The sequence below is a fragment of the Papaver somniferum genome, chromosome 11 (genome assembly GCF_003573695.1).
Source record: "Papaver somniferum cultivar HN1 chromosome 11, ASM357369v1, whole genome shotgun sequence".
NCBI lineage: Eukaryota > Viridiplantae > Streptophyta > Magnoliopsida > Ranunculales > Papaveraceae > Papaver > Papaver somniferum.
In genome coordinates this window covers 79,524,160-79,596,248 of record NC_039368.1, presented here as the reverse complement: position 1 = coordinate 79,596,248, position 72,089 = coordinate 79,524,160, and the positions used below count along the sequence as shown (strand labels likewise).

Genomic DNA, 72,089 nt, shown 5'->3' with positions numbered 1-72,089 from the left:
TGGGTTATGTGATTTCTTTCTAGCCTAATAAAATTGATGAAGATTATTATGCTAAGTTTATCTAGAGTGTTAGGAGTCTCTTTATTTTGATTCTGTTTTGATATGTAGTAACTATTGTTAGGTTTCAGTTATGTCCACCTGACCATACTCTATAAATGCTCAGGTGTTATCCTTGTAAGTAATAATTAAGACAACACAATCAATTTATCATATTACCTTTCATGATATCAGATAACTAGGTTTATCGTTCCTTGAGCCACTAATATAGTCGCCACCATATTCAATGACGCCTGCTTCTTCAAATGAAGAAACCACTAACATCTTTACCAATGAAACCACCCATATGACTTACACATACAACTTTTCTTTATAAATCCCTTCACTAATATATCAAAATATGTTTCTGATAAACTGGATGATTCAATCACTACTTAGTATGAAAGTTTCAGATGGAATCGTCATAAGTTCATATTTATATGGTTTCATAGATAAATCTATTACATTACCACCTACTATAGTACTTTTCAATGATGTTTCACAACTGAATCCATATCTTGTTCTAGAGAAAGTGGGATAGACTCGTCATCAGTTGTTTAATTGAAACTTTCACATGTACATCCTCTGTTTCACTAATAGAGTATGACCTACTTCGCGTGAGGTATGGAATTATCTTGCTAAGTCTTTTCCAAATCAATTTGTTGCTAAAAATACATCATAATCAACTTTTTAATATGAAAAGAAGGTCAGACTCTATTAGTGAATATTTGGAAAAGATTAAGGAGACCACTGACTCCTTATCTGTTATTAGTGAAAGAGTATGTGATTCTGATATTGTAATGCATGTTTTAAATGGTTTGGGTCGTGAGTTTGATAATTTTGTTATTCCAGTCCAAAATCATGATGTAGATCATGTTCTAACGAATTAAAGAATGTATGATCAATCATGAATAGTGGATTAAAGCAATTCACGGAAACTACTACGGCTCTTGAAAATATTACGTCTTCAGCATTCTTCAAAAATATCCCTTCAGTCTCATCTAAACCACATGTGAAACCTGTCCCTACCAACTTTGGTTCATCTACATCCTATGTCAAACTGCACTGATCGTGTTTGTCAGATCTACAAGAAAACTAGACATTCTATTTACAATGTACAGGTATTTAAAACAAATTGACCCAATCCTCAGGAAAACAGCTTATTTCAAGTCAGATCTCGCTCTCACAATATTCATTGGCTATCTGACTCTGCAACAACTAACCACATGACATATTCTAATGCCTTCTCCATACCCATCACTATATGTTGGTTCTAATAAAGTTCAAGTGGGAATAAGTTAATTGATCATTCAAATGGTGGGTGAGTCATTTTTAGAGACAAATAATTATCAGATTGCTCTCAAAGATGTTCTTTATGTAACTGACTTACATCAAAGTTTGGTCTTAGTTGGTAAAATCACAAGTGACAATTACTGCTCCATTGAGTTATGTCCATGCGGATACTCCATTAAGGATCTTAACACTCAACCGATTATATTTGAAGGTCCAAGGATGGTAATCTTTATCCCAAATCCTCACCGGTATTACAAGGCGGCGTAGTCACGCATTCAACTTACAAAAACCGTCAAGAACTTCGAAGTATGCTTAAAAGAGTAACCAATATCTTTCGAATGACTTTCCTGTTAAGCGCGTTATCCTATCGGTCTCGTTCTAGTCAAAATTTTAGGCTTAGGTTCGCGTTTAGTGTCGTTTTTCTAAGGCGGGCAAGAAGAGAACGGTGATGAAATCCGAACCCTTATCTTGTATGGCCAGTGCTTGCCCTTTACTAGGAAATTAAAGCAGCCGTTTTCAAGTCCTCAACATATATGCATACGAAGGAAGGCAATAACTCGATGACAGGGGATTCGCGAGTGTTTCGAAAAACTTACCTCTCGTAGGAGACGGATGATGAACCTTTGTAGTCGACTCGGGCCACGACTCTTATGTTATGTACGAACCCGAGGGGCCGAGGTGATATTGTAATCACCGTCCTTCTCTGCAAACAGTTTATATTTAAACTACTCTTCCATAGGGTTTAAAAAAATAATGTCCCAAAATTTAAAGTCCAAAGTCCAAAAATATAAAGTGCGAATGAAAAAGAAAGTCTAAAAAAAAAAAAATCTACAAAAATAAAAATGTCTCTCTTTTTTTTTCTCTTTTTTATAATAAAAAAAATCTTCTTCTTTCGCTCCTTTCTCTTTTCCTTTCACTCGAAGTCTTTAAGTATTCACCAAAAGCTTTGGCAAAATTTTCTTTCGCTCCAAATTCCGAATTCTGTAAGAAAAGACAAAAACCCAAAAACGTAAAAAAGAACAAATAAAATAAAAACCTAAAAAAAAAAAAATCTAAAAACACTAGCCTAAAGACAAGTCTGCGTCAGCGGCGCCAAAAATTTGATGAGGTTTCAAAGTTGTTGTAATAAAAAGGTTTGTTGAGACTTGTGAAGGAAGATTTTTTTAGACTTAATTTTTATAAATAAAAAAAATATAACAAACTCGAATAAAAAGTGTTGTGAGAATTATGGAGAGACTGCGGCTAGGATTCCGCTATTTGCCAATTCCAAAGTGATACTAATTATAATCATGCAATTTCACACGTTCAAATTGATTCTCAACTATTGCAAAAGTAGATTTTTAGAAACAACAAATGTTAATCCAAAGCATGAGACATCAAAACTCTAGGCTAAGCATGTTCCATCAAAAGAAAATACAATTGTTTAACAAAAACCATAAAATCTATTTTCAATCTAGGCAAATAATCATAAATAAAAATAGCACAAATTAAATAATTAATAATTGCCACTTTTTCATTGGAAAGATAGTATCCTCCGTCGCCCCAAGGATTGGGTTTAGCTCATCATTGTGGAAACGCGCTCAAAAGTTGATTTCATTGCTCAAAGTGTTTACAAATGATGAATTGCAGAAAAACTATTAAAAATCGGGTGTTTGCAACGTTTTTAATTGTTGCAAAACACTGTTACATAAAACGATAAAAGCCAACTGTCGATGTTCAGCTTCTACGACCCCCGCCTCTGTGTCGTTATCACTGTTGATAAATGACTGTCTTCGTGAGTCTGCTCTTCGTGTTCTTCAGTTCTGCAGCAGAAGAAATGGTGTTCTCTGCAACTCGATTTTTCGGCTCTGTGATGCTCTATAACTCTCCCAAACTCTCTCTCTCTCCCCTCCTCGCAACCTCAGCAACATATTTATATCCAACAGGTGAAGAAAATCCTCCGTAATAACTCAAAATGATCTTCATATATCCGGCAGTGAAGAAAATATTTTCTGGAATATTTTCTTTCGATTCTTGATTCCTTCACGCGTCTGTGGATGTCAACTTCTCCTTTTTTACCTCGTACAAGCTTCCAACAATTGTTAGAGTCTTCCCAGCATGCACAAACTCTCTCCAACTCATGAAAATCCCGTGAATATCTCCTCCCTTTGCACACACACCTCTGTTTTCCTCCCAACGATTATCCAGCCAAACTGGATCAATTCCAAAGACCCTAACACGCCTGTTAAGCTAAATAAAGTCTTCCCATGAAGTTTCAGCCATTGAATCACATTATAACCCCTCCAAATCACGAACTGAAAATCTGTGAATATTTTCCCGCCAAAATTTATATTTGAATTTGAAGAAGATGGGTGCTGTGGACAAAAATGGGTGATGTGGACAAAAATGGGCTACATATAGCCGTGGGCGACAGTTAGCAAAAACGGGGGTCCGTATAGCAAATGTCCTCCGGGGTGCTAAGGGCAACTTTTCGAGCCGAATTTTCCAACAATATTTATTTTCCAAAAATACCTAAAAATACATAAGAAAACAATATCAGTACAAAAATCGAGTTCCAACAATATAGACATTGAGGACAATTTAGACACAAAAATGTGTCTATCAAATACCCCCAAACTTATTATTTGCTAGTCATCGAGAAAATCTAGAAAATAAAAATGACTACACTTAGCACGTGCAGCAAGCCGTTAAACCGCTAGGTGGCCCTAGTGGCGGAGTGTTGTCTCCAGAGGGTTTACCAGAGGTGTACCCACAAAACCTTTACTCCAGACCCTAGCTATCTACGCAGAACCTTGGAAGGCACTAAAGAATCTCCTTGGTTGGCATACAATCATCGACTATAGGAGGAAGTACCCTGATGCGAAATTCATATTGATGTACACGAGTTTGCACTCAGCATACTAAAATTCATATATAAGTGACAGAGCTCTACTCAGATAGTTTCTGTACATCATAACCGGAGTCAACCAATCACATGGAAAGATTAAAAATATGGATAAAGAGATGGTTAAAAGTGAACGGTGTTTCCCATATCTGTCTGAAGGCCTCTGCCAAGGTGAACCTATCCTAATGGACTGAGATACGGTCTGACTAATATTAAAACAACTGGCATATACAAGGGGACCAGTGGTCGATAAACCTAACTCTAGGTAAACACAACTGGCATATACAAGGGCACCAGTGGTCGACTTTATTGAATTTATTCTGGTTGGTCTAATGGTCTGGTTTCATTATTTATTTTTTGTGGTATCTCAATCACTCTATTCCACCCTAGTAAAGGTAACAACTTGAATCGTGTGCCCCACCAAATCACTTAAAAAAATAAAAAAAAAAAGGATTAGGATTCAACGAGATATGACGAAACTACCATGTTTTTTTTAATTCTAACACCTGAGCTCTGTGCTTTTATGAATAGACTCTTTAGATGTTTCCATCTAATCAGATTGGTTCCTCAACTCCTATAACCAAGATGTTCCCATCCACTTAGATTGGTTCGTGCCAACCTTAATAAGCATAAATTTCTAGGCTCTGGAGTTTACTTATTGCAACTAAAAGCTAACAAAAAGTTTCTTCCCCACCAAAAATTTGATGAGGTTTCAAAGTTGTTGTAATAAAAAGTTTCGTTGAGACTTGTGAAGGAAGATTTTTTTAGACTTAATTTTTATAAATAAAAAAAATATAACAAACTCGAATAAAAAGTGTTGTGAGAATTATGGAGAGACTGCGGCTAGGATTCCGCTATTTACCAATTCCAAAGTGATACTAATTATAATCATGCAATTTCACACATTCAAATTGGTTCTCAACTATTGCAAAAGTAGATTTTTAGAAACAACAAATGTTAATCCAAAGCATGAGACATCAAAACCCTTGGCTAAGCATGTTCCATCAAAAGAAAATACAATTGTTTAACAAAAACCATAAAATCTATTTTCAATCTAGGAAAATAATCATAAATAAAAATTGCACAAATTAAATAATAAGAATTACCACTTTTTCATTGGAAAAATAGCATCATCCGTCGCCCCAAGGATTGGGTTTAGCTGGTCATTGTGGAAACGCGCTCAAAAGTTGATTTCATTGCTCAAAGTGTTTATAAATGATGAATTTGAGAAAATCTATTAAAAATCGGGTGTTTGCAACGTTTTTAATTGTTGCAAAACACTGTTACATAGAACGATAAAAGCCAACTGTCGCTGTTCAGCTTCTACGACCCCCGCCTCTGTGTCGTTATCACTGTTGATAAACGACTTTCTTCGTGAGTCTGTTCTTCGTGTTCTTCAGTTCTGCAGCAGCAGAAACGGTGTTCTCTGCAACTCAATTTTTCGGCTCTGTGATGCTCTGTAACTCTCCCAAACTCTCTCTCTCCCCTACTCGCAACCTCAGCAACATATTTATATCCAACAGGTGAAGAAAATCCTCCGTAATAACTCAAAATGATCTTCATATATCCGGCTGTGAAGAAAATATTTTCTGGAATATTTTCTTTCGATTCTTGATTCCTTCACGCGTCTGTGGATGTCAACTTCTCCTTTTTTACCTCGTACACGCTTCCAACAGTTGTTAGAGTCTTCCCAGCATGTGCAAACTCTCTCCAACTCATGCAAATCCCGTGAATATCTCCTCCCTTTCCACACACACATCTGTTTTCTTCCCAACGATTATCCAGCCAAAATGGATCAATTCCAACGACCCTACCACGCCTGTTAAACTAAATAAAGTCTTCCCATGAAGTTTCAGCCATTGAATCACACTATAACACCTCCAAATCACGAACTGAAAATCTGTGAATATTTTCCCGCCAAAATTTATATTTGAATTTGAAGAAGATGGGTGTTGTGGACAAAAATGGGTAATGTGGAAAAAAAATGGGCTACATATAGCTGTGGTTGACAGTTAGCAAAAATTGGGGTCCGTATAGCAAATGTCCTCCGGGTGCTCCGAGCAACTTTTCGAGCCGAATTTTCCAACAATATTTATTTTCCAAAAATATCTAAAAATACATAAAAAAAACAATATTAGTACAAAAATCGAGTTCCAACAATATAGACATTGAGGACAATTTAGACACAAAAATGTGTCTATCACAGGTTGTCCAGATACGAGAAAGTCCATAGCAGGCTATCGTGTATTTCTCCGTTCCTCACTCATCTTCTGGAAATTTAAGAAATATCCCACAGTATCAAAGTCTAGCACTGAAGAAGAATATAAAGTTTTATCTCTTCTAGCAGCTGAAGTTATGTGGCTCTCTAATTACTGGATGAACTTCATCTATCTATGATTCTCCATACACACCATTACATTGTACTGGGACAACAATGGTGTTCATGCTCTTGCTGCAAATCCACTATTCCATCCTCGCACCAAGCACATTGAAATAGATTACCTTTATGTCAGACACCTTCCTGAGGCCGGTTTGTGAACTTTACTTACATTCCCTCTTCTCTACAGTTAGCTGACATTCTCACCAAGAGTCTGACTCATCTTGTTTTCTCCGTCCTTAGAGACAATCCGATGCATTTTACTATACCAGCATTAGCTTGAGGGGAAGTAATGGAAATTATTATGCTAAGTTTATCTAGAGTATAACTAGGTTTTTAGGAGTATCTTTATTTTGATTCTGTCATGATTATTGTTATGTTTCAGTTATGTCCAACTATCCTCTATAAATGCTTAGGTGTTATCCTTGTAATAATTAAAGACAATACAATCAATCTATCATATTATCTTAGCATCAAAAAAAAAATCTATCATATTATCTTTCAAAATAAAATTAGCCTATATTTTAAAATAATACAATACATAATAATGTTCAAGAACATCGTATAGTGCTTTGATTGGTAACCGAGCTATATTTAAAAAAAAATATTTAAAATAAAAAATAACAAAATTTGCTGAATATTCTAAAAAATATGTCGTTCCAAATTTTTTGTTTTGGTCAATAGATGTTTTTGTGAGTTGTAGGAGCATAGACGACAAAGCTTCGGATTCGTTTGGCACAGTGTGTTTGGAGGAGGGAGTGCAGTCAAAGGGGGTAGTAGGAGACTGCATTCCTAAACTAGGTGTTTGGCGTGGCCCAAACACATGACATAGCAACTCCCTAGGTAGTTCGACTACCTCCAAACGAAGTAGTAGAATGCAGACCTATTTTCAAAGTCGCCCATTTTTTTTTTTTTGCCTTCTACTACCTCTGTCAAACAACGCCCGACTTAGTTTGACCATCATAGAAAAAATCATTTTTATTACTTGATCTTTTTTTCGCTCAAAAACCCAGTCTTCTTGTTCTTCTTCAGTATTTTTTGCAACCTAGGGTTGGAAACAATTTTCACAATCAAGATGAACACTTTTGATAAGAAAACATAATCAAATCATTCAATAAAGAAGATGTACAATTTTATTGAGAAAACTCTATCAAAATCTTATTAAATTGCAGTGGATTTGGTACGATTTCCTTTTCTTTTTTGTTCCTTGGTAATCATAGCTGTAGATTCTGTAGATCTGTTATTAAAGGCAGATCGAAGGTTTTTGGTTGGGATTCTGATGGAAAAGTTAAGATTATAGATTTAGCCATTTAGGTATTTCTTGTTTGATCAGATGATCATAGTTTCTCTCTTCATCAAATATTTTTGATCCATTTATCTTGAAAACGAAACACAAGCACTGATCCATTAACGGGGTGAGATAAAAATTTTGAGCAATATATGCTACTCAGTAGATTGAGAGGGATGTTATCAGGAACATCAAACAAAAATATTTACCTGTTAATTTAAATCTCAGCGATATTGATAGACTGTTTTTTCTTCCGATAATAAGGAATAAATCAGAAATAAGGTTTTTTTTTTAATCCTATTATTGGGGCTGTGGGAGAGAGAGTTCTTGGGGGCTAAAATGCTATGTGTAGCCAAAAAATGGATAGGGGCATTCAAGGCATATGAAAAAAGTCAAAAATACCCTAGCTTAAATTTCACTATTCATTAAAAAAAATCTAAATCTATAATCTTCTTCTTCTCATTTACAAATCATGATGAAGATAATCAAAAAAAAAAAAATTAAATCTGTTATCTTTTCCATCCTTCTCTTCTCATTCATAAATTGTGATAAAGATGATGATCATAGTTTCATCATGATGAGAACGAAGATCGTAAAGAAAACCCAAAATTATCAACTTCTCTTTCTCCTTTTCATTCGTAGATCATAATAAAGAGGGTGATCATCATAAAAAGTAAAAACTAAGAGAACCTACCATTTATTTTTGCTTTTAAATGGTTAAAAAAATATGATTCTATGAATTTCGGGTTTAAAAAAAAGTTTCTGAAAGTATTTACGGCAGGGAGTTCTTAGATTCTCAGCCGAAAGTACATGTTTCAGCTTGATTTTCCCAGCTGAAATCAGTTTTCTGATGTTTTTGGTTTTCAGAACCACTTACAGCGGGGAAAACCCAGCCGAAACTGTTGTTACGGCTGGGAAAACCTAGCCTTAACTGGTTCTAAAAACAAATATAATCGGAAAAATGATTTCGGCTAGAAGTACTTTATTTCCCCGCCGTAAATAAAAAATACGGCTTGGAACATCATTATTTCCCAACCGTTTTTTCTTTCTACGGTTGGGTCGACAAATTATCCTAGCCGAAAGCCAAGCCGAAGAACAGTTACGGCTGGGAAAATCTAGCCGTAACTGGTTCTGAAAACCAAAAAAAAAATCGAAAAAACTTTCTGTTGGAAAACCAAGCCGAAACATGGACTCTCGGTTGGTCGACAAACTATACCAGCCGTAATGTTGATTCATGGTTGGAAATCTAAGAACTCCCAGTCGTAATTACTTTCAAAAACTGTTCTTTTTTTACCCAAAAATTCATCGAATTTGATTTTTTTAACCATTTAAAACAAGAATAAATAGTGGGTTTTCTTAGTTTTTTCTTTCTATGATGATCATCATCTTTATCATGATCTTTGAATGAGAAGGAGAAGGAGAAGAAAATAGTTTTGGGTTTTCTTGATGATCATTATCCAAATCATGATGAAATTATGCTCATCATCTTTTCACAATTTATGAATGAGAAGAGAAGGATGAGGAGAAGATAATAAATTTATTTTTTTATGATCTTTATTATGATGAAATCATGATCATCACTTCATCATGATCGTAAATGAGAAGGAGAAGGGAAGATTATAGTATTAGGATTTTATTTTACTTTTATGAATAGTGAATTTAGGTAAGGATATAATAGACTTTAAGAATATGATGTGTTAAAGGATAACCTTATTTATTATTTCATAATCCTAAAAAATCATTGACTTTCGAAGCCACAATAATAGAATTCTTCTTTTTCTCGTAACATGCCAAACAACAAAATGTTACAATTCGTGTCAAAAAAAAAACAAAACAGAATGTTACTACGTGTGATTTCAATGTTGTGTAGTTGCAATTACCTGTATTGGCAACTACAAGTAGTTCAGAATTTTATGTGCCAAACGGACCTTAATGAGAATTAAAAGCTCCACCTATCCCATCCTAAAACAAAGCAAAAGTCAACCCAACCAGTTTTATTTATTTATTTAGCATAATATAATGGTCCCCAAATTACTTCTAAACACCAGACCACTTGAAGGTTATCATTCCAAAACTGAGATTACTACATATTGCAATTGATCTTTTTAACCTGGTTAGATTGGGGTATACCCAGATTAATTGGCGTATACCCAATGAAATGAAATAAGGTCATTTTGAAGTAAAAAAAAGCCCCTTAACCAAATATTTTCTAAATGGCATAAATTTCCCCCACAATGATTAACTCTAATTTAATTAAAATGATTAGATTAGTTAAATTAGTTAGATTAGTTAGTTGATTTATAAGTTGGGTTTTAGAAATAATCGAGAGGGAGAATTAGAATGAAGTAATAGAGGAAGTTTTGGTGAGGGGAAAAGTTAGGATTTTTGAGAAATTTGTGATATGAGTGATTCTAATCCTGATTTAGAAGTAGGGGAGCCTTCTAATTTCCCTCCTACAGATGAGTACTTGTATGATGATCTACCAAATCATGATCAAATGGATTATTTGCATGATGCTCACTTTTATTTTCCTCAAACTCAAGATGGTTATGGAAGTGATGAATGTGTTGAGCCAAATGAAGAACCTATTGAACCATTACAAGAAAAGGGAGATGAAAATAATCAGGTACAAAGGTTACATGGTGAAGAATGTGATTTTTCCATGCAAAAAGATGAAATTTATATTTATTTTTTTTCACTTTTGCTGCCCAGTATCGGCAAGGTCGACGATTGTCGACCTTGACGACCATACTCGCCGGCATTATTTCTCTTGAAAAAAATTCCGACTTTTCATGAGCAGTAATGTGGCCGGAAGGTTCTAAAAATTAAAACCTGCCTACGTTTCCTGGGAAGTAATATAGCCGGCAGGTTATAAAATTTGAACCTTGCCGACTATTTAATTTTTGCAGCACAGGAGACGTATTTGCAACATGTTTAAGCCGGCAGGGTTTTGGAATCCTCGACCATTTACTTTTATATGGTCGACAATGAAAAGTTTTTATAGCATGCAGGCTATTGTATGGTCGGTACTGTTTTTTATGTAGACCATGCCGACTATTGTAGTATATGTCAATAAACTTTTGATGTTTTGTAGATTGTTGTATTGGTACCGATGACGGATCATCCTCAAACTCACAGTATTAGGGGTCCTGATACTTCCGCACATTACGCTAATGATTTGGAATGGTAGGATAAAAAGGATGCAGTCAATTGGATCGTTGAGAAAGAAAAAGAGTAGATGTGCGTTCTAGTGAAAAATACCCAACAAAAAGATACACGGTTTGCAATGGTATGCGAGTGTTATGGGTCGCCGGACGCAAGTCACAAGAGAAAGGGTTATGTGTATGATAATAAGACGACTAGGGTGCACAAGACGAAGTCAAAGAAGTGTGGATGCCCATTCAAGATTATATTTTGGAGGAACAAAGAAACTGATAACGTGTGGAGAATGAGTAGAGTTGATGTTGGTTGGCATAACCATAAAGATCCGGAAACTCTTGTTGGGCATTGTCAAGTTTCCAAGTTGAAACCGCACGAGTTTGAATTAGTAAGAAAAAGTTGTGGAATTAAACCAAGCAAGCTCCTTCGTAAGTTCAAGAGGGATGACAAGAATAACCTCTCTTCATTGTCTACAATTTATGCGGCGAAGGCAACTATCAAAAGAATTGAATGGGATGGAAGAAAGGTGATGGAAGAATCGCAATGGTTAGTACATAAAAACAACTACACGGTGAGACACCATGAGTCATCGGAGGGCTTGCTGGATCGTATTTTTCTTGCACATACCGGTATGATTCAATTGGCGCGTTGCTTTTACCAAGTTTTGTTCATGGATTGTACTTATAATACGAATAGGTACAACATGCCTTTGTTGAACATTGTAGGAAAAACCTCGGATAAGAAATCGTTCACGGTGGCATGGTTTTTTGTGGATCGTGATAAGGATGATATCTATATTTGGGAATTGGAAACTTTGAAGATTCTCTACCACGAAGACGAGGCTCCCCTGGGTTATACTGACCAAAAATGAGCAAGCAATAATGAAATCCGTGAGGATAGTTTTTCCAAATGCACAAAATTTGTTTTGCACTTGGCATATACAATACAATCTTAGAAAGAATTGTAGGAATCATATACAAAAACCGAAGGCAAAGAAAGGTACTAAACGTGAAAAGGAGGAAGATGAACGTCTTAGCAAACTAACTAAAGAGGAGCGAGAGATGGAGAAATAGAAAGAAGATGAAGAACGAAAAGCGGGCGAGATCAAATTTGTGTTATTCATAAATGCGTGGGATAAAGTGGATTGGTCGATGAGTGTGGGAAGATATGAGTTAAACTTGAAGGATTTCGAGGATGAGTGGGGCGTTGATTACCCCAAAGTAGTGGCATATTGCAAGAGATAATGGTTAAGGCCACACAAAGAGAGGTTTGTGTATGCTTTTACTTACGACTATAAAAATTTCAAACTTGAGTCCACAAGTATGGTAGAGCAAGCTCGTGGGAGACTAAAAGGTCTAGTTTTCACGAGTCAAAATGGGATTGTGACGGTGCAACATGCTATCCATGAGTACACTAATAATGATATCGACAAGATAAGAAAGCAATTCGAAGAAAGTAGGTTCCGGAAGTTGAAGGAGTTTAAGGGGGATGATTGGTTGCTTGTTGGTATACATAGAAACGTCTCGCATTGGGAAATATGTATCATGATTAAACATCTCTCATTGTATAAAAGGTATGAAGACCCGAGCACTCCTTGTAAGTGTAGGATAATGAAGGCTACCGGACTTCCATGTCGTCATAAGCTTGGCGCGTATAAAACTCCCATTCCTATTGAAGATATCGATCCTTATTGGAAGCAACTATCTTTCAAACCGGCTCCAAGAGAAGATCCCGATGAAGAGTTTGGCGACATGGAGCTTGGAAGAATAATCCTCGAAAAGTACCCCAAGTTGAATAGGTTGGACAAACAAACTATGAAGCAAGAGTTGATGCTGATTGTTTACCCTTTTCTGGAAGAACTTCAAGAACCGGCGAAACAAGATCCTAACGGTATACCACCTACCACAAAGACGAGGGCGGAAGAAAGGGAACAAATTAAAGAATATTTGTGTACAAAGTGAAATCAATCCGAAAGCGAACAAATTAAAGAGCATTTGAGTAAAAAGTGCGATCCATCCAGACATGTTTATACCGAGGAGCAATACAAGGAAGAGCCGGATAAAAAGAAAGGAGGTCGTCCGCGGAAAGAAACAACTACACCAACGGTTTCAAACTTGAATCCAAATAGCACTCCACTTCTTGAGAGTCAAGCAAGTGTGGAATTTTTTGGAAAGAAAAGGGGTCGGCCAAGGAAAGATTCAACTACACCAACGGTCTCAAACTTGCATCCAAATGGCACTCTACCTCTTGAGAGTCAAGCAAGCCAATGATATGTTGCGAAGGAAAGAGGTCGTCCAAGGAAGGTAGTAAAACCGGTGTTACAAGAGTATCGCGTACAACTCCCTCTAATTATTCAAGAGTTCGTTATTGGTACCGACGACGTCCCAAAAGATGGAAATTGTGGGTTTCACGTTGTCTCGGAACAATTGGGACACCTATGTGGAGCGGTTGAGGATAATCTCACCCAATTCCAATACATAAGAAAGAAGATGGCCGCCCGACTAGAAAACGACAAGGAGTTTCATATATGAATGATGCTAGAAGGTTTCATAGAGGACAAAGAAGCAACTTTTAAAGATTTGCTAACTAATGTTAAAGGCCCGGAGGAAAATGCACCGGTCAAATGGAAGCATTGGATGAGAATGCCGGAGTGTGGCCATCTATTGGCGGATACGTGGTCATGCGTGGTACATTTTTTTAGTTAGGGACTATCTATAGCTTTTGCACTGAAAAATGCGGTTTGTGTGGAGAAACTCAAGCATAGAAGAATTGTCATGGCTTTGGTGGATAAAAATCATTTTATTGGTCTACAACTTAACAAGGAATGTCCGTTACCTCCTCTTTGTAGGTTTAGTTTTTGGGAGAATTTCACAAACAACAAGAGCAAGGAATGGATGAAACTTTATGAGGACAACATGGACCTTTGGAATGTTTTTGATGAGTCTAGGGAAGGTCCCATAAATTTGACTAAAGGAGGTTCAATAGATTTGAATGAACTCCCTCCAATAGATTTGAGTGATGAGTGATTATGATTATGGAATAAGGAATCTTTTTGTGTAATGTAATTTGGAGTACTACACAAAACATTCGTACATTTTGGAGTACTTTTTTAATCGCATGTGTGTTTAGTGTAATGTACTTTGGAGTACTACAAATGAATGAAATGAATGTGTTTTTTTTGGTGTATACTCATTTGGTCAGCATTGTATTTGTTATACGACCCTGCCGACCGTCCCAGGGTCGGCATGTTTTACTTTCGTCAGGTTGTCGGCGGCACTGCGTGACAGCACAGGAAAAAAATACCTGGGACAGTCGGCAAGGTCTTGGTTTTCCAAGTTTCCGGATTTTCTTTGGTCGGCATGGTTTATGAGGATAACCATGCCGGATAAGAACTCCCTCAAAAAAAAAGTTGTTCCTGGATGTTCTCTTATATTATAACCGGCAAGGTTGATTAAGAGAACCATGTCGGCCATGCATCCGCCTGTATTCTTTATGAGGATAACCATGCCGATCAGAAAAGAAAAAAAATTGTTCCTGGATGTTCTCTTATATTATAGTCGGCAGTGTTTTTTAAAAGAACCCTGCCGTCGGTAGTGTAACCAACATAGTTTGTCAGCAGATAAGTGTCGACTGTTAAGCCTCCATCACGCTTTTAGTTTAGTACAATGCCGATTATACATCAGATACAAACCTTAAAAACTTAATTAGAGCATACAAACCTTAATTAAAGCATACAAACGTTAAAAACTTAACCCTAACACATTTGGGACATATATACTATCTTTTCCGGTACACAATTTCTTAGGAGAGTTAATTAGATTCATCTTACCGTCGTAGCATGGATCTTTACATGGTAGAAGGTTGATTTTAGCAACTTCATCTTCATACGGAGCTAGGCGCTCATCTATCCAATAGAAAAACCAACAACAAGTGCATTTTGAAGCTGTTGATGGTGGTTTTTAGCTTAGGGTTAAAATCGTAAAACCGTACAACTGACATGACGTCACTATAACCATTGGCACATTTATTGAGTCGATCAGCATGCCTACGTAAGAATTACCAAGGTACCTTTTTTTTATGTGTCATGTTCCACGGCAGAACTCTTAACATAGACCCACGTCATCTATGCCAAACCCTAATTTTCATGCTACCGCGCCAAGGCATGCCAACCATGCCAGTCGCACCACTGTGCCAATGGCAAACCATTTCAGCCACATCTTCGCGCCAAGGAATGCCAACCATGCCAGCCGCATCACTGTGCCAATGGCAAACCATGCCAGCCACATCTCCCCGCCAAGGCATGCCAAGCATGCCAGCCGCACCACTGTGCCAATGGAAAACCATGCCAGCCACATCTCTGCGCCAAGCCATGCCAACCATGCCAGCCACACCACTGTGCCAATGGCGAACGATGCCAGCCACATTTCCGCGCCAAGGCATGCCAACCATGCCAGCCGCACCACTGTGCCAATGGAAAACCATGCCAGCCACGTCTACCGCGCCAAGGCATGCCAACCATGTTATCCGCACCATGCTCCAATGGCATGCCAAACCCTTGGCCCCACCATGCCAATCTAACCGCACCTTTCCTTGGCCCCAACCATGCTAGCCGCACCATGCGCCAATGGCATGCCAAACCCTTGGCCCCATCATTCCAAGCCAACCGCACCTTGCCTTGGCCCCAACCATGCTAGCCGCACCATGCGCCAATGGCATGCCAAACCCTTGGCCCCATCATGCCAAGCCAACCGCACCTTGCCTTGACCCACCATGCCAAGCCGTCCGTACCAAACCCTTGGCCCTACTATGCCAAGCCATCCGCGTCATTGGCCTTGGCCCCACCATGTCGGCCTTCCTTATGCGGCTACCAAAACGAACAAGTGCGACGATCAACGGCCACCCTTCCATCCTAGATGCAAATCCTAGCCGTCCAAGGTCGCCAAACAATGCATGATAACCTTTGGCCAAAAACCCTAGTTTTGGCCACGCCAAACCGCGCCAAGGCATGCCATGCCACATGTTTCAATGGCATGCCAACCACCTTGCCGCGCCATACCATTCCGGCCTTCACCATGCGGCTACCAAAACGAAGGCGTGTGACGATGAACGGCCACCCTTCCATCATAGATGCAAATACTAGCCGTACAAGGTCGCCAAACAATGCATGGTAACCTTTGGCCCAAAATCCTAGTTTTGGCCACGCCAAACCGCGCCAAGGCATGCCATGCCACATGTGACAATGGCATGCCAACCACCTTGCCTCGCCATACCATGTCGGCCTTCCCCATGCGGATACCAAAACGAAGACGTGCGACGATCAACGGCCACCCTTCCATCCTAGATGAAAATCCTAGCCGTCCAAGGTCGCCAAACAACGCATGGTAACCCTTGGCCCAAGACCCTAGTTTTGGCCACGCCAAACCGCGCCAAGGCATGCCATGCCACATGTGCCAATGGCATGCCAACCACCTTGCCGCGCCATACCATGCCGACCTTCCCTATGCGGCTACCAAAACGAAGTCTTGTAACAATCAACGACCACTTTTTCATCTAAGATGCATATCTTAGCCGTCTAAGGTTACCAGCTAACACATGACAACCTTTGGCCCTAGTTTGGTCACGCCTAAACACAGCCAAAACCCTAACTTTTGGCCGCGCCTAAACTGGGCCATATTAAAGACATACTGATCATATTTTCATGCCACTGGCTACCAAACGAAAGGTTGCAATAATCAACGGCTACCTTCCTCTTAAGATGCAAAATCTCGACCGTTGAAGGTCATCACCGAGCCGGCAAGTCTCCCAAGCTCAACTTTCCAGACAACAACAACAACATGCTACATGTTTTCCTTGAAAACACTCGACACATCAACACATGTCACAAACTGGGGGATTCTCATTGGGTATTGGTTTGGCGGTTTACAGCGTGCGGCGTACACTACGCTCGTTATAAGAAAGTGTCATAAGGATGAGGCGGTTAGTAAATACAGGGAGTAATGGTGAAACGCTTTCTTTTATGGAACATCAATTTCAAGCGTTACCGGTTACCACCTCCTCCCATTTACTCACCCGTTTTCCATTTCTTAATGAGACCAGAGTACGTTTCACTTCGACTTGTATAAATAGGCATTACCTATTTCCACCAAACAACAAGTTCTGGTCAGGAGTATACAACACTTATAAAACGTTTGCTAGCTTTCCCATCAGTTAGCTTCCCACTTTCTGATACAAGTCACAAAACAACTACTCTTCCAGAATCAACTATTCTGGTCTCAACACTCTCTTCGCTTCCCTCCTCAAAACCAACCCTTCTCCTCCACTTTGTGACCGAAGCAAGTCTGGAACGGCCATTTCTTGGTTTAGACCGGACTTGTACAGATTGATCTCTCGAATCTAAAGTACTCCCTTGCAGGACATTTTTTAGGGTTTAGATTTGTTTCTCACCCACATCACACGAAATTAACGAAACCAGCAGAAACTGTTTTCACCATCAAACAATTGGCGACCGCAGTGGGAGACTGGTCTTTCGGTTACAATGTCAATTTTCAATCCTCGATCTCATACTTCGACCCAGACGTCAGGACGGTAGAGGAAAACGATCCGCTCAGGGATCGACGACTCAGCTACCAGACGGCCCGATACGATCCGCTCAGGGATCAACGACTCTGTTACCAGACGACCCGATTACCAGTCATGACACGGCAAGGGGTGACTGGGGACTTCTCATAGGTTAAAAGAAAACGATACGCCCAGGGATTGACGAATCGATTATCAAGTAACTCAGGGACGACTGGGAACTTTCCACAATTGCGATGCTTCTCACAAAACTCAGACTTGCACCGGACTCATTTTTCGTTAGCAGATCCAAAAAACCGAGTCAGTCTTTCCTAGAAAAAATACATGGTTTACTATTTCAAGTTTTCACAGGAATAATAAAACTGATATCTATGTTATGTTTCATCCCATGTCATCTACAGACACGCAACGTTCACGATTCCATATCTTTCCTGGGATGTTTTTGTCACTTACAATCATAACCAAAAACAGCATCATCTTAAAATAATTCATCCCTAATAATAATCCAACACCCTCATAGGTAACACTTGTCTATCAACCCAAAAATCCATAAAATCAAAACCATAAAGCTAGGTGTTTCATTTGCCTTTCAAAAAAAACGAAACAGAAGAATTTCAGAAGACAGAAGTGCATTCAAAGGAAGCCATTCAACGGTGTTTTTCTCTTCTCGAAGAAGGCGTCTTTCGTCATTTGGAGGACCGCCTGTTTCAGCTCCAACTCTTTGGACAGCCTTTCGACCTCCGCTTCTTGTTGTTTGACCACGTCCGCAGAAGGACCTTCGGTCACCTTGGCCTGCAACTTTCGGATCTCAGAGAAACCCTAGCGCTCAGTTCCTTGTGGAATCAGTCACTTACCCGTACATACCTACTTTGCATAATAACGATTACCAGTCACTATTCATGAGGTAGCCGACGCTACTACAGTGATATTCGAAGAGAAAAACAATATTTCTACAGATTCATGGAAGGCATACCTATGGCTAGGATTTGCCCCAAAAAAAGAAAACAAATTGAAAGAGAAACGCTGGAGTACACTGATGGAATACGCTTGCCTGCTTTATTGCTACCGCTAACACCAGGACGTGAGAACAAAGACACGAGATAAAAAGGAGATCCATCAACCTTTCATACGCATAACACTTTTGGAATTTGAATAAGGAAATGATTTCCTATTTGAGCTACGTATGGAAAGAGGCAACTGGGCCCGCAAGAACAAGTCCGCGCCACGCCAAGCCAGCGCCGTGCCAAGCCAACAGTCCGCGCCATGCCCAGCCAACAGTCCGCACCATACCAAATCCAAGCCAGCGTCCACGCCAAGCCAGCTCCCATTCCAAGCCAATCCAGCGCTAACAGCTTGCATCTTTTCAGCACCAGCAACTTGCATCCTTCCAGCGTTGCCTTTTGAATTCCCAGTATAAGGAAATCAGCAATCTAATTTCATCACACGTAAAGATCAGGAACGACTTCTCCAAAATCGAAGCAAAGAAAATCAGCAACCCCCTGAGTTCACAAAGATTCTCTTCCTGTCAGGAGCTGCATGATTTCCAGGGACTTCGCCCACAAAATCGTGCAGTCTATGATGAAAAACTTATGTGAGATTATGTAGGTGCAGCGTCAAGACATATTCGCATCCCTCAACCGCACTGCATCAGGGAAGCAGCTGTTTCCAACCAGAGAATCCGTTCCCAAACCCCAACCTCTCCCGGAAAGCACGATTGATAGATGGAACTGGGGACTCCTAACCATTTTTCTCTTGAAGGGTGTCCAGTTTGACAGCACACTGATTAACGTAGTCGATCCGCTTCAACGTTCGCTCCAACAGCCACTTCACTTCAACGTTCACTTTGACAGCCGCTCCGCTTCAATGCTCGCTCAAGCAGCCGCTCCGCTTCAGCGTTCTCTCCATAAGATTCTCCAGAATCCGAAGCCGAAGCTTCAGCGTTTGGCTCCTTAAGTTTCATCATCCTTTCCAAGAGCCGAAGCTGCTTCAAAACCGTTTCTTCCTGCAAAGGGTCGTACCACCACGCTCCCCATATCAAGGATCATGATCAAAGCCAGCTAACCTTCGTAGTCATGACCTCCTTTTGATCCATCTCGCCAAAACTCGTGATCATGGACAGTTTGCTCGCTTACGCGTCAAGCCAATCCTTTTACTTCCATGGATTCCCATACAATTCCAGCCAACCTACTTTGTTACCACGACAATGTAGTCTCTTCTGAATACATCTTCTACCAAGAAATGTTGCCGCTCATTGATTGATACCATCCAGAGCTTCACCACAACAGTAATCACTACAAAAGTAACATGTAGTCCTCCATATTTTAAGTTTCACGTGGAAGAAGTAACAAAATCACCAGTACGAACGCACGATGGTGATGTATTTATCATGGTCAACCCACTGATCATACAAGATGGAAACATATAAACCATACTTGGGGACTTAGGACATACACGGAATCCTTTCACTATCAAATCTCAGAAGACACGTTCAACCAAAAGGTCATAGCCACAACAAGGTCATCTACTCTTCAAGGGTGCAGCGCAAGAAAATCATCACCTATATGTCCAGAAGACGCCTTCAACACTTTACAAGGACGCGAAGGATCCCAAGCCTGCTCATAGGAAAACAACTTCAAAAACTGAAGAAAAATACGACTAGGGACTGCTCATCGCAGTCCATCCCGACGACCATCAAAGACTCATGAGATAACTCCAGAGACGCGGCTGAAATATTTTCTTGAAGAAACAGAGGGAGCCATGATAAACAACATAACTCTCTGATTCCTACCACTTCACTATCCAGGATATTTCATCATGTGATATTCTTATCACCCCAACGTCACATCCAGAAGAGTGCGATAAACTTATATCAAATCATGTGGACGTGGATTCAAGGCGATGCAATGAAAGTAAGCTACACATGGGGAGTACCAACATGGGACGCTTTCACTCCCCTCATCCAGGTTATTTCTGATTTCAACATCATCACTGTCAAAGTTTTACGAGCCGCAGGAATTTCTCAACATGAAGCTGTACATGTGCACCGAAGACTCCAAATGCACGCCACAAAGATACATTCACATATTCGGCCAAGCCATTGGATCTAACAGAAGAATAACTGGGGACTGCTCACCACATCCCATTCCACACGATAGTCCAAGATTCGGAAGATGGTTCGAAGGATGCCACTTGGAACCAAGTCCTTGAAGAATTGATAGTAGCACATCGCCAACGAAACATCTCCCAACTCATCTATTTCATCCAGTGTCTCCGGAAGATTTCGACCATTACAAGCATCCACAACATATTGTCATCGCGATCAGAGGGTCCAAGCACTGAACAACCTAAATCAAGGATGGACCGAAAACGCAACCACATCCATCCGTCCCAAGAATGCAATGAAGTTTGATAAATTTTGGAATCCACTGGAGAGACACTGCAGACGAAAGCACGGATCCGGACGAGCAACAGAAAACAGAAGAAGGTCAATATCTCTTTTCATGCGGACGGAGTTTCTAGAGTTTGAACAAGATAAATATTCCTTCTTGCTCCACGGAACGGATGACTGGGAGCGACTATGCAACTTCGGGCCTGCAACATCCCTCCTGAGTTCTTCCTGAATTTTATTGTCGAGTTGTTTTCACCTCCCGAACGAGCTCAAAACCTAAATATTCTCGAGAGAGGAGATAGGAAATTCTTTTCTGTTCAGAATGGAGGGGCGGACCGTCAAAATATGAGTTCATACGAGAATTCTACAGCGATTCTAGTAAAGGGCACTAATTAGGGTTGCAGCATGCTAAAATCTGAAGCAAGTTGTTACCTTCCCGAAGCCAGTCGTCACCTTCCCAGGGAACTGAAGAAAGTTGTTATCTTACCGAAGCAAGTCGTCACCTTCCCAGGAACTGAAGCAAGTTGTTACCTTCCCAAAGCAAGTCATCACTTCCCAGGGAACTAAAGCAAGCTGTCATCATTCCACGGGCCCGCAATTCTTTCTGAATTTTACTGTCGAGCTGTTTTCACCTCCCGAACGAGCTCAAAACCGAAATATTCACGAGAGGGGAGATAAGAAATTCTTTTCTGTTCAGAATGGAGGGGCGGACCGTCAAAATCCGAGTTCGTACGAGAATTCTGCAGCGATTCTAGTAAAGGGCGCTAATTAAGGTTTCGGCATGCCAAACCCTAATTCAGACAAAGTTTCCATCATCCCATGAAACTGAAGCCGGTTATCATCCTTCCACGGAGATGAAGCCAGTCGTCATCCTTCCAAGGAACACAAGATAGCTCCACTCTAAGACGAGCAACGTAAGCAGCTTCATTTCAAGACGACCAATGCTCACGGCTCCCATTCCAAGCCGACCAATGCCTGCGGCTCCCATTCCAAGCCGACCAACGCCTGCGGCTCCCATTCCAAGCCGAACAATGCCGGCGTCTCCCATTCCAAGCCGACCAACGCCTGCGGTTCCCTTCCAAACCACACCAACGCCAACAAACTCACCAAGCCAGCGTCACGATGTTCCCTAACCTAGCCAAGGTGATGCATGGCCAGACTAAGCCGACGATTTTCATCTCACCACTCAACGGTCTGCACCACCAGTACAATTTATGCAAGGCCGCCAACACGGGAAGCACAAAACTATCTTTACCTCTCGAAAAAGGTTAGTCGTACCTTCCTGACCATCTTTTCACGACTTGTTGTTTCGATTTTTGTCCTAGCCTGTCACCATCTTATGCTTATTTCGCAACGATGCTCCCATGACGAGCTAAGCAGTGGACTTAATGTTGATGGTGGTTTTTTGCTTAGGCATAAAATCGTAAAATCGTACAACTGACATGACGTCACTATGACCATTAGCACATTTATTGAATCGATCAGCATGCCTACGTAAGAATTACCAGGGTACCTTTTTTTTTTATATGTCATGTTCCACGGCAGAACCCTTAACATTGACCAATGTCATCTATGCCAAACCCTAATTCTCATGCTATCGCACCAAGACATGCCAACCATGCCAGCCGCACCACTGTGCCAATGGCAAACCATGCCAGCCGCACCACTGTGCCAATGACAAACCATCCCCGCCACATCTCCGCGCCAAGGCATGCGTCCATGCCAGCCGCACCACTGTGCCAATGGCAAACCATGCCCACCACATCTCCGCGCCAAGGAATGCCAACCATGCCAGCCGCACCACTATGCCAATGGCAAACCATGCCAGCCACGTCTACCGCGCCAAGGCATGCCAACCATGCTAGCCGCACCATGCGCCAATGGCATGCGAAACCCTTGGCCCCACCATGACAAGCCAACCGCACCTTTCCTTGGCCCCAACCATGTTAGCCGCACCATGCGCCAATGGATGCCAAACCCTTGGCCCCACCATGCCAAGCCAACCGCACCTTGCCTTGGCCCCACCATGCAAAACCGTCCGTACCAAACCCTTGTCCTCACTATGCCAAGCCATCTGCACCATTGGCCTTGGCCCAACCATGTCGGCCTTCCCTATGCTCTACCAAAACGAAGGCGTATGGCGATCAACGACCACCCTTCCATCCTATATGCAAATCCTATCCGTCCAAGGTCGCCAAACAACGCATGGTAACCTTTGGCCAAAAACCCTAGTTTTGGCCACGCTAAACCGCGCCAAGGCATGCCATGCCACATGTGCCAATGGAATGCCAACCACCTTGCCGCGCCATACCATGCCGACCTTTCCCATGCGGCTACCAAAACGAAAGCGTGCGACGATCAACGGCCACCCTTCCATCCTAGATGCAAATCCTAGCCGTCTAAGGTCGCCAAACAACGCATGGTAACCTTTGGCCCAAAACCCTAGTTTTGGTCACGCTAAACCGCGCCAAGGCATGCCATGCCACATGTGACAATGGCATGCCAACCACCTTTCCGCGCTATACCATGCCGGCCTTTCCCATGCGGCTACCAAAACGAAGGCGTGCGACGATCAATGACCACTCTTCCATCCTAGATGCAAATCCTAACCGTCCAAGGTCGCCAAACAACGCATGGTAACCCTTGGCCCAAAACCCTATTTTTGGCCATGCCAAACCGCGCCAATGGCATGCCAACCATCTTCCCGCGCCATACCAATGTGGCTACCAAAACGAAGGCCTGCCCAATGTGGCTACCAAAACGAAGGCGTGCAAAAATCAACGACCACTTTTTCATCTAAGATGCAGATCTTAGCCGTCCAACGTTACCAGCTACCACATGGCAACCTTTGGCCCTAGTTTACTCGCGCCTAAACAAAGCCAAAACCCTAACTTTTGTCCACGCCTAAACTGGGCCATATTAAATACATACTGATCATACTTTCATGCCACTGGCTACCAAACGAAAGGTTGCAATAATCAACGACTACCTTCCTCTTAAGATGCAAAATCTCGACCGTTGAAGGTCACCACCGAGCCGGCAAGTCTCCCAAGCTCAACTTGCCAGAAAAAAAACACATGCTACATGTTTTCCACGAAATCACTCGAGACATCAACACATGTCACAAACTGGGGGATGCTCATTGGGTATTGGTTTGGCGGTTTATAGCGTGCGGCGTACACTACGCTCGTTATAAGAAAGTTACATAAGGATGAGGCGGTTAGTAAATACAGGGAGTAATGGTGAAACGCTTTCTTTAATGGAACATCAATTCCAAGCGTTACCGCTTACCACCTCCTCCCATTTACTCACCCGTTTTCAATTTCTTAATGAGACCAGAGTACGTTTCACTTCGACTTGTATAAATAGGCATTACCTATTTCCACCAAACAACAAGTTCTGGTCAGGAGCATACAACACTCAGAAAACATTTGCTAGCTTTCCCATCGGTTAGCTTCCCACTTTCTGATACAAGTCACAAAACAACTACTCTTCCAGAATCAACTATTCTGGTCTCAACACTCTCTTTGCTTCCCTCCCCAAAACCAACCCTTCTCCTCCACTTTGTGACCGAAGTAAGTCTGGAACGGCCATTTCTTGGTTTAGACCGGCATATTGATCTCTCGAATCTAAAGTACTCCCTTGCAATACATTGTTTAGGTTTATATTTGTTTCTCACCCATATCACACGAAATTACCTAAACCAGCAGAAACTGTTTTCACCCTCAAACAGAAGCATACGGCTGATATACACCTCCTATTGCAACTTTCATGAGAAATAAGAATCCCTTACAACCTTCAATAATGCATTTGCTTCCTTCAAAGGGACAATCGTTTGCAAAATGACCACTCAATGTACAAAGACTACAAATATTTGGTTGTGTTGCACTTGAAACTTCCATTCTTTATGCAAGGTTGAAGATGATGTTGAGAATGCTTTTACAATAACAACACAGATAATATATTGATTTTGAAATTTATAGCCGTTGAGCATTTAATGGCTTGTACTTTGTACCTAAAAAGTGAAACTAACATTTAAGTCGGCAAGGTGTAGATTTAAAACCATGCCGACCACCACTCCCTGACAGCATTGTGGCATATAAATCCTGGTATGGTCGGCAAGGTAGAGTTTACACACCATGCCGACTCAGTAAAACTCTAATATTGTCTAAAACTGCATAAAAAATTAAGTTCTAGAGCAACTGAAACTGAAAATTAACATAAGTTTAACAACTCTAAAACCAAAAAATAACAGTTCAAAACGTAACGTGATAGTTCAAACCACAATCTAAGTTTTTAAAGCAAGTGAAACATTATAAAATTTAAGAATTTCATGGATCCTTCTTGTTGTTGTTATCTTCCTCCACATCACTAGATTTTTCCCCATCACTAGCTTTTGCACCAGCATCCGCTTTTGCTTTTCCCTTATTTGGACCTATGTAGTCACCGACCTCATTTTAATAGGGGTTCACTTCAGAAAAGTCACATTCCCTGAAAAAAGTTCTTGGATCAACCTCCTATTCTTCCTCCTCTGATGATGTGCATTCTTCATAGTTGAGGGGATTGCTAGGACTGTTCATAAACCTTAGGAATTCTTCAGGATCTTTCTTACCCATCAGAAGTAACTTTCTTACATGACAATTCTCTTCAGTTTCATCTTTAAGATCTTCTACATTGGGATAAATTCCGTCAATAAATTCTAATAGCTCTTCTGCAGTTACCGTACAAGGGGTATCTTCAATTTTTGCGTCTAGGAACCTAAACAATACACAAATAAGAGATATGAAAATTCTAAACATTGAAACATGGTTCTGGTAATGCAGCCGGCAGGGTCGAGAATATATACAGTGTCGACCAATACGTGGTCGGCATGGTTATAACCATCCACCAAGCCGACCGAAACACAGCCAATAGAGTCTTATTCAAGAAAGATGCAGACTATAACTAATGAAAATCAAGTTTCTGTGACCTTAAGTCGGCAATGGTACAAGTATAAGACAATGTCGGCCATATGTAAGTCGGTAGGATTTGTTAATATACCCTGACGGCCCTGGTTATTGTCTAACAGTGGCCATGGATACTATGAAAAGTCGGGAGGTTATTCATCTTAATATCATGCCGACTCTTACAAAACAACAACCGTCGGCATGGTTTTAAATTATCGACCTTGCCGACCAAAAACCCTGAAAATCATAATTCTCGATTTCTAACCTAATATAACAATCATATAACACATAAGAATAATGGGTTGAGTTTACAAATCGCTTGCATTCTTCTTTTCACTCGTGGAGGGTTTTTTTCAACATTCTCAGGGATTGGATTTTCGGGTTTGCTAGTTCCAACTTTTTCCTTACCTTTTCCTTCTGATTTGGATCTTCTCATGTTACCTGTTGAATCTCTCTTGCTACTGAATTGAAAATTTTGGTTGATGGAATAAGATGAAGGAAGGAGAAGAGGAGAGGGATTAGAGAAGATAGATTAGAAGAAGATTAAACGTTTTTTAGTTTTTAAGTTTAGGGTTTAATTTTAGGTAAATTAGTTCAGGGGTACTAAAGTAACTTCATCCTGTTTTGACCTCCCCTTAGTAAGGGCACATGTCCATTTAAATTTGGGTATACCCCAATCTCGCCCGGCTTTTTAACATTTCGGAAATTAGTCAAATATTATATTTTCCATTTCATATGGTCAGCTTTATAATGTATTAGACGTGATTCCCACATGGTCACTACTATTCCTGATATTATCCATAATATTTTCTAAAGCAACTTCATGGGAAGCATGTTTGATGGATGTAAGTCAATGAATTAGCTGTGATCATGTTGTATCAAGTCGTATTTGAGCTGTCACAATGAGTGTTTAGCTAGTCGGATAAGCGCTCTCAGACTATGTATAATCTCTGGAAATTAGATAGGAGTTCTGAGCCATCATAAGAGAGGCCGGGCAAGTTGGTTTTAAGTTTGCTCAGAAAATGTTGTTTTAAGCTAATAGCTGAGATGATGAAACTTATGAACAAATAATTTTATTATGTCATATGAACTGTTTATACAAACCCATCAAAATGAACAAATCTCACAACCTTTCAAATTGACTAGTAGTAAATTCTCACAGAGATTAAATTTGGGTTCTTTCTTGATCACAAAATGCCTAAGAACCCAAAAAAATACAACTAGACAAATGAAAGAACCAATCACCCCTCAAGAAGAATAAATCAATCAATCTCTACTTACAGAGAATCTCAAGAAACCAAAAAGAAAAAGGGAAAAAAGATTTGTATCAACAAACAGCCAAAGCTAGTTTACACTATCTGTTGCTCTTTCCTCCACTGCCCACACTCAATTGTTCAGTGTGCACTGCAATGTCTTTCATAGGAGGACTGTTGTCTACCTTTGGAGGTCCTGAATATCTTCTTTGCTGTCCCACTGCACTTTTCGGGGATCCTGAGAACGATAGTCGTTTCTTTGCTGATTCTACTGGTCCTCTTTCCGGTGTCGCTGTCTCGCTCTTTTCAATTCCTAAGGGGCTTTGCAGTCTGGTTCTGGCTTTTGCTGAGGCAGTGGGAGCCATGTAACTAGGGAGGAAAGCCGGTGGACTAGCCAAGCCCTCGTCGTCGCGCACTGAAGAACCAGCAACGCTGTTACGTCTTGGCTTGTCTGATTGCACGCTGGCTACACTGCGTGAATCCTCGTCTGGGGTCCATGCACCATTGCTGCGGGGACTTGCGGGTTTCAGTTTCCTGGCTACTGATACTGGAGATGTTGCCTTTGATGGGGGAGTTGAGACTGAATTGCGGTTGGATATGCCGTTCAGTTTTTGAGCTGTTGGGGAAGCTTTATCAGGATCACGTCGAGCAAGAACTTTACTGATATCTGCAGCTCCTGGGGCACGGCTTACGCTCTTTACAGATCCTTGATCACTGTTGGGCTCTTTATTCTCTGCTAAACTTCGGCACTCCCATGGGCGCGCTGCCATCCATCTCTCTAACCAACTCCATCCCCAGTGAGGATTGTTTGGGTCCATGAATGTTGGGTTCCCAGCTTTACCAGAGTTCCTCAATGTTTGCTGCAGAAATGAACAATGTTAAGTGCTCTTCTCTAAATTTTAGTTCATAACCAGGGTGAAAGCCGGTAAGTACTACTTAGTTCAGAGAAATGGGATGTTAGCCACCCGTACCTGAAGAGAAGTATATGACATATATGGAAAGAGTTTATGAGGGATCAAATACCTGGTGAGAAAAAGCATACGCCAATGCTCTTTCCCTTCTCATAGCAGCCTCTTGTTTGTGTATCTGTTTTGCTTCAAGTTGCTCTTTAGATTGCGCGCTGACATCCCAATCATCTCCCATCTGTTATACCAAAGAAATACATAACCAAATTAGAGAAGAAACCCATAACCAGGTGGGTAATTAAATTATTAAATAGACGAAAACATAGTACAAAAAGACTAGAAAAAAGTTATGAAGAAAGAGTCTTACAGAAGCCTTCATAGTCTCGAGCTCTTTTTCATGTTTTTGCTGGAGTTGCTTCTGTAGAGCCTGGTTCTCCTCAGACATTCTGATTCTCCTTGCACGGATTTGAGACTGCACACGAGCTAGAGTTTGCATGCACCTTAAGGTGGTGGTGGCCTGTCTTTTGACAGATTGTCCATCCATCAACGTCTTCAACCTAGCCAACCCTCTTAGTGCTCTTAAGGTCCTCCTCGCCTAAAAGCGCAATCAAAAGTAAGCAAAACGCTTCAAAAGCACAAAACAATTGAACTCAAAATCAGAAGCATGGCCAATACCAGATAACACCGGAATGCTGTTTGAATCTTAGTTGCAGCGGCATCTTTGTTCAATCTCCCAGATTCTCGCGAAGCCGCTGCACTTGTAAGTCTAACAACCTCGGCAGCAGCCTGTGCAGCGGCAACGGCTGCCTCAGCTGCTGCAGCGCTGGCAAGTGCAAGCTTATGCGCATTAGTGGCCTGCTCATCCTCAATTTCCAATACTTTAATTTCCTCTTGAGGTGGAGGAGATGGTGGTGGTGGTGTTGGCTCATTTTCTACCGTCAACGAAGATAGATCTTCCTGTTTTTGTTTCCCAAACTTGTTCTTATTTCTCCTCTGATACGATCAAAAAATTAAACGAAGACGAAATATTATTAGAGAATCACAAGAATCCAAACCATAAAGAAGACAATTCAAAAATGCTATTGACCTGTTCTTTCTTCTCCTTGGATTCAGAACCAAATGCCCTCTTTACCGCTGTAAACCATTTCCCTTTTTTCCCCATAACCTTCTTATCATTCCTCAATTGATCTCTGAAACAAAACAAAAAAACGATCAACCCAATGAAATCAAAAATAAATGCAGAAAAATCTGAAATTCCTGCAAATACCACCTACCTACCCACCAGAGGACACACAGCAATCCATATGCAAAATTCCCATACTAAAAAATGAATCAAAATGTTTGAATTGCAATACCTGATGAGGAATGAAGATGAATGACCCAGACAGATATCTGAAACTGAATCTCTTTCTTTTTCTCCCTCTGTCTCTGTCTCTGTCTCTCTGGAGATATGAGAAGAAATCAGTTATTGCAAGTTAGAAAAAAGCTGTCTTTGTAATAATAAAACTGGTTTGAAATGATCTTTGTTGTTGCAATAACCAATTAAGAGAGAAGAGAATTTCAACGATCACAAGTGGGACCCCAAAAGAATTTGGAAGTTAAGAGACTTGGTCCCAATTGAAAACAGAGAAACAGAGTGAATTAAAGAATAATTTTGAATTTTAGGGAACATGGAAATGGACAACACAAACAAGCTGTCAATTTTTAGTTTCAATCCACATACTTTTAGTTATGTTTTACTTGAATAATTCTTTATTTTATTTTTTAATATATTTTATTTTATTTTTGGTTGTATAATACTTATGAGTTTTTCTTTCTATCAAGTGGTCAGAAAAATTATGGTATTGATGTTTTCGAGTGGGTGGGATGAAATCAAGCTTTCATATGAGGGGTCCCGTTTGTATTATATTTTTTATTTACATTTAACAATGATCTATTAGAATATGCTAATTTTGAGGTAAAGAATATCCAGCTATTACAGTTTCCAATTACAATTTTATTACGATAACTTAAATCGGGTTCCCTGCGTCCCCCTATTAAGTGACCTATTTACTGTTAGATTTTGTCCTATTATTAAGTGACCTATATCACTAAACAAGAAGACATTTCTTAAATTATCATTTTAATTGATTATAAGAAATATATAAAATATGCATAATTTGATAGGCATATTTATATTCGTTACGTAGGTATTTTAAAATGCTTTTCAATGGTATAAAGTTTGCGGACATCAATGGTGTAGTTTGAGAGATAAATCATTTCGAAATTTCACTAATTATTATCTATAAGGATATAACTGTAAAATATGCTTAAAATATTCTTTTTCATTGCTTGCCTTAAAAATTGTGCAAATTTGAATTAGGTCACTTAACAGTGGGAGGGAGTATCAAAATTTTAGAAACACATTTCACTTGAGAAGTAAAATTACCCGAGGAAGAGAACGAGTTGCAGCAAGAATAGTTGAGAAATCAGACTTTTACTTCTACCTTATAGCGGCAATTCCCTTGGTCCTTAATAAGTTCACCTCTTCCGAAACCTTGGTACTTTATCAAGACATGGCGGATCCTTAAATACAAAGCATAGTAAGAGCAACTTTTACTGTAAGGTCTTCAGAGACTGGTCTTGCTTGAGACTTTTGCTTGGAATTTGAACACTACTGTCCTGGCTGAAAAACATTTGAGATGAACCTTGATAAATTACCTGACGTATAGAGCAGATTCCAGTTTCCTCATTTACATCCTTAGGCGCTGAACATTCGCCCCTTCAACTCATCTAATATGGTTTTTTTCTGATGACCCAAGTTTATGGCTGCCGATTCTCTTCTCCAATTCTGATAGTTCCTGCAGTTTGCAATGTAAACTCACATCTTAATATCTTACCAAGTAGTTTTACTAATACAAAGCTCTGATTCAAGAACATGCACTATAATTTCAAATCAATTTTACCTCATATGCCAGGTCCTCAATATACATCATATATCTTCTCCTGTCCTGGTTATTAGAGTCATTGATGCCATTCGTCAGAGTCCCCTGCACATATACATCACAAGTTAGTTTTCAACTCAAAATATTTAGTAGAGTAGGTAAAACAATGCACGGAAATTAAGAAAACGAGAGCATATATCTGCAAAGCTCCTTAGAGATGGCGAATGTTTTATAGATTATGGTTAAAACACGATTAGAATGTCCATAAAAAACTCCAGTCGGTCTCAGCAGATGGGGAATCAGACATAGAAGTTTTGCATAAGCTATTGGATCCATCAATTTTACCAGCAGCCCCACCCCACAGATAAGCATAAAGATACACTGCAGTAATCAAATTCAGTATTAGCTGTTGCAGTCATATAATCAAATTCCATGTGAAGAAGACAAGAAGGTGATTAATAGAAGAGATGGAACATTACAATACCTTGGCACTTAGTGACATATATCTAGATATTCAATAAACACAACTTGACAAGTACTATCTTCAACTTCCGAGTTCAGTTACACAAAGTGCTAGGCTTCAACTTCTTTTCCACCTTTGTGCTGTTGTAGCAACCTCTTTATATATATAGCTGCTGCCTTTCCGAAATAGAAACACTACCATCAGGAATCCCTCCTTTAAACTATCTTTAAATAGAAACAGTTGGAACTAGGAAACTCTAAGACCTATAAACTCTTTTAAACTACTTTGTGAGATACACACTTGAGCAAAACCCCGAACATAGATACTCCTTTCGATGTGTTAATATCAAGACTATCTTGAGCATTGATACCCTGATGATTTTACCCACTTTGATAATTATAATGGTCGGGTATACATTTAAACCATGCTAACCTTTAAGTGGTTCAACTATATAAGGTTTGCACTCTTATTACACACAGTCAAGGACTCAAGACTGCACATCTGGTTTTTCTGTATAGTGAAGAAAAATGATAAAGCCAAACCAAATCCAAAATTAGAAGGAAAAAATTTAAGATGTACATTGTAGACAAATGTAAGAAATTTACCATACCTTGGCAATAAATATTCAGAATTGTTCCTCCTCCTCTTCCTCCAGTGTTTTATCTTCACCATCTAATGACTGATCGAACTCACCGATAGGATAAAAAAAAAAAAACAGAAATACAAGGAACCTTTAATAAGGGTTTCAAATTGAATCAGAATAGCGTTTTTGGATTTTGCAGATTTTCTTTTGAATCACAGTGACGAGATAGATTAGAGTATTAGATTGAATAAATGAGCAACATGAACTGGGATTATTTAAAAAAAAAGTTGAGTGAAAATCATCAATCCATTAGAGCATATCTTATGGGTAGTCCCCGAATGAAGATTAACATATGAATGAGTGAAGCCACTATGGGTAAATTATACAGTCCCCGTCCAAGAAAAAAAAAAGTTACATAGACGGGGGATAATCCCCCGTCATAGTAAAACAAAAAAAAGCAAAAAAAATTATAGATGGGGGACAGTCCCCGTCAAAATAAAAAAAAAAAAGACAAAAAATATTATAGACAGGGGACTGTCCCCCGTCAAAGAAAAAAAAAATTATAGACGGGGGACACTCCCCCGTCAAAGTAAAGAAAAAAAACAAATTTTTTAGACGTGGGAGTGTCCCCCGTCTAGTGTTCCACTTACAACCACTCGTTCGACTGAACGAGTGCACGATAGTGTTGGGGGTGAAAGTGAGGTTGGTAGTCCCCATAGTGGCCTCTAATTAGACCAAATTCATAGACACTCTTTCAAATGAAAGAGTTACACTACCCATAGGATATGCTCTTAGAGCAAATCTTATGGGTAGTCTCCAAATGGAGACTAACTCTTTCATACGAAAGACTACTCGCCCTGATGAACGAGTGAAGCTACTATGGAAAAATACAAAAAAGAGACACTATACGGGAGACAGTCTCCCGTTTAGTTAAAAAAAAGGATTTTGGACCAGACTGGGGACTGTCCCCGTCCAAGAAAAAAAAAACTTCTTAGACGGGGGACAATCCCCCGTCAACAAAAAAACTTAAAAAAATTATACATAGACGGGGATAGTCCCTCGGCAAAAAAAAACGAAAAAGAAAAAGGTTTTAACAGGGGACTGTCCCCTGTTTTGCACTAAAAGTTTCTTTTTTGTGACGGGGATAGTCCCCCGTCTAGTGTGAAACTCCCAACTATTCGTTCGTCTGAACGAGTGTGTGGAAGGATTTGGGGGGAAAGTGGGTTGAAACCTACCCATAGGAGAGCTTAATTTGCTCAAATTGGTTGTGCACTCTTTCATTTGAAAGAGTGACACTACCCATAGCCCTTGCTCTTAGAAGAAAGAGAAATAAAGAAAAATTGAGTTTAACTGCAGAACGACACAGTAGAACCTAGCAAAGCCGTTTTCGGAACACGAAGTGTTTGTAGTCCAACGGTTAGGATAATTGCCTTCCAAGCAATAGACTCGGGTCCGACGCCAGGCACACGCACTTTGTTTTTTGTTTTACATCAACTTCCTTTTTCATTTCATGAAAAGCCGTTTTCGGAACATACCTCTCGCATGCTAAGCGAGCGCTCTACCATCTGAGCTACATCCCCATACTTGGTGGGGAAGAGGTAACCATGTTAGTTATCCGTTGAAAAATAATGCAGGGTATGCTGGCCCAGTTCATCGTTTCGGGTATAAGTGCCTAATCGGTCCTGACAGATAAGATATAGCAGTATCGGCAGGGTCGTCTCTGACATTTTGGTGACCTCTTTGAACGCCCTTGTTGCATTTATAATGCCATGAACCCCTTCGTTTCAAGCTAACGAGCTTCCAAATAAACCATATGGCTTTTTAAAAACAAACTTATCAAGGGTTTTTAATTGAGATTTTGCATTAGTTTTTTCTTTCTGTGTACATGTAGCATATACATTTTTAGCTGGTAGTCTTACACAGGAAAATAAAAGCCAAAAGAAAATTAATACCTGAATCAAGCTTTATTAATTTTAGCTCTTTCGATAAGTAGGCCGTAACCAGGTCAATGAGGTCGCCTGCAACTTTACAAGAATAGGCTGCAACCACTTGTAATTAGTTCACAACTAACATGAATTGATTGCTATGATTCTGATGGGAATCCCATAAGTATGGGGCAACCAAAATATAAACAACTATCATTTTTTCAAACATTTTAGATGCAAACAATGAAACAAGAAGTTACGATTCAAATAGTTGTGTGTTCTGAAAACCCATAAAGAAAACAAAGTTTGATCAGACTTGGGGAAATCAATGGAAACTAGCCAAGAAAGTGGCATTGCGACAAGTTAACATCTTCACGTAAATGTATGCAAGTACTCGTGAATGAAAAAGTATAAACGCAGAAGATATTCTTAGACTGATTTTATTACTCCCCATCTCTCCTACTTCAATTGTAGTTTGAGGATAGAGGTACTCTAGGGTTTTAGCCATAAGGAACTGTTGACAACTATGTTTCACAACTTTTTTGAATTTATGGCTTCTCTTAAATATAGCCCACAGTTTTAATAATCATAGTCCATTTGACTTTGGTCAATTTATGTTTACTAAAATTTGAAGGTTGACCTTTTCTATTACTATATATAGCCCACAAACTAGGCTAGTAAATCAGTGAATAAGAGAGTGAGTTGAAAAATCAGTCACCCGTTGGATCAATAAGAAACGTTTATAAAAAAAAAGTTTTAGGTCTTTTTTTTTTATCAATAAGAAGTTTGACCTACTTCACACCTGAGAAATTAGGTCTACAGAACTCTGAACCTCATTCAGCACTTGCAAGACAATTTGCGAAATAGTCTTGTGAAGTAATGGCTTAGGGGAGTTGCAGAAACTGGTATAATTAACTTCCTAACTGCTGCTAAAGGCCAACTGAGACGATGCCCATAAAGAGGCGATTTTTGGTGATTCTCCCAAAGACGTATAACTCATCAGGCTTTCGTGCATTGAACTCACTGGGCAAGGACAAATGCGTTGAAGATCAAAGTATTTTTCACTTGGATATTTTATTTTATTTTTTGATAAGAAAAAAAAATAGAATAGAAATTCTTCACTTGGATATCATGCTCACTGTTCGTGATATGCAAAAGACTCTCACCCTTGTAGTAAAAGACGAGAAGCACAATCACTAGGTATATTGCTTGCACAAATAAGTTCCTCCACATGATGTTTGTAATGAGCGGTTCCTTTCGACCAACTGGAGCTCTGTCCATTAGACGATCCGTTGGTGGTTCCGTGGCCAAATATCATTTGGGTTTCAATTGAAAATCTTAAAAATTTAGCACAACTAATTTTGAAATATCTTGTGAAGTTGATTTGATTCTTTCTCCCTTAATTCGTCCCATGATTTTGATTGATTGATTTTTCAACAAATTTAGAAAATAAAATTTTAGGGTTTATGGTTGACCGGTTTAGAGGAAGAAGTTTTTGTGAATCAAATCTGTTGTATCGGTGATATAAGCCTCTAACTAGACACCGTTTTGTGCTAACTCAATTTGGGCTATGATATGGGTTATGGTTAATAAATTAAAAAGTAATATGGACTATCAATAAAAGGGGCTATGATTAATAAAAATATGGACTATGTTTAAGAAAAGCCGAATTTATATACAAGCGGCTTTAAAAAAAATCCTCTTTGTGCGAGTGCACATGTCAACGGGCGTCAAAGCCGGCCCCGAGTATCCGTGATACTAATCAAAATTGACTGTAATTATGCATTTTTGTTTCAATTATTGAATTATTGTAGTGCTTGCTGGATATCATACTAAATGGTTTAGTGCTTGCGCTGATACTAGTATCTGGCTTTAGGTTCCTACTAGATTTGTGCCCGTGCTATGCACCGGGCATATTATTTTTTGTTTGTGCGGAGCTTCGTCCCGCCCGTGACGATGTATTTTCTGGTGTGTGCGGGGCTTCGTCCCCGTGGCGATGTATGATTTGGTGTGCGTGAGACTTCGCACCCAAGGAAAACAACACTCGGGTATGACTGTAGGATTTCCTGCAGTTACATTCTCGCAGCCAAAATCTTATGTGGGTATGCCTGCAAAATCATAGTTAACAGTTGAAAAAGGATCTATTGGACTTTTAACAAACACACAAATATGATGTTAAATTTTAGAAGCCCAATGGAAGCTCAAAATTAATTTTAGAAGCTCAAAATTAAATGTCCGCGTTACTAAAACTGAGTTTGTAGTACTTAATCAACGATCAAAGGCTTCCATGATTTAGGTTTAAGTTAATGATTAAAGGCTTTGTAATTGCATGGTTTAATCTTACGACTTGCATACATATATATAAAGAAAGGCCAATTCCTTTTTGGGATCGAACTCGTGATTTCAACCGAGTTCTTTTTTTTTTGTTGTGTCAACGATTTCTTTACATATATATATATATATATATATATATATTAGGCCTTGATAAATAAAGCTCTCACATTAAATGATGATGAAATCCTCGCTTTTTATTGGCCTATAAAGGCCTTTTCTAGTGCAGAAGCTATGGTGAGGACACTTGGCATAACTCCATTGGTTGTAATAATTAAAATTTGGTTACAATTTGCATACATCAAATAGTTAACTGTCCGTTAGTAACGGTGTTGAAAAAAAAGTAGGTGGACAATAATTATGTTAGAAATTTAAACTTGACTTATTAAATTACACCGTGTTTACACCTATACTTAACTGTAATTTATTGGACAAAACTCACGTCCATAAGTAAATAAATAAATAAATAAAACGTGAAACTCTTAAAAAAGAATTCCTGTAAAAAAGGAAATCGTTGACACACCAAAAAAAAGGATATCGAAATCGGTTAAAATCAGGAGTTCGGTCCCAAAAAGGAATTGGCCTTTCTTTACATATATATAGGATTTTTACACGAACTGCATTGATGTCTGCTTTCTTAGCTTTCTCAATCTCGAGAGCTTCGAGATGTTTAAAAGACTTGTCAAGAGCTGAGATCCAAGATTCTGAAGGATAATTTTCTTTTGCATAATTATATACTGGGATAATTACCTCGAAAAGTAAAACCTGTTTTCTTTTTCTTTCCCCATCTTCACCAAACCATGCATCATCTTCCACAACCATGTAGCCTGGACCTTCTTCTCCTTTCCCATCTTCCCAACCAAAACAGCGTTTCCATGATCTGGGGATCCACAGGTGTACAGCACCCTCCTCGTCCATGTCCATCCTATATGGGAAAAATAAATTAGGTCAACAAAAGGAAGTACCCCTTCTACACAAGAAGCACATTGTTAATCATATCATATTGAACAACAAGCATGCAAGCATTTCACACGGACATCTATTTTTTCAGTTTCAACAAAAGCTTACAGAAATAAGTCAAACAACAAGGAAAACAAAACTAGGCTATCATTCAGATCTAACCAAAGTCGTGAGAGGTCCTCATAAAGTCATTGAGAGTTAGAAATGAGAGATCCTCATAAAGTCATTGGGAGTTAGAAATGACAGATAAAAAGTGAATCAATGGTCGTCTAAAAATCAGTAGAAAACACTTTTGTGTTACCAGAATTTCACAACAACATTAGCCTTACTGTCATTCACACCGGACCTGAAGAGTTTGAATGTCTCCAATAACTCACATGAGATCCAGAATTAAAACAGCAACTAACAGTATCTATTTACTGAATAGGAAAAAATACCTTGCAGCGTCTTCCTCATCCTGTTTTTCACTCAATCTCTGCACAGAGGATCATCCACGACTCAGAACGGAGAAAAAATGCAGGATAATTATAAATTAAAAAGAAAACCCTTTGTAGAGAAAGTAAAAAGGAATTTAACTAATCCGACCATATATTGCTCAGGTGTTATATGCTTTAACTCTTCGTCTGTCAATTCACGTAAATATTCTTTTGCATCAATCGATTTGCGATAATGTTCTTCTTCATCAATGCCTTCTAATTCTGATGGATTACTATTACTGCAACAAGATAGATTCGGAAACACAAAAAACATGACATTTGTTATGTGACAAAAAGAGCAGAAACAATGTAAAAGTTTAATTTAGCTGTTATCAAGTTCAATCACTGTTTCAGAGAGGTTAATTTCTCTGCATATTGTGCAGCTAAGAGAGGAGCAAGAATGTTAGCAGCTGAAAGAAGTGTTTATCTTGGCAGACCTATTTGGCTGAGAAGAATTGAAATGCCTGAGATAGTATACTACAGATTCAGCTAGTTGGGCTTCATGGGCTTGAATTGTTAACTTCTAGTGAATAGTTTTGGGCTGGGTTACTTTGTATTTTTTATTTTCCTTTCTAATTTATATTTGTAACTTTTAAGTTTTTTAATAAAATTTATGTGATTCAGCAAAAAGAAAAACGCACATATGGAACGTTTACTATCAGAAATTTCATGTAGTACATCAAAAGATAAAAATTAACATTCACAGAGAACCCTATTTGAAATTCACCAGGCCACCCACATCCTAGCTGATACTAAATCCAGAAATGACATAACAAAAGTAAATTGTATTTAAGAAATACCTCATCCTTGCAAAGTTCTCCTGAATTTTACTCTCCTCAGAAGAGCAGTACACTGCATATAAGATTAAGAGGGAGAAAATTGTAAGAATTATAATTTAAACCAGAAAGCATTTAAAAGAGACTCGGAAATCTGCTGGATGTGGTGTTAAAATTTGCAGCTGCATATTTCTGCAGCGAACTGATAACCCTAATAATACCTTATTTTTTACTTCTGCTCTAAATCCTCAAAATTGTAGAGTGATCAATGTTTAAGATGTGCAATGTGATAGGATTCTGAAACTAATTCAGATAATCCTAATATTAACAAACACAAGACTGTTGATCTGTTGAATAGAGATCAGCCACTTCTTAAGAAAACTTAAATGTTTGATAATTCAATGTCTAAACCTAAAACAAACTACGGATATATAGAGAACAAAATAACTTGCAAACAAGGAAACAGAAATCTAATTCCTAAAATAACTATAGTTGGTGTCGGTGTCCCAACACAATGTCTACTTAACACTAGTATTTTCCAGCAAAATCGACAAGAAAAACTGAAAACTTGAAAACCGAGAGAATATTTATCTAAGAAGAGAAAACTGAAACAGGTATGAATCAAATAAAAGTCGCACGATTGTTCTAAGACTATTCTATAATCTAAAAGCATCAAATCCAACTTTTCAGAACTTACCTCACAAATATTAAGATCGACAGTGAATGAGCACCAAAATTCTTAATCAAAGTTCTTTAAATAGCCCCCACGAGTCCACGATCAACTCGAACTCCAGTCAGTCTTCTTATAGAACCATTTTTGGGGACCATGGTTTTATTTTGGATAAAGACATTAGAAGTAAATGTAGGTCACCCCTTATCTAGATATTTATATTAATACCTGAATTACCCTCTTGATTAATTTTGGGTAGTGATTAATTAGTGTTAATAATAGTTAGTGTAATGATTAATGAGATGATTAAGTTAAAGATAATTAGTGAGATTAAAAAATCAGATGGGTTTTTTATTTAAAGAAGTAGAATTATTGAGAGAGTAAAGTCAGGGAAGAAGAAGAAGGAAAACATGAAAAACGATGGATTATATCAACCACAACCGGAGGAAGGGTATTTGGGTACCCAGGTATGCTTCAAACTTAGATAATGTTGGTTGAATTGCTCCAAAATTTTCAAAAATCTATAAATTTTTGGAGTAGATTTGGGCTTGTTCGGTTACCTTATGTGAAGAACAAGTTACCGAACTCATCTGAAAGTGTAGTTCGGTTACTTTTTCCCAACACGCAGGTTACCGAACTCGCTCTTTAATGGAGGTTTTTAGTCGTTCGGTAAATAGACATGTTACCGAACTTTGTTTGTAGGATTTACAGAGTAATGTTGGGTCGGTTCACAAACTTTAACTCAACAACATATCTAACCGAACTCCACATGTATGCAATTAGTTAAGAGTTCGGTTTGTCAAGATTTTTTGCGAACAAACCGAACATATTGGGACAAGTTCGGTTAAATTGAAACTCAACATAGTAGGCAAAATAGCACATTTTGGTTACATTGGAATTTTTTTTTTTTTTGTAATATGGGTAGAGTTCGGTTACTAGATAGTTTTAGAAATTTTGGCGAACCAACCGAACAAAGTAGGCAAAGTGCGGTTAAATCATAACTCAACATAGTGGGAAAAATAACACAGTTCGGTTACATTGTTTTTTTTGTTTTTTTTTGTATTATGGGTAGATTTCGGTTACTAACTAGTTTTAGAATTTTTTGCGAACCAACCGAACACAATATATTGGTTTTAAATGAGGAGTTCGATTAAAACTATTTTTTGCGAACCAACCGAACACAATATATTGGTTTTCAATGAGGAGTTCGGTTATGGAAAATTAAATACGTGATAACCGAAGTGTTCTTCGTTTTCTTGGTTTCAGAATGTTTTTGATGATTTCTACTCAATTTTCCCAATCAAAAAAACGAATTAAGATTGATGGGTTTTTCAATCGAACGAGGAACGTCAAGGAAAGAGAGAAGAAGAAGAGAATATTTTTTTTTTCAAAACTAAAAAATTACGATTCCCCTCCTGTTTTTGTTTTTGATTTTGATTTTGGTTAATAAATTCATTTAGATTAGATGTATATGATTACATTTATATAGTTATTAAGTTAGTTTTAATTGAAATTAAAGTAAAGGATAAATGTGTATTTACCTAACTTTAGGACACCCCTTATAAGTATAGGGAGGTTGACCTAATAAGACCATGGTCACCAAAAAAACCATGGTCCCTAAAAAATGGTTCTTCTTATAATAGGAAAGAAAGTTAGCCCATAAAATACAGCTGATGTTTGGGCCCTAAAAATACCCATCAACAACTTTTTTTTTCTTATAATAGGAAAGAGTTTCTATTGAAAAACAAAATTACATATTGTTGTTATCCTGCTAGATCAATATTTGAGTCTAGTCCGGCCTATTACTTAACCAATAGAAACATAAAGATTGCTTTATTGCAAACTTAGCGAGAGTCAGCTAGGTGATTTTGTGGTTCTCGGTGCACATAAGTGCAGATCCAGAAATCAAAGGAATTAAGAATAACAAGTGCATCATAAATTAAGTTGTACGTCGTCCACTTGATAACTGTGGATTTTTCATTAAGCGCATCTATCACATTCAAGTAATCTTCTTTCAGATGTATTTTTTTTATCCATTCTTCTTTGCCCATGACACTGCCTCTAGAAGTGATTGTGACTCAGCCTGTTCTGGATCTATGGCTAGTGATGCAGCTCCTTGCAATCCTATGTTGTTACATGCAAAGTCCCTACATATTCTTCATCCTAATAAAGCATTCTTATCTATGTGTGGAGCATCAAAATTTATCTTGGAAACATCACTTACTGAAGATTTCCAGTTATGATTAGATTGTCTAAGGGGTTCATTTTGAATGGTTGGTGTCATTTTCTCTTTATTTCAATCCCTTTTCTACAAATATTTAGACACATTAGTGGATTACTCACTGAAATCCATACTGGCCTAATAACATGATAGTCAAACAACAGATATTGATGAGTTTCTGCGCCAGCACTACAAAGAGGACAAATATCATCTTGGTGACCAGAACATCTAGCAAGTCCTTTTAAATTTAGTTGGAAAACAGCTAGGAAGGAATTTTCATATGAAATGTTGGTATCTAGAAAGTAGTTTATGTCTCCATAATGATTTCCAGCAAATAGATAAATTTTTCTTGCTAGGCTTAGAGGCTAGATTTTCTTTTAAGATGGCATTATAAGCAGATTTAATGCTAAAGTTGCCATTACAAGATGGCTCCCACATGATTTTATCCTGATTTGCAAGGGGAATCCTAATCAAGATGTCAACTACAAAGAGGACAAATATCATCTTGGTGACCAGAACATCTAGCAAGTCTAAATTTAGTTGGAAAACAGCTAGGAAGGAATTTTCATATGAAATGTTGGTATCTAGAAAGTAGTTTATGTCTCCAGAATGATTTCCAGCAAATAGATAAATTGTTCTTGGTAGGCTTAGAGGCTAGATTTTCTTTTAAGATGACATTATAAACAGATTTAATGCTAAAGTTGCCATTACAAGATGGCTCCCACATGATTTTATCCTGATTTGCAAAGGGAATCTTAATCAATATGTCAACTACAAAGAGGACAAATATCATCTTGGTGAGCAGAACATCTAGCAAGTCTAAATTTAGTTGGAAAACAGCTAGGAAGGAATTTTCATATGAAATGTTGGTATCTAGAAAGTAGTTTATGTCTCCAGAATGATTTCCAGCAAATAGATAAATTGTTCTTGGTAAGCTTAGAGGCTAGATTTTCTTTTAAGATGGAATTATAAACAGATTTAATGCTAAAGTTGCCATTACAAGATGTCTCCCACATGATTTTATCCTGATTTGCAAAGGGAATCCTAATCAAGATGTCAACATTCTTTGGCAGTATCCTTTCAATTAAAGAATTCAAGATGCCAATATTCTAAGCTTTTAAGTCATGCTCAATCAGTTGACTAACAATAGTCATACCAGAATAATAAAATTGTGAGGATGGAGGTTTGTGCATATTAGGAATCCATATATCTTTCCATGTATGCACAGAAGTGTCATCTCCAATTTCCCAGACATAATATCGTTTTAAAATATTTAGAACTTGTGCACATTCCTCAAGACCCCTTCTTATTGACAATGTCAGTCGATGTATTAACACTAGATAAATAATTTCCCTTAATATCATAGCCGATGGTTTATCAGGTGAAGTAACCAATCTCCAAGCTAACTTACTGACTAAAGCTAGGTTCAACATATTAGTCTTTCTTATGTTAAGACCCCCAAGTTCTTAGGAAGAGCAATGTCCTTCCAATCTTTAAGATAACAACCTTTTTTATTATTTATTTTTCCCGTGAAATTTCATTTGGATATTATCCATTTTTCCAGTAAGCTCCTTAGGCATTGGGAAGATAGCTAGGTGGTGAGTCGCTAAGCTACCTAGAACTGCTTGGTTCATCACAGATTTTCCTGGAAAAACTAAGAAAATACACTGCCATTAATCAAATCAACCTCTTAAATTGTCTAGAAGATGAACAAATGAGTTTTACTTTCTTTTTTGAAGAAGAAGGGGTGCTCCTACATATTTCTCTAGTAAAGATATTTCTTAATTTTAATTAAGGATGTCTGCTATATCATTTTTCACAGAGTTAGGTACCTTGCTACTGAAAGTTATAACATATTTTAAAGTTCATATCTTGTCCCGAGAACTTACTGAATCATTCTATCAAGGTAGCTAAGCTTCTAGCATCTTTAATTCTATCCTTAATGAATATAAGACAATCATCATCAAAGAATAAATGGAAAATAAAAGGACAAATCTTGATTGATTTAAAGCCATGAATGAGATTGTTTCGTTCAGCTTATATCAAACTTATAGAGAATCATTCCATACACAGGACAAACAGATAGGGGATCACCCTGTCTTAAACCTCTTTGAGGCAAGTATACGTTACCTGGAGATCCATTGAGAAATATGGAGGTAGAAACAGTAGTGATGTATTACTCAATCATGCTAACAATTCCTTTGAGAAACCTAAATTTTTGAGGTTAACAATAAGAAAACTATATTCAACTCCTTCAAAAGCTTTTGACATGTCCAGTTTTATTGAACCACAACCATTTCTAGCCTTAATTTTCTTGTAGAGCGAATTAATTCATGAGAAATGATGATATTATCATGGACCAGTCTAACATACAAGAATGTAGTTTGAGCAGAAGATATTATTTTATGAAGCACATATTTGATTCTAGAATCAAGTAACTTGGAAATGATTTTATAAGAGATATTACTAATACTTATGCCAAAAATCTACTTTACCTTTTGGACAAGTATTTTTAAGAATAAGAGTGGTAAAGTTATGATTTAGCTGCTTTAGGATATAGTGCGTGAAAGAATGCTTGTACCATTTTCACAACTTCAATATCAATAATTTCCCACATTAATTGGTAGAGACCATGCCAGGTGGGAAACTATTTAGTCCCGGTGCAGTCCATGGTTACATATCAAAAACAACTTTTTTGATCTCATCAGTGTTTGATTTTGGTATGAATATTAACATTGCATTCTCAGACTCACTTATAGGGCTGTCAATGGAAGAATATCCGTCGGATATCTGGATATCCGATATCCGACAGGTTAAGAACTATCGGATATTCGATATCCGAGAATATCCTATAGGATATCAAAATCAGATATCGATATCCGATAGGTTAAGCTATCGGATAACGGATATTTATCCGATAATATCCGTTAGTAACAAAAAAATCTGTAAAGGTGAAATTATTCTCATACTGTCATACATAAAACTTGGAAACAATACTCATAAGATGGCATCTGAATTGTCTTCATCTGAATGTAAGTCTCTTACTCACACACATGACACATACATGAAAAGAAGCACAAGCAAATGCTAAAGAATTCCACCAGTCTAACCAGCTGCAATGCATATCACTGCCAACTTCAACCACCTGCGACTCCATTACAACTTAACAGATATTCAAACAGGGTCTCTCTTGTCTTCATTCGTCTTCGGTTTCCAAAATTTCCATATCTGCATTATAACAATTAACAAGTCAACATTCAGATAGAATAAGATACACAACAATTGTCTAAGTAGTAATAATAGGAACTATGCACTGAGTTTAAGAAGAAAAAAATGTTTACCTTCATCACAAATGAAATCTGGCAACCAATCGCTTAAGCATAACAATGCTTCAACAACCTCTGGATCTAATGAAGCTCTGTGTGTTGTAAGCACTCTACCACCAGCACTGAACATTGATTCGGATGCCACACTGGTGACTGGGATAGCTAAGACATCTCTTGCCATCTTTGCAAGAGTTGGGTACTTAGGTGCATTTAGCTTCCACCAACTCAAGATTTCAAATAAATACTCATCTTTTGGTGAGCCTTTGCTAAGCATTGGTTCTTCTAAATACTTGTCCAACTCAGATTTCTGCACCTCAAAGTCAATGTTCTCCATCATAAACTCAACATATTCAGGATCACATAATTCATCTGGATTGTCTGAATCCATCACACTTGAGCTAGAGACAGAGCTGCGGCCACCAAAATAGTGTTCATCTGCATTTGAGTTTTGTGAATCATACGCATTGAAAAGAGATGTCAATTGTTCTTTGAATTTGTTATACTCAACTGCATAGCCAGTTCCATACAACTTCTTATAACGAAACTCTACCCATCTTGCCTTGTATCTAGGATCTAACACAACACCGATGCCCATAACCAAATTACTTTCGAGCCAATACGCATCGAACTTCTCTCTCATCTTCAACCCCATTTGTCTGATATACTCATAATCACTTCCTTCCCATTGTTTGATGCACTTGTGAACTTCATAGACCCCATTATAGTACAGATTCGCAGTTGGATACTTCATCCCTGCAAACCTGGTAGAAACATCATTAAACACCTCTAAACACCTACAAATAACTACCCCTTGTTCCCACTCATCTTCACTTGGTATACAGACGAATTCATGATCAAGGATAGCTAATCTTTCAAACCCTTTTCTCACCCCGATTGCATTCTTAAGCATAACAAAAACTGAGTTCCATCGAGTGTCCACGTCTAGACTAACTGCCTTTCCAGACAACCTAACCTGTGACATAGCCAATTCAAACCTCTCTTTCCTAGCTTGTGAAGCTTTAACATACTTAACACAATCTCTAATTGATTGCACAAACTTAGCAGCAACTTCATACCATCTAGGACAACCAAATGAAGAATGTGGTTGGCACACCTCATGTGAATCAATTCCCCATCAAGAACTAGACAATTCTTACTCTTTAGCCACGAAATCAAGTTTCTCATCATAACACCATTGGCAGCAGCATTATCAGCAGTTAAAGCAAGGAATTTCCTATCTATGTTCCATTCAAGAGTACAAGTTTTGATACATTCTGTGAGAACATCTCCTGTGTGTGGTGATGGCACTACAATATAAGCTAATGTTTTCTTAACCAAATTCCATTCATCATCTATGTAGTGGCATGTCACACAACAATACCCATCTTTAGTATGCTTAGCAGTCCACATATCAGTTGTAAGACTACATCTAGAAGTCAACTTATCCAATACTAACTGTAATTCTTGTTTTTGTTCATGAAAAAACTTCATCAAATCACTTCTAGTTGTGTTTCTACTCATGATCTTAGCAGCAGGGTTCAAAGACTTGCAATACATTCTAAAGTAAAAATGTTGAGCCATGTTCAGAGGGTAATCATGCTTAGCAATCATTTTAATCATGTATTCCCTAGAAATAGCAGGATCATACTTCCAATTAGCTAGTTTTAAAGCTTTGTTACCTGCTGTTTTCAGTGAAGTAGCAATCTGTTGTTGTCCAGCCTTGTTCTGTGGTCCGTCTCGGCAAATCTTTAGATGATTAGACAACCTTGTAGTACCACTGAGACTACCAGCATCAACTATCTTCTTGCAATGATGGCATGTACCTAGTACAACAGCTTCCCTCGCATTCTTTTTACTGTTGTATCTTACTTTACAGTCCCTTTCAAATTCATCCCACACTGGTGACCTTGTTGATCTAAGCTTTTTCTTCAGAGCAGTTATCAGTGGATCCTCACCATCTTCTCTATCTTCATCACCTGAGCCACCTGTATGAGAGCTTGGCATGTTGATGTTATCATCAGTTGGGTTTTCTTCTGGTTCTGTTGAGCCAATTGCTGAAGCTTGAACACTTTGTGATTGTGAACCATCCCTGGAAATGATAGCATTTGATGTAGTTTGAGGCAAAGGGGTTGACTTTGAGGTTGCAACTGTCTTTCCCTTGGCTGGTTTTTTAAACATTTTTGCAATTTCCTGTATTGAAATGTAGATGCCCATAGGGTGAGAAGGATATTGTATCATAAGCTAGAAGGCAGTGGAAGGACACAAGAAATAAAACAGTAAGTTACAAAAGATATTTTCACTATAGCTAACTAGAAGTAAAAGCTACTAAGCTAGATTTCTGTATCCAGTTTCACTAATTTAATTTGAGCAGGAATCATACAAAGAGGGAAACTAAGACACATGAAACTCTCAAGCATCAATGCTACAGAGCACTAATAATACCAGCTTAAAGAAAAGACACTGAAAGCTTAGTCTTTGTTCCCCAGTCCCTAGTTCATCCAATACTATCATGTGTATGATACAACATTACCAAATCATTTTCAAGAACAGTGGTCACATAATCACATTCCCCTAATTATTCTAAAAATCTCTATGATGCATTTGCTGAACCCCTAATTCACTTTTCTCAAATCAAAAAAAAAAAGAAGGGAAAATCATACAATAATCGATCTAAACTACTAAAAACCCTATATCCATCCAACATCTAAAATTCAAAAACCAAAAATTAGAAGAAAGCTCACATCAAAAGATATTCATCAGTTTCCCTATTTCCATAAAACTTTCATAAACTTTCATAATCTCAGATTGTTAGGCCTCATATTCTTATTTAAGAATAAACCCATCTCAAATCTTTCTCTAATTTCATCATACCCTAAATTTTTTTGCAAATCCCTAATTTCATGAAAATCGAACACAAAAATCGAATATGGAAATAGAAGTACCTGATTGAGCGGGTGAGTGATTGTCTGATTGATAAGCAAAGCAACTGAGTGAGTGATTGATCGGGAGAGACAGAGAGTGATCGATTGAGAACTGAGAAGAGAAGAGAAGGAAAAAAGAAAACGAAAAAAATGACTCGGTTCTCAACTGAACTCAATCCAGGCAGGCAGGCAGTGATAATCGATTAACATATGAAATTACAATTATACCCCTAATTCTATCGGATATCGGATGTTAACCAAACGGATATGGCCTAATCCGATATAGATAGGTTAAGGAAGAAATATCCGATAATTTTTTTTATCCGATATCCGATATCCGATAAAACGGATAAAATCCTATAGGATCTCGAATAATCGGAAACGGATTCCGGATATCGGACATATATTGACAGGCCTACTCACTTACACTTGAATACACATTGTTGACATAAGCATCAGGATTTAAAGGGTTTGATGTACTCATGTTGTTAAAGTGTCTTAACAGTTTATCTTTGATATCTTTTTTATCATCTAACCAAATTCCTAAGTTGGATTGGAGAGATTCAATATGTGTTTTTTATCTTCTAAATTTGGCAAGTTTGGATTTCTGAGGGAGATATGCAATATTTATATAATCCAATACAAAGCATCATCCTTACTTTGTCTCCAAAAGTCAGTTGTAACATCATACCAATACTTGAGATTTAGAGTCAGATCACTGACTCTTCTAGAGTTTTTAGAATCATCACTACTAATAACCACATATAACTGAGATTCAAGATTAAAAATTTGAGTATTTATGTAGTGATGATAATTTCAGTGCCTAATCCAATGCTTTGTGTTTTTGATACAATTAACAAGTTGATGAATAGAGAATCCATTGGATTGACATTTCCCCCAAGTCTTAATGAGTTCAGAGCAGATAGAGTCTCTAAACAAGGACTTTTTAACCGTAAATGGTTTTTTAGTGTTGTTTTTCAAGTTTGTTAGTTAGCAACATAAAATGATCGTGGCCACTTCCTACGACAATGGTACAAAGCTGCATTAATATCACTTTAATGCAGCTTTTGTACCATCAAAAACTTGAACACTCTAATTCATCTTTCACTCCATTTTGAGAGTTGCGTCTACCCTCCCCTTTATTGGTTGGTTGATGAAACTGTGATTTTGATCGGCTTAAAAAATATATACCCTCTATACAACTTATACCTATTGAATTCTAAAATCAATGATCTGTAAGTGGGGAAATGAAGATGGACGTTTTGGATTTTTAAGTGACATTTTATTTTCTTTGGCAGAACAATAGAAACTAACTGACTAATCATTCTACGGAACAAACCCCCAAGAATATCAACAACAAGTTTGTTAACTATTTTTTTGTAACGTTTCCTCTTGAACGGCTCTTGTTATTATATTCTTTAATCGTTGGATTGTTGAGATTTGGTTTTGGACGATTAGTTTTTGGTTTTGTATCTTTACATTATTTTTAAACATTTTCTTTAAATTTCTCACTGTTAAATTTTTAATCTTGAATCTAGCTAGGAACTTGTATATATCAACTTTACATATTTTCTAATATAATCCATCTTTTTTCTTTTTTTCACATCTCAGAAATTTAATGTTCTTCACTCACTATAATACCAACAAAGTTGTACGACTATTCTCTTTAATTGATTTGTGTTGGTTGTTTTCTCTTTTTAATGATTTGTTTTTGTTTTGATTCCTTAGTTGAAGAGAGAGTGATATATGAAATTGTTTTGTGAGATTGAGTATTGAAATTACTTCTCATCAATTTTTCTAAAACAATCTCAATTCGTATCGTAATATATTGTGAGCTCTGAAATAACAATAGGTTTTTTGACGAGTTATTTTTCTACCACTTACTGTAAATTAATAGTATATATGTTAGATCACTGCTCTGTTGAACCCACAAATTTTGTTATCTCAAGCTTGTTGTCAAATTTAGGTGATCAAAACTATGTCTTGATTTTTAGTCTACCAAGTCAAGTCTCGGACTAGGTTAGAATTGTAGTTGAGTATCAGAGACCAATCTTGAGTACTGGAGATTGATAAAGACATTTGGAGAACTTTTGTATCCGGGTATATGAAGACCGAACCATTCTATTTTACTCACTATACCATCATTCTATCTGTTGAGACAATGTCGTAGGACTTATAGCAGATTTACAAAGAAGTATATTTTGAGACAAGCTTGTCTTGCGAAGAATCTCGAAATGTGACTTATCAATTGTATGTTCAAAGGTACTTTAACAATATTAGTTCTATGAATTAATTTTTGGATCAGATGAAGATTGCCCATGCAAAATGATTCGTCACGTGGTAATGTTTCAATACATCATAAGAGAGAAATATGAACTTACTGAATTTCTTCTCATGGTATGTTAGCGAACCAGTTCTCAAAGCATAAGCATATGAGTTACAAAAATATAGGGAAGGTTGGAGAACTCAGTTTACGAACCACAAGTTCAGTCGTGGACAGTTCACGAACCCGGTTGGAAAACCGTGGTGAACTGAATTGTATGTTGGATAAATTGGCTAACAGTTAGCGAACCTAGTTCACTAAATGAGGTCAACTGAGTTCCGGAGTCTTATAAGTTTTGCGAACCCAGTTCACAAATCGTAGAACCCTGATTCATAAACAAGCCTTGCGGTTCAGGAGCCGTTGTACCAACTGTCCAGACAATGTTTAGCAGATGTACGAAGACTTATTTATATCATTGCTAAAACTCTCTTAAATACTTCTAAAGACTTCATTAATCACTTTTGTGGTTCATGATTAAAGTTTCGAGTGTTTGAATGAACATCAGATAAGATTTTAGTTCTTTGGCTAACTTTCCAAACCAAACAGTTATTATGAATGGCATGGTTGCAAAACCAAACGTCTATACTCTTCTGTTGTGTTTCAAAGACTCAAAGGAGGTTACTTGATTCTCCAGTTATCTTAATCTAACCCTGGTATTTGAAAACTACAAATAAAGTCTCTCCGTCAACTGGGAAAATCAATCCCTGACACTTTGTATCCTAGTTGATTCTAAAGTCGTCCTCCATCGTCCGTTTAGGTCTACGACTAAAATACTTCTCTTTGAGGATTTGTTAAGCCATGTCCGACTATATTTACCTTGATAGTTCGTGTATCTTGATTTTATTTTCTGTTATCGAGGTTTTCATCAATCTCGTTCGGGAAAGATAGATAGTAATCGCAAAGTTCTCTTCATCTCAGACTTTGTGATTCCTCAAGATATATATCTAAAGATTTATCTTAGTTTATCTTTCGATGATTGTTTTTGATAGGTGGTTAAGAATCTAGGATGCTCTTTGGGAGTCGTAAGTTCTGGATTTTTGAGGTTTGTTAGCTTTGTATATTGCAAACATATTTCCATACCCGGATCTTTTGATCTAAACGAAAATCAAATAGGATTAGAGGTTAGAGGAATATTGATATCAAAAGTCTTCACTTAAGTTGAAGAAACTCTTAGGCAGTAAAGGACGTTAGATAAGGGAATCAAGTGCGTAGAAATTTTCGAGGTTCAATGGACGTAAGGAATGCAACTGCAGCTAAATCGCTTGGAGAGTTGATTCGCTCTCAACTACATTCCAGTCTGAAGTCTGATAGTAGGACAGTGTCTGTAGAGGCTTAATACAGTATGGTTTTCAATCTGGACGAGGTCCCGGTTTTTTTCGTTATTGCGGTTTCCTCGCTAACAAAATATCTGGTGTCTTGCATGTGTTTTTCCCTTTCCGCATTTTATTGCTTATCTTTATAATTAGGTTTACACAAGTTTATACGTATTCAATCTAAGTTGATACATCCTCTTAACTGTAATTTATTACGAGACTTGTTCCTTGTAGAATTAGTATCTTGAAAGATATATAATAAGTTTGACCACTTGACAAAATTCCGATTGGTTTATTTGGATACGACTAGATTGATCTTGGATATTGATTTTTGAGATAGTCCAAGTACTCTGCTTAACAATCTGGTTCACGGACCTTGTGTATGTTTAAGTACTGATTGAGTATAGGTTGAGATATAAACTCTATATACATATATTGTAAAGGATCATTAAGTTGGTATGCTTGATATTGTATTAAGTTTTGTCTATACAGGTTTTCGAAAGAAAAAGCGAGGTGTATTTGGTACCCCCAGCATTTTCAATTGGTATTAGAGAAGGAAAACACTTTAAGAACTAATTGTTAGAGCACTGCTCGGTCGAACTCGCAAGCGTGGCTATATCAAACTTGTTTTTCAAGTTTAGTTGATCAAAACTATATACTTGATTTCTAGTCTACTTATAGCTACGTCTCGGATTAGGATAGAATATGTAGTTGAGCTTTAGACTTCAAAGCGTTCACCAAATGAAGAAAAAGATCTAGTGAGGAGATTGGAGGAACTTCATCAACAAAAAGGTATGTGGAGACTAAAACTTATCTATCACTCAGAAGTCTATTCTATTCTATCCTCTAATGAGACTAAGTCGTATAGCTATATAGAATTTTACATTATACACACTTGATATTTCGAGCTGAGTTTATCTCGCTTATCTATTTCTCGAAATATGTGTTGGAAGATTTTTTCTTTAGCTATGTTCATCATATTCTTGAAGAGTTTAGTTGGAAACAATTTATTTGTTGGAAACTAAATGTTAAGTCAAAAGATGATCATGTGAAAATTACCTTGAACATCTTATATGATTTGTGTGAGACAGTCATTTAATGTTAGCTTGGGAAGTTTCGTATTGATCATTAGATCACTTGAAAAGTACTTGAAGATAATGTAACTTGTGATACTACAATTGTCGCCTTCTAAGGATGTTTCAATGATTGAAATGAGAGTTTACAAAAATTACCCATGTCTGGATACAACACGGTATGCATACCTAGTATGCGTACTGTATTGTGATGATTCAAGTTCGGAATTTTTGTTTGCGTACCTAGTATGCGAACGAATTTACCTGAGAATATCCGGAACTCTTGTTTGCGTACCTAGTATGTGAACGGGTTTACCTGAGTTGGGTCCGGAACGGTTGTTCGCGAACCGGGTTTGCGAATGGATTGACTAGGCCAAGATCCGGAGCTACTGTTCGCGTACCTGGTTGGTGGACACAGTGGTAAGGTTCTAGAATCAGTTATGTATGATTCTCATACTCACGAACCAAAACATTTATGATTTAAGGAATGCATTCTTTGCAAACCATGGCTTAATGTTCATGAATTGATTCTTGTATAAATACTTTGTACGGTTACGAATCAAACCAATTTTTATTCAATTTGTTTATATATATATTTCTATGAGATATTGAACAATTGATAGACTCTATTTGAAACACAATTAGATTCATATGATTATATTTTATGATTGATTGCTCATCATATTTGATCTTGAAGTGTTAGATGAATACGGTTAAGACAAAAATGTCCATATGGCTAACTTCAGTTAACTGTTATTGAGCCAACTCAATATACACGTTTAGGTACTGCAACCCATATCTAAATATAAGTATATTTCATTTGTGTGTAACAAGCTAAGACCATTTAACGGTGCAGATTTATTGCTTTATTTCTAAGCAGACTTAGCTTGAATCTTAAATCAAGAGTTCATCTAACGGTGAATATTGAATGCTTTGTTATTAAGCTATCTTAGCTTTGATTGTAAGAAACCTTGATTTGAAGGCTATATAAGGGAGAACTCTAGCAACTGGAAAACCTAATCCCCACACTTCTATGTGTTCCTAGTTGCAAACTAGAGTCGATTCTCCTTTAACCTAGGTTTATCCAAAACCATTATTAAGTTAACAACTTGAAAACTTCGTTGGGATTCGTGAAGCCAGATCCAACTATTTTCTTTGTAGTTGCGTATTCTGATCTTACTTGTTTTATCGTACTGAGTTTTATCTTCTCTAAGATTTACTCGAGATTTATCTCCGATAGGTAAGATATAAAAAGTAATCACAAAAGTTTTTGTTCTCAAACTCTTGTGGTTTCGCAATAAATTTTCCTGTTAATCAGTTGGGTTATTGTGGGATGATTAATATTTCCAGACCGCTCTTCGGGAGTATAAGACCAGATTATTAGTTAGTTCCTGTTCACCTTGATTTTATCATAAGATGGAACAAAAACAGAATAAAGAATAGACATATCTGTGGGAGACAGATTTGTTTATAAGTCTTCGACTTTGGATCGTAGCAACTCTTAGTTGTGGGTGAGATCAGCTAAGGTAATCAAGCACGCAGAACCCGGCGTGGTTCTAGAGGCGTAAGGAACGCGACTGTACCTTAATCAGTATGATACTTGGCTAAGGCTCAACTACATTTCAGTCTGAAGTTAACTTGTAGTATGCTAGAGTCTGTAGCGGCTTGATATAGTGTCCTGGGATTTTTATGCATTTGCGGTTTCCTCGTTAACAAAATTTCTGGTGTCTATGTTATTTCTTTTTCGCGTTATATTTTTATATAATTAAAATATCACAGGTTGTGCGTAGTTCAATTAGTTGATAAATCCGACCATGTTTGTTGGATAGAACTTGATTGACACTTGGGCATTGGTCTTTGGTACCATCCAAATTATTTCTCATATCAATCACGCTCGCAGATTTCTATCTGCTTGATTTTCTGATTATATTGAGAAAGAGATATAAACTCTTTGATATAATTCTTGATTGAGTCTCGCTTTTAAGTTGGTGCTCTCAAAATTAAGTTGGAGTTTAGTCCATACAGATTGTCGAACAAATTATTGGGTGTTGTTGTTATACCCCCGCTTTTTCACTAATAAATCTGTGTTTTTAACGGTCTGTATTATGGACAAGAATGACATCTCTATTAATGTACCACTAGATCAAGGAAATTCAGAATCTTTTTTAATTATCAACTTTGTTAAATCTATTAAAAAGTTTCTGATAAAACCATGTCATGTCCAAAATACCTTTGAAGTATTCACGGATCTTGAGAAACGTTTAGAAAATCTTACTATTGGTTTATATTCATATACGAAAAAGGTATAAGACTCGCTCGACAGATTGAATATATATTATCAGGTTCAGTAATGCATTTACTGTGGTAGATATTGATAAGTTACTAAGTAATCATAATACTCCCTCTTCTCTTTCAGAGGAAGAGACTGATCTTTACTACTCAAAGTATGTTTTTTAACGTGATCTAGTACATCATAAAAACTACATCACGTATGTTCACAATTGTGTGATACAGGTTGTTCAAGATAAAATTAAAATTATCTTCCATGACGAAAGTGTAAAAAATCCATATAATAACAAGGATATCTTGCACAGTTCTAAACGTCATCTTCAAGCGTTTTTATTGAAGAGGTGTAAGACGCGACATGTAAGTTGTTCATATTTTCATATTCTTGTAATATGAAAATATGAAACGTTGGTACTTCGGGAATCTCTCTTGGTTTCGAGTAAGTATTCACTTAATCATGTTTTTGTTGGAAGTAATTGGAAGGAAGTTCTCTTATGGAGTCATGTGTTAGAATCGAGGAGGTTATAAGACCTAATTGGTTTTTATCTCTTAGTTGAGCTTTGCTCCTAAGAGATGTATTTACACTCTTTTGGTCGGTACATGTGTGGTTCACGTACCATGAATAAATATATGTGAATCTAGTTCTGGAACTAGTATATACGGATCACGAACTGTCTGTGTTTCACATTTAAAGAGAGAACCATTTCTTCTTTTTTGTATCTTTCTCTTCCTCTTCTCAACAGTTCGAGAAAGTGAGAGAAAAACCAAAAGTTGGTTACCAATTGTTTTTAGTTTTGTCAAGGTTCCGGAGCATCGCCATTATCAACTTCGGTACTTGGTGAGTTTTTCTACTTGTTCTTGGTATTTCTTTGTGCTAAATATGTTTAGAAGAAAAGGGAATCATCATGGAGAAAGTTCAAGTAGGATAAATGCTAATAGGAATAACGATCATGATGAACAATATTGTGATATTAGTCTTCAAACTCTTTTTGTGAATGAGCATTCTTCTCATGTGTATAATGAGTATCATAGCCGAATAATTATCATGGAAAGGATATATGATGCTTCTATTCTTAGGGTTCGTAACCTTCCTCAGTGCATGAAATCTCATGAGTGGGGTCTTATTTACAGTGGTTCTGGAACAGCGCATTCCGAAATGGCAAGTCAATTTTATGTTAACCTGCATAATGCAGATTTTTATAGATGCACTTTTAGTACCATTGTTAAGAATACAACTTTTGTTGTTTTTTGTGGTATAATTGCTGAATTGTTGGATTTGTCGCACAACGGGGATTTTTAGGTTCCTCAACCTGAAAATTTGCGAACGACTCAAGCTGAAATGTCTAATATTTTTATGGGAAAAGTTGGTCCATGGACTGGAAGTAAGCTTCTTGTACATGATGCAGATTTGTGTCTAAAAGATGTTGGGAATGTTAGAGCATAGCTCGGTTGAACTCACCAAGCATTGGTATGTCAAGTTTGGTTGTCATATTTTAGTATCAAAACTCATCTAGAGTCGCTTGATTAAATACTAGAGTCAAATTCGTTTAGGTTAGACTATAAAGTCTATGAATGTTGAGACACACAAGTATTACTCCGAAGACCTGAAGAATGAGAAGAAGTAACGACTACAATGACGACATCATCCTTCCACTTGAGGTTAGTAATATTGACTTGAACTTGTTTCATTCCTAACGTATCTTTCAAGTCGTTCTATCTTGAAAAAATAACATGTGAAGCTTGTATATAAATAATATCTAGTAGATAAACATGATCATAATAGTATGGTCATAGTATTAAGGAATTACAGAACGAAGTATAACACTTATCTTTTGAACTTCGTAGATATGATATCGAGATAATCTTGTATATAGTTTTATGATTATGTGAATTGGTTAATGGTGAATATTTCATCCTAGGAAACAATGTTTTACATTTGTTTAAAGGAAGTAAGTTCATGAACTTGTTTATTAATCGAAAGGGAAATCAATAGGTATATTGGTCTGGTCATTGATATTCTTTGGAGACCAATATGTGTGAGTTGGTAGAACCGATCTTAACTCAGGTTATGACCGGTTCTGGTATTTTGTGTAACCGATTCTAAGTAATCACCATGAAATGGTATGATCGATCCTTGTAATTGGTATGACCGATTCTGGTAATTGGTATAACCGACCATAAGAGTTTGTGTGACCGATCCTTGTAATTGGTATGACCGATCCTAGTAACTGGTATAGGTACCATATTTAGGTAGAAATGATCCTAGTGGTTGGTATAACCGAGCTGGACCCATGTGTCTGACTTGGTAGGACCGATCACAACTAACCATTATGATTTGGAATGACCAATCACATAGAAGTCTTGGAATTCTGGTAGAACCAATTCTAAACTTGTTTGGAAGTGTGGTAGATAGCTCTAGAGAATAAAAATTAGTGATGTGCATTTACTAATTGGAGATTTTCTATGAGAGATTTCGGAAATATTGGACAAACATTTATTGAAATTAGGAAAACCGAATTTGGGAATTCATTGCATATCTTGAGAATAATTTCGGTTTTGGAAATTCCTTGGTGTCCAAACATCCTTAGTCTATAAATATCTAAGTTTGCATTTCCAGCAAACTATTCTAAGAGCCAGATAAACTTCATTTCTTGTTATTTGTGGTGGAGCCGTCTATTCGGATAGGAAAGTATCCTAATTAGGTAAAATCTCTTACGACCGCTATCTTAAAGACTTTTGTGGGATCAAGAAGCTTTATGAGTACCGTTGGTGGGAAACTATATAATTATAGTGTTATTAGTTTTCGCTTTTATTCGATTGACTAACGGTTGTTGAAATTTTGATTGCACCTAGTTTTTTTATTCTTGAGAATCTTCTCTTCTGATATAAGATTCACTGAGATTGAATCAAAGTATTGACAGGATATTTACAACCGTTGTTAGATATAAAGACATCTTGTGATAATACATTGTTAACAGACTCCATTCTGTGTGTGATTGATCACAAGAGGATTCAAGTGTTGTTGTGCAGGTACTTGAAGGCAATAGAAGATTTTAAAACAAAGAAGAATTCTTATTAGTTTTCGCATCTTGTGGATTTAATGCACAAACCTTGATCGGCTGGGATCCAACTAGAATCAGTTTTCTTTGATAGTTCTGATTGATTAGTTGCGTGAGATCGACATTATATATAGTTTCTCCTTGAGATCTATGTCGATTGAGTGCAAATATAAACTTGACTATTTCAGTAGTTACTGAATAGATTGATCTAACCAGACAAAGGAGTTTATTAGATTAAACATAAGAGCCTTTGTCGACAACTCATCTTATCTTGTAGCAAGATTGATTAGAGTGGTTACCAAACATATTCTTCTTTTGTTGTTTGGAATATGATCCAAAGGACTTGCTATTCACGTGCGTGACTCTAGAAGTCAAAAGCGTATGGATACTGAGGGAACTAAGTAGTTAGGGGTAGTCTTCTTGGTCTCAACTATACGAAGTTGGTATTTGATTTTTTATAGCGGCTTAATTATGAGAGTATTCAAAACTGGACTAGGTCCCGGGGTTTTTATGCATTTGCAGTTTCCTCGTTAACAAAATCTTGTTGTGTCTTTTACTTATTTTTTTCCCGTATTATAATTGTTATTATAATTAAGTAAAATACACAAGTACGTTACATCCGTAATACTTTATATTGATCCTATAGAGTTTATATTATTTCTGAACCTATTATCAAGTATACACTTTGTTATCGTATCGTCTCGATATTGTATCCATAGTCAATCACAAAAGTGATGTTGTATTATCAAGATCTTGTATCCATAGACGATCATGCGACGTGTGAATCGAATTGTCGTATTGTCTCGACTCTGTCCATAAATGGTCACATTCGGTAGAGGATTTATAGGTTGATAAATAAAAGATTGTCGTGTATTTGAGTACCCTCATCTTTTCAGGAAAATTGGTTGTTTCCAATCTTATGCCAAGCACTATTGACAAGAATATGTGGACCCAAAAGTGTTGCCGAACTTGTCTGTTATCTTGCTCAAGGAAGAAATATTTATTTTTGTGGAATAACTATTCATCAGATGATTAATATAAGCCATGTGAAAAAATCTATTGGTTTTGCATGTCTTATTACCAGGATTCGCAGTCACTTTGCTATTGCTCCTTTTGGTTCCTCTTATAGAAGTCCAAAACCCTTGACCATGGAAAGCATCAAGAAGATGACAAGAAACACTGCACCTGCTTCTCATCTAGAAATTACTCATCTCCGACAAAGAGTAGCTTGTTTGGATGAACAGGTCAATTATACAATAGTTATATATCCAGATATTGATGAAGGGATTGCTAACATCGCTGATCGAAACTTTAGCAATAGAGCTGGTTAAAGCATCGTTGTTTTATTTACTCTTGATGTTGTGGTTGTATAAATTTTGTTGAACTTCTATTTAGACTTGTTTCTCTGGGTGGTTGTTATTTGATGGTATTTTAGCTTTGAATTTATTTCAATTAAATATGCTAAATGTTTCAAATTCTTAAAAGTTACATATTTCGTGAGATTTGTTCTTTGTTATCATTATTTGTTGATTAGAACATATATCTCATATTTTCTCATAGGTTATGATCTTTACTCTTGAAACAAAGGATAAAAATATTTTGAGAATGGAAGTTTGATCTCTTTATAAATGAACTGCTAACAGGATTCCGTAAGATGTTCTTGAGGGATCGACTTACGTCCTTGATTCTGTCGCCACCAGGGAATAAGTGGTGACCTTTAAATTCTACGTTCGTGCATGGATAGAGAAGTTATAATTCTTATGTTGAGTCATATCGCACTAGTTGTTCTCTTGTTCGTAACTGGCGCAGAGAATGATTTATGTTGATGATTTTTTTCATGAAAAATCTTGTATGCCTATAATATCAAGGTCGTTATTTTTAACTTCTTTGTTCATAACTGGAGAGAAGCGGGAAAAATATTGGATACAAATTTAATTTGCTCGTAACTGGCTTATTAAATTTGAAGTCCAAGAAAATCCCTTTCTTGTGATTAGAGTAAGGTCACTCATGTCGTTCTTTCGAGAATGACATTTATGGGAGATAATTCTTTTTAAACATGTGTTTAATGGTAATATCTTTGTGGGGGGAGGGGATGTGGAATTATAGGAGATGCTTGCTCCTTTGGTCTCCTTGATGCAAACCGAGATTTCTTGGTTGAAATTGTCTAAAATAAAAGATGGTATGTATTCTCTAGTCTTGAAACTCTTTCAATTAATTCATTCACTATATCCCGATTTTTCACCTTTGCTAATTTTGTTGACAAAAAGGAGGAGAATAATTAAGTAGTATCCTACTACGTTACATATGGCTTTTATGAAGCATTATGTAAGGGGGAGTGACATATTATCTATAGGTTTTACTTATTTTGCAAAATTAGTATTATTGACTAAGGGGGAGAACATATCACCGTAGTATTGTTTAAAAATTGTGGTGCAATTGAATTTTGAGGAAGGTAACAATACTATGTTTGTTTTCATACTACGGCTAATGAGTAGAGTGTATTACCACATTTTATAAACAACTCTTTATGGGCATTCTCGTAAGTTGTTCTTATTGCGGATATTCAGCAACAAAGTGCTGAATTAACATATGCAGAACATTGGAAGAACTTGAAATACGAAGAATTCAAGTAGTGTGTTGAAACACCAAGGAAATCAAGTATATTGGAGTGAATTGTACGTTTTATTTATATATCTATATGTATTGAATAGTTTTGTCACTAAAATTTACAAAGGGAGAGATTGTTAGAGCACTGCTCGGTTGAACCCACAAGTTTTGCTATCTCAAGCTTGTTTTCAAATCTAGGTGGTCAAAACTATGTCTTGATTTCTAGTCTACTAAGTCAAGTTTCGGAATAGGTTAGAATTGTAGTTGAGTATCAGAGATCAACCTTAAAGACCGAAGACTGACGAAGACATTTGGAGAACTTCTATATCCAGGTATGTGAAGACTTAATCATTATATTTTACTCACTATATCACTAGAATAAAATTTAGCTTTAGGGACTACTTGGATTCAGTTGGTACAAGGTCGCTTTTTTGTGTTTAGAGATTTATAGCAACCAGCACAGCAACATATAGGCTCTGTGACTGAACATTGATTTGTTGGAGACTTGTACCAACCATGTTGTTGGAAGAGATATCTTTCAACTACTATGAAGCGACTCAAGTTTAATTTGGAACAAACATCTTAACCATTAACTTTCGTTGGTAGAGCACATAAAGCATTTGCCGCTGAAATTTTCAACCCACAAAAATATTGGTGGCTCAAGACTTTAACATTGTTGGTAGAGGTGGCCAATTATACAACGTTTCAGCTACTAAAGGGTTTAACTGGATGAATTTATTTGTTGAAGGTGATGGTGAAGAGTTGGAGCCGCTACATTTCTCGATGGAAGAGGTTTCCTTCCACTGAATTTTAATTTCTTAAGAATTTAAGCTTCTGTACTTGTTGGATGAGAATTTCAGCCGCTGTTTTTGCAGTTGGCTCAAAGTTATGCCACCAACTTTTTTTTGGTCAACGTTTCTAGACAATAGTTTTTTGGTTGTACCAAGTGTTAGATCTGAGTTGATGAAAAGTTATACACACATGGTTAATTCGGCTGGACCAAGTGTTAGCTTTGAGTTGATGAAAAGTTATACACACATGGTTAATTCGGCTGCGTATAAGTTTGAGCCATTACAAATTAGTCGGTCAAGGCTGGTCCCTCCACAGTTTTGATTTATTGAAGAGTGGTTTCTCGATAATATTATGAGAAAATAAATGTGAACTTCATTTTGTTAATAAACTTCAACTCATTAACATTCAAAACATCCCAATTTTTTTCTTCAAAGTATCCAACTACAATATACATAGAGGACACATTGGCCTCAGCGGTGATTGAGTAGCAGATGAGACTCTGGATCTTCACTACAAACTTCTGACAGTCTGAATCTTTACTTAGAGAAGCTCTCATGACGGGAATGATCGGGTCCAAGGTCTCTTAAAGGAACACCTTTGCCTGGAGTGTGCATCTCCAGCTTGAGTGTTATCTGCAATAATAATAACAACAATAATAATCAGATTGCAATATAATGTGACACATCCATTTGCAAATTAATTCTACAATTTTTTCCCTTTATTTTTGAAACATATACAAACCATAATGAGATGATCTCAGTAAAAATAGAAAATGCCCAAGCGTATACAAGAGTTCTTGTGAAGGAAACTGGTTTATCATGGGCCCTATAGATGCTATGGAAACAATATAATTCCAAGTTACGTGTAATGGATTTATCTCTGTAATTTACTTCACAAGTATGCTCCTCGAAAACTACATTTTCCAGCACTGCCGAACACAAGTCGGTGACTCATTGAAAACATAGCTATCTATATGACAGAAGACAAGGTAAACAAAGTTACCAGTTCCAAACTTGATGGTATTTCGAATCTCTGGTTCTTTCCCTCTAAAGATATAATTACACTTGGAACCACCCTCAATGTTTGGACACATTATAACTCCAGCAGTGTAACTCGCCTTCACCGACATACGTGTGCAAATATGTCAGCAAATTTGATAAACTTGTATTTTCATGTCAGCAAATCAAAATAATAAAAGTAAGGTGACAAAATAAAAGAGAGTTGTCATAAACTTGAATGAACTTAATAGTTAATGAAATATCTCCCCAATGATCCATGAAACTACAGTTGAAGGATGGGGACATATCATCATAAATTAATTAAGCATTTATAAAGAAGGAAAGTGTAACAAGAAAGCTTAGTTTATTCCAACATAAACCTAATTTCACAACAACAAGAAAGAAGAATATAAATCCTTCTGTCACAATACCACCATGATCCAAAAACATAAGATAACCCCCACCCCCTTAAAATCTACCTTCCTACATGAAGATGAACAAAGGCCATTAAACTATTACCTAAGTTGGTGTCAGTTCACCACTTTTAGATTTCATGGTAAAATGTAAAACATAACTCGTGTTTGCTTATGTTCCCACAATAGGGTTGACCAGCTACTTGTGTTTGCCTAAAAGGCGTTCTAGATATTCTTTCCCAGGGTTATCTAAATGCCGGAGACGACCCTGATCAGTAGGGTGGACTGCACCATATCGTGGGTGTTTTAAATTCTGAAAAAGCGGGGTCTAACAACCACACACAATATTTCGCTTACCAATATGTATGGACTAACTCCAATATATTTTTAAGAGAATCAATTAGACAGTCAGACTCAATCTTATAAAAAGTATATCCAAGAGTTATATCTCAATTTCTCGATTTAATACTTACTCAACCAAATAGAAATCTGCGAGTCTAATTGAATACAAGAGAAATCACTTGAACGGTACCAAAGACGAATCTTCAAGTATCAATCAATTTCAATAAACAACTTGGATTTACCAATTGATCGATTCAACACACAACCTGTGATATTTCAATTATATAACAAAATATAATGCGAAAAAAAAAATAACACAGACACCAGAAGTTTTGTTAACGAGGAAACCGAAAATGTAAAAAACCCCGAGACCTAGTCCAGATTGAACACACCAAGGTTTGAAAAGCACCCGTTTTTACCGAAAAACGACCGTTAAAACGGTCACACCCATATACCATGGCCGTGAGGGTCCCCGAACCCCGTGCCTTTATAATGCCGATAAATAGGAAATAACGGTGGTTTTTTAGGACCGTTTTTCAGTTTTCATACACGTTATAACCGTTTTTCTAAAATTAGTTTGAATGTTTTTTTCTTCTAAATAACAGTTTAACGTGCATTTTTTAGAACTGTTTTCCCGTATCACGCACGTTACAATCGTGTAAATAACTTTCTTACCATTATTTTTGAGTTTTTTTCTTTCTCTGGATTGAAAACTTAAAACTTCGAATTAAATTTTTTTAAATGATACAAGGAAAGTAACTACAGGATTAAAAACTTCAAATTTAAAAAACATAGGATTGTTAAACTAGTGTTCATCATTTAAAAAGCTACGGGAACCAACTACGACCAGCACCTTTTTGGTTTATTCATGTATTCTTCATTTTCTCGGCGGTTCCTTTCCACATCATGGTCATTGTCGTGGGGGTACTGGCTATCTTTGTTTTCATAAGTATCATCATTATAATAACCTTCATTATCGTCATCATAACCTCCTTCATTTTCATCATCATTGTTACCTACTTCATTTTTGTTATCAATATTAGAATTATATCCTTCGTTCATATGTTGAACACCATGATCAGAGCGGTCGGAAGTGTAACGGGAATCATACGTTGGATTCGCATTCTCATAACCTTGTGTATTGTCTCCAAATGAAAGATTACCAAAGTCATAAACAAAGCCACTCACTGGTAATCTTTCGTATGGGATTTGAACTTCGGGATCATGCCAGTTTTATGGTAGAGGGACATGCTCTGGATTATTAACGACTTCTTTTTCTAGCATATTTAACAGTTCTTCTTCTTGAGGCAAAACCGGTGTTTCGTCTTCTCTCGCTATCCAGTCAAGCATATTGTCATCCCACAGTAGACTTTGAACGTCGTGAACATTAATGTTATGTCGCCTTGCTTTACCTTTAATTCTTTGTTGCTCCAACTTCAAATTGTATTGGACATACACCAGATCATTTATTATCAATGAAAGTAAACGATTACGTGGTTGGGTGTGGATTCTTTCAAACACACTCAAATTCCTCTCTGATCCCGACGATGGATTTGTTTGACTTAATATCCTTACTGCAATCTTCTGGAGGGATGGATACTCAGCACCATAAGATAACCACCAACTTACAGGATCACCATGTTGAGCTGTAATACGTGCTTATGGTGATTAAACCCTTCCTACTTCTTGGCATTTGATGGAAATTATGCAATCTAATAAAGGGACAAGTCTACCTAGCTAGGTTATGCACTCTCTTAAATTGGATTGATGATTGTTTCTTTCTTCACATTACTTATGCATGTATTGCATAATTGCTACCGACAAAATTTTAGTGGCTATAATTGACCGTCATGAATTTTATCAAACTTTCGTAAATTGTATAGTGAAAAGCATTTTAAAACACATATGTAAGGAATAGAGACATGACTATCGAATTATACATATTTCTTATACTAACAATAATCAATTAAAATGGTAGGTCATCTATTAGTGGGACAAAATTTAAAAATTAATAGGTCATCTATTTAGGAACGGAGGGAGTATTGAAAAAGAAAAAAAACCCTAGTAATAACGTTTTTTAGACTCGTTAAAACGTTTTCACATATGTTATAACCGTTAAATAGGAATTTCATATCATAATTATTTTTTTATTTCTATTTAACCGTTACAACGTCCGTTATTTTTAAAAAAACGCGTTTTTTTAATATATAATGCGTTTTTTGCCCAAAACATGCTAACACCTGTCAAAACGCATTATAACAGTCACGCCTAGTTCCCGTGACCTGAGCCGTGACCCGTTTTTGAAACCTTGGAACACACACTATATTAAGCCGCTACAGACACTAGCCTACTACAAACTAACTTCAGTATGGACTGTAGTTGAACCCCAATCTCACACTGATCCAAGGTACAGTTGTGTTCCTTACGTCTCTGATCCCAGCAGGATACTGCACTTGATTCCCTTAGCTGATCTCACCCACAACTAAGAGTTGCTACGACCCGAAGTCGAAGAAAACAAATCTGTATCACACAGAAAAGTACAGGAAAAGATAAATCTGTCTACCACAGAAATACCTACGAGTTTTGTTCCATCTTTTGATAAATCAAGGTGAACAAGAACCAATTGATAACCCGGACTTATATTCCCGAAGAACATCCTATAATTATCAATCACCTCACAATAATCTAAATCGTATGATGGCGAAACTAGATATCGTGGAATCACAAACGATGAGACGAAGATGTTTGTGACTAATTTTTTATCTTGCCTATCAGAGAAATTAATCTCAAGACAATCTTTAGATTGTACTCAAATACGATGAAAACAACAAGATCAGATCATGCAACTACAGAGAAAATAGTTGAGTCTGGCTTCACAATCCCTATAAAGTCTTCAAGTCGTTAACCTACAGGGTCTCAATAGAAACTTAAGGTTAAAGGAGAATCGACTCTAGCTTATACAACTAGTATCACACATGAGGTGTGGGGATTAGGTTTCCCAGTTGCTAGAGTTCTCCTTTATATAGTCTTCAAATCAGGATTTGCAATCAATGCTACCTTGGTAACAAAGAATTCAATATTCACCGTTAGATGAAAACCTGATTAGAGTCATGCTAATATCTTTCAACAGTTAGATCAAATCTTAGCTTGTTATACACACATGAAATGGAACTTCATTTAGGCTTGAGTAACTGTACTGATAAGCATGTATATGGTACATTTTATACCCACATTTATATTATCTATGATACAATATTTTAGTTACTAATACTATTTTAGTACTTTTGTAGAAAGTACAAGTGAATTCGATCATCCAGCGAATAAACAGCAAAATGTGAGACTTAATAGTGTTTGCGACGAAAATGGAAAAATGTGGTTGGTCTGGTACTTCCATATATCAGCAACCACAATGATGAAATGTGGTTGGCCTGGTATTTTCATGTATCAGCAACCACAATGATCAATTATGATGGCCTGGTATTTCTATATATCAGCAACATTTATTATGCTAGCCTGGTATTTCCATGTATCAGCAGCCGGGTTGGCCTGGTATTTCCATGTATCAGCAACTACAATTATGAAATGGGGTTGGCCTGGTATTTCCATATATCAGCAACCACAATGATGAAATGAGGTTGGCCTGGTATTTCCATATATCAGCAACCACAATGAAAAAAATGACAAAATGTAGCTGGCCTGGTATCTCCATATATATCAGCAGCATAAAATTGTTTCATAGGCGAGGCACAAACGCAACAAAGGAATTGAAATCAAAATGGGGTTGGCACATGCAAACTGAAAATGAGAAGTATTTTATCTTTCTTACTTTATTATAAATATATTCCACCGGGAAAGATAATTTATTTTCCATGTGAAGAAGTAATTGAGGAATATCTACACGTGAGATTACTTTGGAAATAAAATAATTCTTTCTTCATTTGGGAGATTTTGGAAATAAGGAAAGTTTATTATTTCATTGGAAGAACGAGGTGGCAATACTATTTGGGGAAAGATACTGATGACGACATCAACTTGTGTGCAAGTATTTCATAGAATAATTTATTTTGATACTTTGTTTAATGAAATAAAAGAAAGGGAAGGTGTATAAGAAGGATGTCGAATATTTGAGAGGGGAGGCACCCGGCCACAGTGCCGCAACTAGAGTCTAGAGAAGGGTTTTGAAGTTTTTTTTTTTTTTCTTCGTTTTTCATTAGCTAGAGTTTGATTTATGGTTTTTGAGAAAACCATGTCTAGCTAATCCATGTTAGGGTGAAAGGATGAATTTGTAGGTGATTTATTTTGTGTTCTTGAATAAAGTTTCGACCAATTGAACTTTAATGATAATGTTTGTGATTCTCTTTCAATGTTTTACCTTCTAGCTATATTTTTCATGTTCTATGCCATGTATAGTTCATAGTTAGATTAATAGAAGAACTCATTAAACCTCTGGAATAATTGAATTATGAATTTCATTTGACTATTTATGCCATGTATATCTAGTGCTTAAGAATTCTACATTGAGGTGAGAAAAAACTACCATTTTGAAAATGATAATTCTTGTCGACGATTCTTAATGAAATATCTTCCGTGTACTATTAGCTAGGTTTGCTATTTTACATGAGTAAGTTAGAGACTTTTGTGATTGAGTACAAATAACTTACCTACAATGGATTCCCGGAACCCTAACACTTTCACATATTTGGTTGCATTTTTATTATTTTGCCATCTTTTTGTCTGAATTTCTGAAAACTCTCAGAAACATTACATTGTTGATTAGTGACTTTTGATATCAGACAGTAGTGGTATTTCACACTCCTCGTGCGAACGACCTGTACTTGCCATTGTTCTACTAGTTAGACGCTTTGCACTTGCAGTATTTTATTGTAGGTTTCCTGATGTGATTTGTAGATAGTGGTAAAAGTGGTTCGATTCTCAGACTTGCGAAGGATAAAATATAGACTTAAATTCTAAAACTAAAATAGAAAACTCACTAATAATTATAGCAAACACTGACAAAGTTGATATCAATATTAAAAGACAACTGAGGCTAAGATTCCACTATTTTTTCAAGTTCAAAGTGATTTAATCCAATCTTTATATTTATGCAATTTTCTCATTCAATTTGATTCTAAAACATTGCAACAAATAGATTTTCAAAAGAAATAATTGTAAATATCAAGTATGAAGCATCAAAAGTCTATAAACTAAGCATACTTCATCAAAATAGATCACAATCACTCAAGTAAAAATTATATTCAATTATAGCTCAAGGAAAATAATCATAATCATAATTGCAATAAATATATGAAATAGAATATACCACTTTTTGTTGGAAAAATAGCTTCCTCTATCGCCTCAGTAATGGGGTTTAGCTCCTCATATTAATCACTTGCTCAAAATACATGTTTGTTGCTCAAAAGTTGATTGAATAGGGAAGAAGGTATGAAGTAGCGTGTTTGTAACAGATTTAATTGTTACAAAACGCACTGTTACAGTAAGCAGTGTTACAAAGAAATACTAACAGTAATAGTTGTTGGCAAATTGTTACAGTTTGAAAGAAAAGGTGACGGTTTTCTGTTCTTCTTCTTCCTCTCGACTGCAACTCGGCTATTCTTCTCTGTGAATTTTTCTTAGCTCTGTTCTGTTTCTAAACTTCCCCAAAGTATGCGTAACCCTTCTATGACCTATCCGAACTCCTTTTATACTTCTCAGAGACCTAAAAATTCCGATAAAAATTCTCTCTTTCTTTTTGTGCAAGTCACGGAAATAATCTTCTCTGCCGACTTGTTTACGCGTTTCTGAGCTTTCCAAATCATCCCAAACTCTCTATTAGGTAAGTATCTATCTCCGGAAAGATTATCTCCGGTTTAATCTCCCTGAAACTTCAAAAATCAGGCCAGCAGAGACCCGTGTGTAACTTCACCTCTGTTTTGCTCCAACTCGAGTTCTAGCCCAATTCAATCCATTCCAGCGCTCATACCAAGCCTGTTATGCTAAATCACGTCAATCCCAACAAATTTCCGCGATTGAATCTCCCTAAAACAGCCTAGAAATCCAACCCTAACTCTGGTATGCAAACTGGTTTTTTTCCCACCAATTTTTTCTTTTGAATTTTGAGAAGAAAGTGGTCTCCCCCTATCCAGAGTGGGGGTGCGAATAGTAGATGCCCTGCAGGGATGCCCCTTAGTAATTAGGTCTCCCCTTATCCATGGTGAGAGTCCGAATAGCAAATGTCCTCCGGGGTGCCCCGCACAACTTTTCGAGCCGATTTTTCCAAAAATGTTTATTGGCCAACAATACCTACACACATAAAACACCGTAATAAGTACAAAAATGAGCACTATCAATTATAGAATCGAGACAAATTAGACACAAAAATGTGTCTATCAAATACCCTCAAACTTATTATTTGCTAGTCCTCGAGCAAAGATAAAATCCTAACTCACTGACGCAGGCATCGTCGATTGCATTTAGCGTATGCAATAAGCCTTTAAACCCCTAGGTGGCCCTAGTGGCCGAGTTATAGTCTTGGGAGGGCTTACCTGAGGTATACCCACAAAACCTTTATACTCCATACCCTAGCTATCTACGCAGAACCTTGGAAAGCACTAAAGAATCTCCTTGGTTGGCATACTTATTGACTACAGGAAGAAATACCCTGATGCGAAATTCCAATTGTTGTACACGAGTTTGCACTCAAGCATACTAAAATTCATATAAAGTGACAGAGCTCTACTCAGATAGTCGCACTATGGACATCAATATCCGGAGTCAAAACTAATCACATGGATAGATCAACAAAGATGGATATAGAGAAAAACATAGATGGTTTTGATGTTTACTAAGTGAACGGCGTTTCCCAGATCTGTCTGAAGGCCTCCGCCAAAATGAATCTATCCTATTGGATTGAGGTACTAGTATGACTAATATCAACACACTGGCATATACAAGGGAACCAGTGGTCGATAACCTAACTCTAGGTCAACACAGCTGGTATATACAAGGGTACCAGTGGTCGACTTTATTGAATTTATTCCTTTTGGTCAAATGGTCTGGTCTCAATTTCTTCCATTTTTTTTCATGGTATCTCAATCACTCTAATTCACCCTAGCATTGGTAACAACTTGAATCGTGAGCCACACCTAATCACTTAGAGAAACATAGTTTAAAAACAAAACAACATCAAAAAGAAGTGAAAAGGACTCAACGAGATATGGTGAAACTATCATGTTATTCCTAACAACTGAGCTCTGTGCTTTTATGAATAGACTCTTTAGGTGTTTCCATCTAATTAGATTGGTTCCTCAACTCCTACAACCAAAATGCTTCCATCCACTTAGATTGGTTAGTGCAATCCTTAATAAGCATAAATTTCTAGGCTCTGGAGTTTATTATTGCAACTAAAAAGTTTATCCCATACCCCCAAACTTAAATCTAACATTGTCCTCAATGTTCTAAAGATAAAATTAAAAGCATGAACAGGGAGAAACTGTTACCATTTGAGGCAAAAGAGACAAGGAAAGATATTACCGTGTTGCATGAGATTGGGTTACCTCCCAAGAAGTGCTAAGTTTAAAGTCTTCATCCAGACATCAAGTTTCATAGAATGGCTAGTTACCTTTCAAAACATATATCAGTAGTCGAAATAACTGTGGGTCATCAAAACCAAATAAAACTGCCACTAATATGAAACAACTGCACAGGACCAGAAAAAATAACATAAGGAGCACAACCTCATTGAAAGTTTCTTGCAAGACAACTGGATTTATTTGGGGCGCCCATTTGGGCTTCATATGAGTGTATTGAAAAACAAATTCATCCGAACAACGGGACTTTAATAGCTGGATTTCCTCCTGGACAGTATCAGGAGGATCAGATTGAGGAGTCTGAATAGACTCAAGTGATACCTCATATGTAGTAGGATCGAGTCCCAAGTTAGGGACTTCTACTGGGGATAATTGACGATCACTACCCCCAAACTTAGAATTTTGGGTGTCTCTAAATAGACTAGTCACAATATTCCTAACTTCTACCATCAGGTTCCTGAAAAAGGTCAATTGCTTTCTCTGAATTATAATGGGGTGGTTCATCCTCTAAATTCTTTTGAGGTATACTAGTGTAGGACTTATATGTTTCATATCCTGTATGGTCAACCCTAGAGTTTCTTTTATTGTCTTGAAGCACGATTTCTGGCCTGCTGTCCTGATCGGATGCTATAATCACAGGAAAGTCTTAGATGGCCCTAAGAATGCAGATTTAGGGTCCAACTTAGGAGGCTCTTCTAAACAAGGGATTAAGGTAGACTCAAAAGCTAGTAATGGTTCGAACCTAGCTTTCCATTTATCAGTATCTAACATAGGAATAGAATCCAACATAGCATTCACTTGTTCAATGTTGCTATCTTCGTCGAAATCCATGTAAAGTGGGCTAGACAACTCTCTAATGGATCTTCTGATGCGATATTTGGTAATGACTCCTGAACTAAGGTTCCTATCATGTTCACCTCTTCAATGCACGTGTCATCTAGCTCAGAATGTAGCTTATTGACATTAAAAATATTTAACTCAATAGTCATATTACCAAAAGATAGATTCATAATACCATTTCGACAGTTTATGATCGCATTAGACGTAGCTAAAAATGGGCGACCTAAAATCACAGGTATCTGGTTCTCTGGGTCAGGGACAGGTTGGGTATCTAAGACCACGAAATCCACAGGATAAATAAACTTGTCGACCTCAATAAGAACATCTTCTATCACACCACGAGGAATCTTGACAGACCTATCAGCTAACTGCAATGTTATCTTGGTAGGTTTCAATTCACCGAGCCCTAGCTTTAAGTACACATGGTATGGGAGTAAGTTCACACTGGCTCCTAAGTCAAGTAAAGCTTTGTGTACCCTGTGTTTTCCTATCGTACAAGCAATGGTAGGCGCACCTGGGTCTTTATATTTAGGAGTTGTGGGGTTCTGAATGATCGAACTTACATGACTAGCTAAAAAGGCTTTTTTAGGGACACTAAGCTTTCGCTTTCGCGTACACATATCCTTAAGAAACTTGGCATAAGCTGGAAGTTTCCTAATTGCTTCTAGTAACGGAAGGTTTATGGTAACTTTCCTAAAAACCTCCATTATGTCATTAAAGTTGGATTCACTCTTTGTTGGTACTAATAGCTGTGGAAATGGGGCTCTAGGCATAAA

At 37.3% G+C, this 72,089-nt stretch overlaps 1 protein-coding gene across 1 annotated transcript; it reads right to left on the bottom strand.

Annotated features, from left to right (window-relative positions):
• Positions 1-27,004: 27,004 nt before the first annotated feature.
• Positions 27,005-29,784, bottom strand: LOC113320201 (protein IQ-DOMAIN 1-like). Its single transcript, XM_026568138.1, has 6 exons — positions 29,461-29,784; positions 29,193-29,295; positions 28,781-29,098; positions 28,473-28,700; positions 28,224-28,343; positions 27,005-28,060 (listed from the first exon to the last, which is right to left on the bottom strand). The coding sequence occupies exons 2-6, from the start codon at positions 29,265-29,267 to the stop codon at positions 27,302-27,304; spliced, it is 1,500 nt and encodes a 499-aa protein (XP_026423923.1). The 5' UTR covers positions 29,268-29,295; positions 29,461-29,784; the 3' UTR covers positions 27,005-27,301.
• Between the last annotated feature and the right edge of the window lie 42,305 nt (positions 29,785-72,089).

Bases quoted from the DNA above. Each gene is read 5' to 3' on its own strand.
- LOC113320201 (XM_026568138.1), bottom strand. From the start codon at position 29,267: ATGGGGAAAAAAGGGAAATGGTTTACAGCGGTAAAGAGGGCATTTGGT. The intron at 28,344-28,472 runs GTAAGACTCTTT...TTGGTATAACAG, and splicing joins TCGAGACTATGAAGGCTTCT to ATGGGAGATGATTGGGATGT. The intron at 28,061-28,223 runs GTATTTGATCCC...TCATTTCTGCAG, and splicing joins CGTATGCTTTTTCTCACCAG to CAAACATTGAGGAACTCTGG.